We start from the raw sequence: 70,370 nt of genomic DNA, 5'->3' as shown, positions 1-70,370 counted from the left end.
CCTCTAGTGGTACGGCCCTTACCAAGTTGGTACGGCCAGGCCGCACCAACCTGGTATGACCAAGCCGTATGGGGCTTGGTACGGGTAGGCCGCACCACTCTTGTAAGGGCCGTACTGGTTTACCAGAACAGAGCTTACAAGTTCGAGTTGATGCATTTCTTGCTGGTACCTCGTATTAAACTCTTGATAAAGGTTCAATTGACCATACCTAAGGTTCCTAAACCTCAACTCTCGTTTGTTGGTTCAAGATCTAAGTTTTGGATTCAATTCTTCACCTTCTAGGGTTTCTAAACCTCAACTCTCGTGTTTTGGTCCAGATCCTCTAGTTGATTGATTGGAGATCTAAGGTAACCTCTAATCTGTCGATTAGAGGAGAATTCAACCTTTCGGCTTCAATTCGATCAAGTCTACCTAAAGGGATTGGTTTGGTTGAGAGAAGGCAATGGTCACATGACCTTGTTAGGGTTGATCTACCACTATAGGCACACCACATGCAATCACAGCAACACAAAGCAATCAAGACAAGCAAATTCACAATCAAATCAATCACAAGAGTTCATACAAGATCCAAATCAAGAAAAGCAACACAAATCAAGAAAATCCATCTACAAACCCTAGAAACGAAAGTCTACTACTCACAAGTCATGGATCTGTCCAGATATACAAGAAAAGAGATAGAGAAAGTCATGAAAGAACTAGATTGAAGATCGGGAATGGAGAAGGTGTAGATCCGTCGATTCTCGCCTCTTCCTCTTCCTTGATCTTCTCTTCTTGCTCCTTTGCTCTCTTTCTCTCTTTCACTGAGCTCTCAATCTGGAATGAAGTGGAATCCCCGAAAATGGAGAGATCCCCCGCTATATATAGCCTCTGCCAAGATTTGAATTCTGTCAGGCGGCACCTATGTACGGCCCGTACCAATTTGGTACGGCCAGGCCGTACAAGGTGGGAAGAAGGCTGAAACGGCTAAGTTTGGTACAGGCCGTACCAAGTTTGGTAAGGGCCGTACCAAGGTGTCCAAAAACGCCGTTTCTTCGTGTATTTTGCTCCAATCCTGCAGAAAACAAACAAACTCTCAGCAGTACCAAATTCTAAGAATATATCAATGAAATGCACATGGTTTTGACAATTTGGAACATGGATTTGGTATGAAATCAAGTCAAATATAGGCTAAATATGCGAGGTATCAAATTCCCCCAAGCTAAACCTTTGCTTGTCCTCAAGCAAAAAGATTCAAACTTGGATTCGAAGCTAGACAACTAAATCTAAATGCTGTTGCAAATCTAATTGTGAAAACTTACGTGAATCTGCTATGGTTAAGAGTTTCTAGAATCATTTTAGTTGTAGTTTGGACATTTCTTTATAAACCGTAATTCACTCCACCAATTGGTCGATTGAACTTCTTATTTTGAGATGTTTTTAATGATTGTAAAGGTTTCATGATTAGGTTTGATCGAAACAATTTTATTCTTTTACCAAATCTATGCTTTTATTCATGGTTATTTTAATTTTCCCCCAAGCTTGAAACAAACTTGGGTAAGAAAATTTCAAACATGTGTTGGTACAAGCAAAATCATACATTTATTTATATATATTTTTTATTCATTCATTTTTTTATTTCCTAGGTTGGGAGGCGAGCTCAAAGGCGTCTAATTCATTTTGAATCAGACTTATTGTCAGTACTCGCTTATTGCTCCTCTTTTCATCATTTTTTTTTATTTTTTTTTATTTTGGGAGACGAGCTCAAAGGCGCCCAATAGGACTTATTGCCAGTACTCTTATTTTCTCCATCTTTTATTATATTATTATTTTTTTTATATTCTTTTGCTCATACCAACGGATACTCCAATAGAAAATCTCCATTCCTAAAGGTATAGTTCAGTGTATTCAAATAATTTCGTTCGATACAATCCTAAATTTTTCATCTTTTTCAATCATTAAAAACATCTCAACTTAAGCAGTTCAATCAACTAATCATGGGTTAGTTCTAATTCATTCAGGGCTGTCCTAAATACGACTAGAAATGTTTCAAAGTTACTCTTAATTCTAACAGTTCACGCAAATTTTCACCTAATAATGCAAGAAAATACGAAAAAGTACAAGTAAAAAGTAAACATGACCTACATGCAAATGTCTCCCCCCCAAGCTTGCCCTGAGCATTGTCCTCAATGCTTCAAGACATAAAGATAAAGAATATGTAAAAGCTCGGGTAAAGGAAAGCGAACCTGAGAAGTCTAGGGTGGTGGTGGGCCAGGCCAGTGACCGTGGTCCATGAAGAATCGCCAGTCAGTCATCTGTCGCTCCATACGCTGAATACTCAGGGCCTGCTGAGCGACATCGGCCCGAATATCGAAAATAGCGTCCCCCTGAGCGGCCTGCGTCTCCTGAATGGCGAGCTGAGACTCGAGCAAGCCGGACTGAGTCTCCTGGATGGCCCGCTGCGAGGCCTGAATAGAGATCTGGGTGGCCTGCATGGAGGAGATGAGGGCGTACATCTCGCGCATGGTAGGCTCATGAGAGGGACCAGCCGAAGAAAGAGGAGGTGCGGCCTACGCCGGTACGGGGCTGTACTTGGTGCGGGGCCGTACGTGAGAAACGGAGGCGGCAGGGAGGGCGGTGGTGCGCGGTAGAAAGGAGAAGGAGGTGGAGGTACGGTAGGGAGGAAGAAAGAGAGAGAGAGAGAGAGATTGAGAGAGAGAGAGAGAGAGAGGGAGAGGTACGGCAAGGGAAGGGGTGCGGGGAGGGGAGGGGTTTAAGAAGAGAAGTGTGGCATTGAATGCCCTTCTGCGTCGCCCAGCCCTAGGTACGGGTAGGCCGTACCAACATGGTACGGGCCGTACCGGCCTTTCGTGAGCCGTGCCAACCCTAGATACGGCCTGGCCGTACCAACCTGGTGCGGTCTAGCCGTACCAAGTCAGTGCGGCCTAGCTGTATCAGGGAAGGTTGCTGTTCTTTTGGCTCTTGAAGACTTCTCAATCTCGCTCAGGATGCAGAAAAAGAAAACATGAATGCATGTCTAATTGTTCCTAAGATACACAAATAGGCTTGGGCTGCCTCCCAAGGAGCGCTTGTTTTAGGTCTTAAGCTCGACCATCTCTCTGTTATGCTTCAACTCGGGCGGGATCAGAGAGATCCAAGTTGACGCGCATTTCATGGGGATGATCAGCAATGTAGTGCTTGAGACGCTGACCATTGACTGTGAAAGTCTGCCCTTCCTTGCTCTCAAGTTCCACGGTGCCATATGGGAACACTGTTCTTACCCGAAATGGACCAGACCACCTGGACTTCAGCTTCCCTGGAAAGAGCCTCAGTCGAGAATTAAACAGAAGGACCAGATTTCCAGCACTGAATTCACGAGGTGTGATGCGCTTGTCATGAATCTGTTTGGTCCTTTCCTTGTAAATTCTCGCATTTTCATAAGAATTCAGGCGCATCTCCTCCAACTCGTGCAAGTCAAGGATGCGTTTCTCTCCAGCTGGAAGCAAGTCCATGTTGATGGCCCGCGTGGCCCAGTATGCTTTGTGCTCGATTTCCACGGGCAAGTGGCAGGACTTTCCGTACACCAGTTTGAAAGGGCTCATCCCAATTGGCGTTTTAAAGGCTGTACGGTAGGCCCACAGTGCGTCACTCAGCTTAAGCGACCAATCCTTCCTCGTTTTTGCAACTGTCTTTTCCAAGATAGACTTGATCTCCCTGTTGGAAATCTCAGCCTGACCGTTGGCTTGAGGATGGTAGGAAGTGGTCACCTTGTGAGTTACTCCGTGACGACTGAGAAGATTGTCGAACTGGCGGTTGATGAAGTGTTTGCCACCATCACTGATGACGGCTCTCGGGACTCCAAAGCGAGGGAAGATGATGTCAGTGAACAGTCTTTTCACTGCATTGGAGTCCGCATTCTTGCATGCCACTGCCTCCACCCACTTGGAGACGTAGTCAACTGCCACCAGGATGTATTCGTTCCCACAAGAGGGTGGAAACGGTCCCATAAAGTCAATGCCCCAGACATCGAAGATGTCTACCTCAAGAATAGAGTGGAGAGGCATCTCATTCCTCTTGGTGATGTTCCCGGTGCGCTGACATTTGTCACAAGCTGCAACGAAGGACCTAGCGTCTCTGAAAAGGGTAGGCCAGAAGAAGCCGGATTGTAGGACCTTTGAAGCAGTCTTGGAGAATGAAGCGTGTCCCCCGTATGATGAGGAATGGCAGTGCTCGAGAATGGAGCGCGTCTCGTCGTATGGCACACAACGTCTGTAGATGCCATCAACGCCAGTTTTGAATAGGAAGGGGTCATCCCAGAAGTAAAACTTGGCATCCGATCGAAGCTTCTTCTTTTGCTGGTAGGACATGGTAGGAGGGAGTACTCCTGAAGCTAGATAGTTCGCAATGTCCGCATACCAGGGCACAGATTTGGTGTTTACTTGGTCCGCGGCGTGGAATGTCCGATCTTGCACAGCATGGGTCGTGTGCATCGATGTACCGACCGAGTTTATCTCCTCCATGGCAGAGATCGAATGGAATTGATCATCAGGGAATGAGTCATTGATTGGCAGGTTAGCAGAGTCCTCATCTTTCCAGCGAAGCCGGGATAGATGGTCAGCCACAGTGTTGTCGACTCCCTTTTTGTCCCTGATTTCAATATCAAACTCTTGCAGGAGGAGGATCCATCTGATCAGGCGAGGTTTGGCATCCTGCTTGCTCACCAGATACCTGAGCGCGGCATGGTCTGTGTAGATCACTATCTTGGAACCAACCAAGTAGGATCTGAACTTGTCGAGAGCGAACACAACAGCCAGAAGTTCTTTCTCGGTCGTCGTGTAGTTCATCTGGGCAGGATCTAGCACCTTGCTAGCATAGTAGATAGCACATGGCTTGTTCTCCTTTCTCTGCCCGAGAACTGCTCCCACAGCATAATCGCTCGCGTCACACATCAGCTCGAATGGCAAGGACCAGTCTGGTGGCTGCAAGATGGGTGCTGAGACAAGGGCTCCTTTCAATCGATGAAACGAGTCGACACAATCCTCTGAGAAGACAAAATCAGAGTCCTTGATGAGCAAATTGGTCAACGGTTTTGCGATCTTTGAGAAGTCCTTGATGAATCGGCGGTAGAAGCCAGCGTGTCCCAGAAAGCTTCGGACTGCTTTGACATTTGTTGGGATCTCCAGCTTCTCGATCACCTCCACCTTGGCTTTATCAACCTCAATTCCTTTGGATGTCACCACATGTCCAAGGACAACTCCTTCTTGGACCATGAAGTGACATTTCTCCCAGTTTAGGATCAGGTTGACCTCTTCACACTTCTCCAGGATTTTGCAGAGGTTGGTTAGACATGAGTCAAAGCTGGCTCCATAGACAGAGAAGTCGTCCATGAAGACCTCAACCTCATTCTCGATGAAATCCGAGAAGATAGCCATCATGGCTCTCTGGAAGGTGGCAGGTGCATTGCACAGACCGAATGGCATCCTACGGTACGCGAACGTACCGTAGGGGCATGTGAAAGTGGTCTTGTCTTGGTCGTTCGGGTGAATGGGGATCTGGAAGAATCCCGAGTACCCGTCAAGATAGCAAAAATGAGAATGATTGGCCAGCCTCTCAAGAAGTTGGTCGACAAATGGCAGTGGGAAATGATCTTTGCGCGTGGCAGCATTGAGCTTCCTGTAGTCGATACACATGCGGTACCCAGATACCACACGAGTCTGGACCAGCTCGTTCTTCTCATTTCTCACCACTGTTGTGCCACCCTTCTTGGGCACCACATGGATGGGACTCACCCACTTGCTATCAGAGATGGGGTAGATGATGCCTACATCTAGGAGCTTGAGGATCTCCTTTTTCACCACCTCCTTTAGATTGGGGTTGAGTCGCCGCTAGTGCTCCACAGACGGCTTGTGATCATCCTCGAGCAGGATCCGGTGTGAGCAGGTTGCTGGGTTGATCCCTTTCAAGTCCTTGATTGAGTACCCGATGGCGCCCTTGTGAAGCTTCAGCTTCTCCAGAAGTCTGGCAGTTTGATCGGGGTTTAAACTCGCGTTGACAATCACAGGACAAGCTTTATCTGGGTCGAGGAACTCGTATCTGAGATTAGCTGGGAGAGGTTTGAGTTCGGGTGTTGGGCGCTTAGGCTGATCGTTGACACAAGCCGTGTCGGGGTGATCTGACTCGTGCAACGTCAAGACGTCAGCCTTGTCAAGCTCTGCTCCGCCACTCGTCTCAGGGTGTGTCGTACGGTCCTCGTGTGATCCATCCAACTTGCATCGGAGATCCTCCAGATCTTCAGGAATCACATCTGCTGCACAGATTGACTCGCTTGCTTCGCTTGGCAGCTGGGATAAGAATTCAGAGTGATGGCGCAGCGAGTTGTTGACTTGGTCAAGAAAGTAGTCCTCAGCTAGATCAGCTAAGAGCTCTTCTATCCCATCAACCCGGAAACATGTCTCAGATTGTGACGGATACTTCATGGCACGTTCAATTTGAAATTTCACCTTCTCCCCGCCAAAGTTCAGAGTCAGGGTTCCTTGTCTCACGTCGATTATCGCGCCAGCTGTTCTTAGGAAAGGTCGTCCCAGAATGATGGGGACTTCCTTGTCTTCTTCCATCTCCATGACTACGAAATCGACGGGTACAAAATACTTCCCGACTTGGACTGGCAGATCCTCCACTATGCCAAGTGGGAGTCGCACTGAAGAGTCCGCCAATTGCAACGTCATCCTTGTGGGCTTGAGCTCCCCCACTCCAATGCGCTCATAGATGGTGCGTGGCATGAGACTCACGCTCGCTCCAAGATCACATAGAGCTTTCTTGATTTTGGCCTTCCCAATGGTGCATGGAATGGAGAACTTTCCAGGGTCGTCCAGTTTGGGGGGTAGCTCGCTTTTCAGAATTGCGCTGCACTGCTCCGTCAGCTTGACCGTCTCGTGCCCCTCTAAGCTTCGCTTGTTGGATAAAATGTCTTTCAAAAACTTGGCGTAGGTGGGCATTTGAGTCAGAGCGTCGGTGAAAGGAATGGTGATGTGCAGCTGCTTGATGACGTTTGCAAAGTTGGCAAATTGTTCGTTCAATCTGGTCTCGGCTAATCTCTGGGGGAAAGGAACGGGTGGCCGGTACGGGGGTGGTTTCTCGTTTCCTTTCTTCTTCTGACTTCCTGACGCTTCAGATGAAGGTTGCACAGGCTCCGCTGAGCTGGTACAATCCGTACTCGCTTGAGGTGGAATGGGATCAGTTCGTCTTGGATTTACCTCGCTTGCCGGAGTATGCACGGGGGTCAGGGTCGCGTCAGGTGCCGGATCAGCCGCGATGTCACTTGGCAGTGGTGGTTCATCGTAGTGGGTTCCACTTCTCAGAGTAATCGCCTTAGCCTCTCCTCTCGGGTTGGGTTCTGGTTGAGCTGGAAGCTTCCCAGGTTGAGGTTGGCTTGAGGTGACCATCTGGCTCAGCTGCTCCAACAACTTGCTTTGGGCAGCCATCTGAGTCGTCATGCTTTGCATCTGCTCCCACATCATTTGATTCATCTTGCCCTGCTCATGGGTGAAATCATTCACTCCGGTAGGCGCATGTGATTTTGGGGGATCAGATGGAGCTGCTCGGTTGCCTTGATTGGAAAAGGAAGCGTTCTGGTAGAAGTTCCTGTTGCCGTTGTTGTTGCTGTTGCTCGAAGATGGGTTGCCCCAGTTATTGTTGTTGGGAGGGGGGTTGTTCCAGTTGTTGTTCGCTCGATTGTTCCATGTGTTGTTGTTGAAGGATGGTCTCTGAAAGTTGTTGAAGGGCGGTCTGGAAGAAGAGTTGTTGAACGGTGCAGGGTTGTTCTGGTTCGACCTCCAATGCTGCTGCTCAACCGGATCTTTGGAATAAGACCGGCTGAAAGGAGGTCTCGGGAAGAAAGAAGGTTCGCTGTTGAGAGAGTTGACCTGCTCGCTTTCCTCGTCTTGTTGCGCCAGCGGGCATTGCTCGTAAGCGTGCCTCTCATCTCCGCACATGACGCAGGCGTGAGGTTGCTGTTCTACTGCTTTGACGCTGAGCTTGTCCATCGCTCTCTGCATGGCATCCATCTTGGCGGTGAGAGCAGTGATGTGATCCACCTCGTACTTGCCACCTCCTTGGTTACCTCCTTGGCCTCCTCTTCGTCGTGAGTTTTCGCGGCCGGACCACTGCTGGTTCTGCGCCATGCTGTCTATCAAGTTCATAGCCTCTAAAGGCTCCCTTGACATCAGCGCGCCTCCCGCAACAGCGTCGACGTAAGCACGAGTGCTCTCGTTCAAGCCGTCGTAAAACGTTTGGATCAAGAGCCAGTCTGGTATACCGTGGTGTGGACAAGAGTATTGCAATTCTCTAAACCTTTCCCATGCCTCATTCAGGGGTTCATCAAAAATTTGGTTAAAGCTGGTCAGGTCATGTCTTACCTTGGCAGTTCGTTTATGAGGGAAAAATCTGGTCAAAAACAATTTGGACAGTTCCCTCCAAGTCAAAACCGAGTCCCTGGGTAAAGATCCCAACCATTTCTTTGCTTTGTCCCTAAGAGTGAAAGGAAATAGAGCAAGCTTGGTGTAATCAGAATTCTCACCGTTGGTCTTGATGGTCGTGATGCACTCGAGGAAAGTCTGGAGATGGGAGTGCGGGTCCTCGTGATCGAGTCCATGGAAGGTGTTCTGCTGCACCATGTTGACAACCCCTGGATTGAAGTTAGGTTGTTGTCCTGGAATGCGCGGCAGCCGGATTGCACCTCTCACATCTTCAGCCCTTGGCACATTGAACTCTCTCAAGGTTCGGGGCATGAAATCATCCATCTCGTGGTCAGACTGATCGGTCAGCTCTGCTTCTCTGTCTTTGTCCTCCTCTCGCTCACGCCTGTCCTCTCTGCTCGGATGTTCGAACATCTTTTCTTCAATGCGGGTCGCGTCTGATGTGACTCGAGTCGCGTCGAGAGAGGTCTGGGCAGGGACAGTGTCGTCTGGAGGAGTGTCGTCAAAGAGTGGCCCTCTGCTCCTCAGTTGGTATTTCAATCTGAACTTTCCTGCAGGAGGTTGTTCGAGAGCCAGTTTTTTTTTTTTAGTAATAAGAAAGAGTAGCGTAAAGGAAAAGATACAAGTTAAAATCTAGATTAGCTAAGATAAGCAAAAATCCAGAGAATGATAGCCGTCCCCGGCAACGGCGCCAAAAACTTGATCGGCGTAAAAGCGCAACGCAAGTTTCGGTACGCTTGGGGGCGTACCTTTTAAAACCGCGGTTACACCTTCCGATTAGGGTTGCAAGTGTACAACCCTATCGAGGAGTATAATCGGGTATCGATCCACAGGGACGGTTCCTTTATCTAGATATTTACTTATCTCGACTAAAGACTAGAAGTGAGAAAAAGGGATTTTGGTGTTTAATTTTCCTAAGGAATCAACTCAAGCAATCACACAATGATATAGAATAGTAAATGTGCAAGAAAAGGTATAAACTGTGTTTTGATTTGGGATAAAAGGTGTTTCAAGGGTTTCAGACTTCATCTCTGATTTGCCTCTAGTGGTACGGCCCTTACCAAGTTGGTACGGCCAGGCCGCACCAACCTGGTATGACCAAGCCGTATGGGGCTTGGTACGGGTAGGCCGCACCACTCTTGTAAGGGCCGTACTGGTTTACCAGAACAGAGCTTACAAGTTCGAGTTGATGCATTTCTTGCTGGTACCTTGTATTAAACTCTTGATAAAGGTTCAATTGACCATACCTAAGGTTCCTAAACCTCAACTCTCGTTTGTTGGTTCAAGATCTAAGTTTTGGATTCAATTCTTCACCTTCTAGGGTTTCTAAACCTCAACTCTCGTGTTTTGGTCCAGATCCTCTAGTTGATTGATTGGAGATCTAAGGTAACCTCTAATCTGTCGATTAGAGGAGAATTCAACCTTTCGGCTTCAATTCGATCAAGTCTACCTAAAGGGATTGGTTTGGTTGAGAGAAGGCAATGGTCACATGACCTTGTTAGGGTTGATCTACCACTATAGGCACACCACATGCAATCACAGCAACACAAAGCAATCAAGACAAGCAAATTCACAATCAAATCAATCACAAGAGTTCATACAAGATCCAAATCAAGAAAAGCAACACAAATCAAGAAAATCCATCTACAAACCCTAGAAACGAAAGTCTACTACTCACAAGTCATGGATCTGTCCAGATATACAAGAAAAGAGATAGAGAAAGTCATGAAAGAACTAGATTGAAGATCGGGAATGGAGAAGGTGTAGATCCGTCGATTCTCGCCTCTTCCTCTTCCTTGATCTTCTCTTCTTGCTCCTTTGCTCTCTTTCTCTCTTTCACTGAGCTCTCAATCTGGAATGAAGTGGAATCCCCGAAAATGGAGAGATCCCCCGCTATATATAGCCTCTGCCAAGATTTGAATTCTGTCAGGCGGCACCTATGTACGGCCCGTACCAATTTGGTACGGCCAGGCCGTACAAGGTGGGAAGAAGGCTGAAACGGCTAAGTTTGGTACAGGCCGTACCAAGTTTGGTAAGGGCCGTACCAAGGTGTCCAAAAACGCCGTTTCTTCGTGTATTTTGCTCCAATCCTGCAGAAAACAAACAAACTCTCAGCAGTACCAAATTCTAAGAATATATCAATGAAATGCACATGGTTTTGACAATTTGGAACATGGATTTGGTATGAAATCAAGTCAAATATAGGCTAAATATGCGAGGTATCAGCTCGCATCGCACATGATCTCAAAGGGAAGAGACCAGTCAGGTGGTTGCAGGATAGGTGCTGAGATGAGAGCTTCCTTCAAGCTGCGAAAAGATTTGACGCATTCGTCAGTGAAGACAAAGTCAGACTCTTTGATGAGCAGATTGGTCAATGGCTTAGCAATCTTGAAGAAATCCTTGATGAACCGACGGTAAAATCCGGCATGTCCAAGAAAGCTTCGAACTCCTTTGACGCTCGTCGGAATCTCTAGTTTCTCGATCACCTCAATCTTGGCCTTGTCGACTTCTATGCCCTTTGAGGTCACGACATGTCCCAGGACGACTCCTGACTGGACCCATGAAGTGGCATTTCTCCCAGTTCAGAATGAGATGGACTTCCTCACATCTCTGCAAGATCTTGCACAGGTTGGTCAGACAAGAGTCGAAACATGTTCCATACACCGAGAAGTCATCCATGAAAATTTCAACCTCTTTCTCAATGAAGTCTGAAAAGATGGCCATCATGGCTCTTTGAAAGGTTGCTGGTGCATTGCACAGACCAAATGGCATCCTACGGTACGCGTACGTACCGTAAGGACAGGTAAAAGTGGTCATTTCTTGGTCTTGTGGGTGAATCGGTATCTGAAAGAAACCGGAGTATCCGTCCAGATAACAAAAATAGGAATGATTTGCAAGCCTTTCCAAGAGTTGATCAACAAATGGCAAAGGAAAGTGATCCTTGCGGGTGGCAGCATTGAGTTTCCTGTAATCAATACACATGCGATAACCGTTCACCACACGTGTTTGGATTAACTCGTTCTTCACCACTGTTGTACCACCTTTCTTCGGCACCACGTGGACAGGACTCACCCATTGGCTGTCGAAAATTGGGTAGATGATACCTGCGTCGAGAAGCTTGAAAATCTCTTTCTTCACCACCTCTTGAAGGTTTGGGTTGAGCCGTCTCTGGTGTTCAATTGAGGGTTTGTGATCGTCTTCGAGGAAAATTCTGTGCGAGCAAATGGATGGACTGATTCCTTTCAGATCATTGATGGAATACCCGATTGCCCCTTTGTGAAGCTTCAGTTTCTCCAAAAGTTTGGAGGTCTGATCAGGGTTCAACTCCGCATTCACAATGACTGGGAAGGAGTGATTGGGACCAAGGAATTCATACCTGAGATTAGCTGGAAGAGGCTTGAGCTTAGGGGTGGTTTTCTCTGCCTGGTCCTTGATGTGGGTCGCATTGGATATGATGCGACTCGCATCATCTCTGATGAGGGTCGCATGGGGTGGACTTGACTCGCATCCAAGTTCTCCCAGGTCAGCTGCTTTCACATCCGCTCCACATGCTTCTGAACTCCTTGTCTCAACTTGCATTTCAGAGAGAAATTCGAAGTGTGCGTTCAGACTTTCATTGGTCCGCTCAAGAAGGTAGTCTTCTACCAAATCCGTCAGGCATTCTTCGAGCACATCTACTCGGAAACAAGATTCGGTTGAAGGATACTTCATGGCGCGGTCGATTTGGAAACATATTTTCTCTCCCCCAAAGTTCATGGTCAGCGTTCCTTGAGATACGTCAATGATTGCGCCTGCTGTTCTGAGGAAAGGTCGTCCAAGAATGATGGGGACTTCCTTATCCTCTTCCATTTCCATGACTACAAAGTCGACAGGCACAAAGTACTTACCGACTTGAACTGGTACGTCTTACACAATGCCAAGTGGTAACCGTACCGAGGAATCTGCCAGTTGCAACGACATTCGCGTAGGCTTGAGCTCACCTACCCCCATTCGCTCGTAGATCGTGCGTGGCATGAGACTCACGCTTGCTCCCAAGTCGCACAGAGCTCTTCTGATTGTCGCCTTTCCTATGATGCAAGGAATTGAGAACTTACCTGGGTCGTCCAATTTGGGAGGTAGGTCGTTCTTCAGAATGGCACTGCATTGTTCTGTCAACTTCACCGTTTCATTTACCCCCAAGCTTCGCTTGTTGGATAGGATATCCTTAAGGAACTTGGCATAGGAGGGCATTTGAGTCAAGGCATCAGTGAACAGGATTGTGATATGCAGTCCTTTGATCACCTCAGTGAATTTCGCGAATTGTGCGTTCAACTTGTTCTCAGCTAATCGTCGGGGAAAGGGCACAGGTGGTCTGTAAGGTGCAGGTTTCTCAACTCCTTTCCCTTTCTCTTTGTCAGACTTTTCAGACTCTGTTGATGTGGGTTGCATGGTACCATTGCGGGTCGCATCCACAGGCTCTTCAGGTGGTGTTGCGAGTCGCACTGTGGTGGTGTCGGTCGCATTAGTGGTGGTGCGGGTCGCATCAGTTGGAATCTGATCAGTTGGGAATGCTGGTTCATCATACTGGGTCCCACTCCTCAGTGTGATCACCTTAGCTTCTCCTCTGTGGTTTGGTTCTGGCTGTGCAGGCAGCTTTCCAGGTTGAGGTTGGCTAGAAGTGACGATATGACTCAGTTGCTCCAACAATTTGCTCTGCGCGGCCATTTGGGTTGCCATCGATTGCATTTGCTCCCACATCATTTGGTTCATCTTCCCTTGCTCGTGTGTGAAGTTGGTCGCATAGGGAGGCACATATGGCCTGGAAGGTCCAGCTTGTGCTGCTCGGTTGTTCTGATTGGGGAATGAGGTATTTTGGTAGAAGTTTCTGTTGTTGCCTCCTCCAGAAGAATTGTTCCAGTTGTTGCCAGATGAAGGATTGATGAAGGAGTTATTGTTGTTGGTGGGGTTGGTGAAAGGGGGCCTGGGAGCATTGTTGAAAGGTGCAGGGTTGTTTTGATTCCTATTCCAATTCTGTTGTTCCATTGGATCCTTGGAGTAGGATCGGTTGAAGGGAGGTTTTGGAAAAAAAGGAAGGTTCGTTGTTGATGGAGTTGACCTGCTCGATCTCCTCATCAGCTTGCACCAATGGACATTGCTCGTAAGCGTGTCTCTCATCACCACACATGACACATGCTTGAGGTTGCTGTTCGACTGCTTTGACGCTGAGCTTGTCCATCGCTCTCTGCATGGCGTCCATCTTAGCTGTGAGAGCCGTGTTGTGATCCACCTCGTACTTGCCACCTCCTTGGCTACCTCCTTGGCCTCCTCTTCGTCGTGAGTTGTCACGGCCGGACCACTACTGGTTCTGCGCCATGCTGTCTATCAAGTCCATAGCCTCTAAAGGCTCCCTTGACATCAGCGCGCCTCCCGCAACAGCGTCGACGTAAGCACGAGTGCTCTCGTTCAAGCCGTCATAAAACGTTTGGATCAAGAGCCAGTCTGGTATACCATGGTGTGGACAAGAGTACTGCAGTTCTCTAAACCTTTCCCATGCCTCATTCAGGGGTTCATCAAAAATTTGACTAAAGCTGGTCAGGTCATATCTTACCTTGGCAGTTCGTTTATGAGGGAAAAATCTGGTCAGAAACAATTTGGACAATTCCCTCCAAGTCAAAACCGAGTCCCTAGGTAAAGATCCTAACCATTTCTTTGCTTTGTCCCTAAGAGTGAAAGGAAATAGAGCAAGCTTGGTGTAATCAGCATTCTCACCGTTGGTTTTGATGGTCGTGATGCACTCGAGGAATGTTTGGAGATGGGAGTGCGGGTCCTCGTGGTCGAGTCCATGGAAAGTGTTCTGCTGCACCATGTTGACAACCCCCGGATTGAAGTTGGGTTGTTGTCCTGGAATGCGTGGCAGCCAGATTGCACCTCTCACATCTCCAGCCCTTGGCACATTGAACTCTCGCAAGGTCCTTGGCATGAAGACATCCATGTCGTCGTCAGACTGGTCGGTCAAGTCTTCTCTTTCTCTATCTCTTTCTGCATCCCTGTCCTCCCTGCTTGGATGTTCTGACATTGTCTCTGTGATGCGAGTCGCTTCAGTTGTGATGCGAGTCGCTTCAGTTGTGATGCGAGTCGCGTCAACTTCGTTGCGGGTCGCTTCAGTTGATCTCTGAGCAGGAACTGTGTCTTCTGGAGGTGTTTCGTCAAAGAGTGGTCCTCTGCTCCTCAGTTGGTAGGTCAGCTTGTATTTACCTGCAGGAGGGGGGATGAAAGCCAGTTTTTTAGTGATAAGGAAGTAAAGAAAAAGAAAAGATACAAATTAAAATCTAGATTAACTAAGAAAAGCAAAAATCTAGAAAGGAATTGATAGCCGTCCCCGGCAACGGCGCCAAAAACTTGTTCGCTTACAAAAGTATGCTACAAAGTTTCAGGTACAGCTAACTGTACCAGTTTAAAACCTTGAGTTACTCTCGATTAAGGCTACAAGTGCACAGCCCTGCTCGTATAGTAAAATCTGGTATCGATCATCAGGGACGGTACAATTCGAGTCTAAATTCTTACAAATCTGAGTTAGGTACTAGAAGTGTGAAAAGTTGGGTTTGGTTTGTTTATATTTCCTAATTTCGAGTGACAATTCAATTAACAGTAAATGAAAGCAATTAAAGGTTTTGGTTTTGAACAATGATAAAAGGCGTTCCCAGGGTCTCAGATTTCATCCCAAACTTTGTCTTCTCTGGACCTATCATGCGACTCGCATCATCTCTGATGCGACCCGTATGATGCGACTCGCATCATCTCTGATGCGGGTCGCATGGCCCTCGAGCAGAGCTGACATGTGTTCGTATCTAAGTTGATTTCTTGTGCGAGGCTTCAACCTGTAGCTCTCACCTACTGGTATCTAACCTAAATTGATTGTCCGGTTTGCTAGAAGTATCCACAACCTTTCGATAATGGAAAGTTCACCTCTCGGCTACTATTGATCTTAGATCTACTTCAAATACTCAATCACAATTGCAAGAAACATCAAGGTCAAATTACTAGAAGAAATGCTATAGACATCTAACAGTAGACAATCAAGAATCAATCAAGCAATCAATGAATACTCAAACAATGGATCACACAAGTTCAAACTTAGATCAAAGCAACATGCAACTCAAAGACAAAGTTTAGAGACTACATCCTAACCCTAGGAACTAAAGATCTACTCAAACATGATAAAAGAAAGCATAAAAGAGAGAGAGAATAGGCAGATCATAATGAAGCTCGAAGATCTAAGGTGGATTGGAGAGGATCTTGCAATCTTCTCTTCTCTTCTTCTTCAAGCAAGCTCCAATCTCCTTCTTCTCTCTTGATCTCTGCTCTCTAAGTGTTCTGGAATGTAAAGGGGGAAAAGCTCCCGAAATTCTGGCATAGGACCTGCTTATATAGGTAACGGATCTGACTTGGGGCTTGTCGGGTTGAATTTGAATTGGGCGGCAACAGTTGATGCGACTCGTATCAGGTGGATGCGACTCGCATCATCTGGTCTTCAAGTGAGGAGTGAGGGTCGCATCGCAGGTCGCTTTGGGCTTTGATGCGACTCGCATCAGGTGAATGCGACTCGCATCAGGTGAATGCGACTCGCATCAGATCTTCCTGAAGTCTGCCATTTGCTTGATTTTACCCGATTTCGCCTGATTCCTGCAAAGTAAGAACCAAAACATAGCAGTACCACATTCTAGGGATATTCAATGTAAAAGGCACTATTTGTTGGTTCAAAACATAGATTTTTGTATGGAAACAAGTCGAAATGATAGGTCTAATAATGTGATATCACTGCTCAACAAGGTGGGCACACTTTTGGTGATGATTAATGCCCTCGACGCGATAACACCATCATAGGCAATCGCTTCCCTCTTCTGGTGCCGTTGTCGCTGGATCACATGACAGAGAAAGAGAGAGAGTTGCCACTGTCACTGGAGGGTCGGCAGAGGGATGGGGAGGAGTCATTGGTCGGGAAGGAGGAACTGCTGCCAGTCGCCTCTTAGGCGCTTTAGGTTTTCCCGGAGAGAAAGATTCCAAAATTTTTATTAATAGGAAATATATTAATTAAATATCGAGATTAGAGAACGCTTTTGCGTTTTTTCGAGATATAGGAAAAACATGATGGTTAATCACGGCCAGATTTAGCACTAATCACCGCACTTCTTAATGGTTGATCCGAAAATATTTTTGGAATTTTGTCTCCAAACACATTAATATGGAGAACAAGATGAACGGTTCGGATCAACATTAGGATTTTGAAAAGTCAAATATTGAGCTGCTGCACGGAGGCCCTCTATGCTACGTGTAGCACCGTACGGAGTGCTCCAAACACCTTCAATTGGAGTATTGTATTAGGGTTGTAAATGCCCTATTATCTTGTTATATAGAGACACTACTAGAGTGCTCCAAACACCTTCAATTGAAGTGTTGTATTAGGGCTGTAAATGCCTTACTATCTTGCCATTTAAAAACACTACTAGAGTGCTCCTAACACCTTCAAAAATTTGGATTGACACTCTAGCCGCCTCTAATTTCAATATTTCGTATTTTCACATCTAGAGAAAACCGTTGTTACTTGTGCACTTAAACTTCAATACTCACAATCAATCTCAAGCTTATTTAATCAATTCAACAACTCCTAGAGTGATCCTGCGTGATCAAATCAATTACTACTTCGAGCCTTATGCTCACCCAGCAATCCTTGAGTCATCACGAATTGAATTATCTTCCTTTGAGCCTTTAGTGCTCGTGTTCGGGCTGTGTGACTTCCCAGAAGAATGTAAGAGCTCATTGGTTCCACTTTGTAGTCCTTTCTCATTGGGTAAAGAAAGGTGTGCCATCTCAAAGGTTGCGAGCTCTGGAGACGTAGGCGTTAGTGCCGAACTCCGTAAAAACTCTTGCTAACCATTGTGCAACAGAATAAATCATTTTGGAGGTCCAAATTTCTGCCAAACCTTCCAGAGACATCCGCTGAGTTAGCCGTTGCAACGCCTATTAATCGTTGCAATGCCTATTAACCGTTACAACGGTTTAGAAACCGTTACAAGCTTATCAAGCGTTGTGGAACTTCAGCAACTTCAAACTGGCATATCTCAGCGCTCGAGTGTTCGATTTGGGCATATGGTCGCTTTTTCGGAAAGTTTTGAAGAGTAGATATTGATTTTGAAGTCTTACTCTTCATTGGAACAATGATGCAGTCAATTATCTCAAAGACAAAGGAAAAAGCTTCAACAATCTTGTTGCAATTCTAAATCTTATGAACCTGCACATATCTCAACTCAAAAAAATTGTTAAATTCAATAAGTATATGTTTTGCAAATTTAGTCAAACACACAAGTAGATTATAGTACAATCCAACATCCATAGGTAGAACTAAGATTAACTTAGAGAATGATTCACTGAATTAGTTTTACACCAAAAAGTAGTCAAAGATATAATTTGTGATCCTAAAGAAGATAAAGAGGGTATGACTACATTATTAAAACATAATTTATTCCTAGGGTCATATAGTTGCAGCTCTAATTAATTCAATTAAGAATCTGTCCTTTAGTGGGATGCAAGCAACTATCAACCATAAATAAGCTAAATGTTCACAATTGCATGAAAATTATTAAGTAAGGTTATCGAGGACCACAATAATGATATAATAGGGCAAGTAACAAAAAGGTAATATATTGATTCTAAATAATTATAGAAAGAACAGGACTAGTCACCAGTCCATCCTCTCTTGGCTAAGTTATCCTTAGTTAAAAAATTCCTCTCCCTGACTAGCCTCAAGAAAAAAATTATCTTAAGAGCTATTTTTGTTTTCCATAGAGTTGTGTAGGTAGAATTTTTAATAAATCCATATTCAAACTATTTGTACAATGAATTTACTGTAAATTGTCCTGAGGAATGCCACCTTCAGAAAATTTTAGCAGGCTGTGTAATATCAGTAAAAACAGAAGAGAAAGAAAAAGAAGAGAGTAATTGATGCCATTCAGTTAATAGGGTGCGAGTAAGTTGTCTAGTAAATTGGATAGAGATATTGATAGTAATGACCATAGAGACAAAGATAGTTGGATTAGCAGCTATTTGGAATAATTTAACCTACAAATATACTAAATCCTAATTCTGAAAATTGATGATATGAAATTCTGAACTGTGAACAGTTGATAGCATTAAACAGCTATATCAAAAAAGAGGCGACCAGAAAAACAAGGGTGATGATACTAACACCATCAATGTTTTTTATTAACACAACAAATTCAAATATTTTACTTGTATGAATAAAGTTGTCTTTATTAAACTACTCTCTAAATTTCATATCTTTTTTAAGATGTAGTTTCTTTATATTAATAGTCATGTTTATTATTTTATTTCCATAACTAAACGTGTAATGCATTCTTCTTATTGGGTATTAATGTTTAAATTTTTTTTCTCAAAATTTTGAAAAGTATAGCTACAAGAATTAACCAAACAATCATTTCAGGCAAATATAATCTAATTAATCAAAATCATTTGTATGTGATGTGATTATTACAATACAAGTAATAAATCCTAGTTGATACTCAATTCGGTTGTAAGTGTACAACCTTGTCAAGTAGTACTTAGGGATCATCTCCACAGGGACAAGTTGGAATATTAACTCTAACCTAACAATTTAATTTAGTAAAAGAAAGTAAAAAGGTTTTGTGTTTGTTCAAGTGGTTTGGTTTCGATTAAAATGAATTAAACTAAAGTCTTTAAAGCAAAATTAGGTTTTTAACAAGAATGAGAAATTAGGATTTCTTAGGGTTCCTATCCACTAATGTTACGACTAATTGGTTTGTAAACTTTGTTCTTATATTTATGAAGGCACAGTTGGATGTTGTAGGTACAAAGTGATATCTCTATATTAATTCCATCTTTAAATTAGAATAAACGTCACCTCTCGGTACTTGGCTACTCTAATCTAAAGTCATTAAGTTCTTACTGTCACAATTGATCTAGAAAACCGTCTTTCACCTCTCGGTACTTGGCACAATTTATCTAAACTATTGGGTGAAGCCCGTATAAGACAAGCGTCACCTCTCGATACTTAGCCTATCAAATACCCTATTCCTTATGGTCTGGACCTAATATTCAATTTCTCAATTACAAATACCAAATCCTAAGATTTCATGTGATTTCGATTAAGTCTTCATAATCAATAAAAGTAAAGAATAGATCATAACAAAGAACAAGAACATATAAAATAAAACCAACTAAATCATAACAAAAGTTTCAAGTACAGCCCTAATCAACCATAGAAAAGCCTTTAGCCAGTCATGGCTAAAGCACAAATGAAATCAAAAGAATAAAAGAGTTCCAAAGGAAAGAAATTAATAAAACCGGTTGATCAATGATGTTCTCTCCTTCCTTCTTCTCTCTTCCTTGCTTTTCCTTGCTTTTCCTTGTTCAAAACTAGAAATTCTGCCTAAAAAACCGTCCTTAATCTGTTCTACAGATCCCCTTTTATAACCCCTTGTAAAACCTAGAAATAACTAACTAAAAATAGCAAATTCGAGCTCTGAACCGCCTTATTGCGGGCCGCAATACATTCATTGCGGGTCGCAATGAATGGAAGCAGTTAACATACTGCGCAGAAAAATCTGGAGAGGTCATTGCGGGCCGCAATAAAGGTCCTTGCGGGCCGCAATAAAAGTTCGGAAAATGCTGTCTGGAAGCTGGCTCTGTCTGATAATGTTGCGGCCCGCAATAACTTCATTTCGGTCCGCAATAAATGTGAAAGATGCTTCAAATTTCGTGTTGACTTGCTACAGATCACCTGTTTTGCTCCGTTAAGCTCCAAGCACTTGATTACCTGCAAAATAAACATAACTAGGAAAGTAACTTGAACTTTTGGACATTTCTAACCTAATTAAACCTAATTTCAACAAAACTTGGCTTAATTTACATAACAAACCCTAGGTTTCAATAGATACAATTTTGGCTTATCAGTATGTGATTTCTTATTCGGACTAAAATTAATCTTAATCATTTGTATATGATATTAATAAATAATTTGTCTTCAATTTTAGAAATAAGACTAAAATAGATTATTAAATTACATAATAACATAATATATAATCATATTAAAAAAAAAATAGATAGTTTTTGAAAAATAATCTAAATATAAATGCTACAAGGTAATATAAAAATTACATCAGATGGACAGAAATATGAAATGCTAGTAATAATATCTCAACATAAATTAATTAATAAAAGAGTCCAACCTCCGACTAATCTCAACATTATTTTGAAACAAAAAAAACTCCATTGCAATAATAGTCTTATGTTTTTCAATTGGTGTTATTTTGAATTTGTCTGTACTTTAATAACATAGTAAGAACAAACTAATCATGCTCAATTTGTTAAACATAATTGTAATATAGTAAAATTAAATTTCTACTTCTACTACTAAATATATTCAAACAAAATAGGACCAAAATACATATATAACTAAAGATAATATCATTGATGTATTGAAAGATACGTGATTTATTTTTCCTTTTGTAGTTCTTTTAAATAAGGTAAAATTTTAACAATGAAGAGCATATAGTAACTAACTAGTATCATATCCGTGCGTTGCAACGGAGGTATATTATAAGAAAAAAAATATATCAATGAAAATAATAATTATCCAAAAATTAAGACACATGTTAATAGAAAATTTATATGATTATGTATTTTTAATTAACTTTAATCGTGATCTCTGATAACAATTTAATGATGTAATGATTCTTTATTTTTTAAGTTCCAATGATATAATAATAGCTCGATTCAAATCTAAAATCAAATATCGTACAACAATTCAATATCGACATATAATATGATATCAAAAAATATAAATAAAAAGTGTTATCGTGTGTATGTATAGGATATATATACACACACATACATATTATAAGAGAAATATATATTCACACACACGTTGCAATTTATATTCTTCTTTGTTTCCAATTTATATTCTTCTTCCTCTTTAATTTGTTTCCAATTTAGAACACACACACACATTGATATATTCTATATTGGAAATATATTCTAAATTGCCCACAACAATATGTATATAAACAAAAAAAAAGAAATAAGGAAATATAAAAAAATATTTTCCATTGTGATCCGTATAGAAACGAATAAGAAGTAAGGAAACGAATAAATAAGAAAATTGAATGTGGAGTCTTCTCAATTGAAGAGGAGAAATATGGAAACAAATAAATATTTCGCTAAATTTCAGAGTTTATTCAATTTTAATTGTAACGTACTGTGTGACAGAACATGTGGTGAGTATGTTTTTAACTAAATTTAGACTTTTATACATAAAATATATGCATTTAATCAAAACAAGACAAATTATGCAATTGGATGGCTGAGATCTAATCCAAAGTTTTATCTTTCAATCGTAGTCGTTGGAGGATCGGACACCCAACATGCTTAATAATATAATGGAGATAAATAGTTTTTGTACTAGAAGATTGCATAATTTTCCGAAAACAAAAATGACATTGGAAAACTATATGTATGGAGGGGCAAAATTGTCTACAAAATTACAAAATTTGAAATTGTTGTGTCAAAATAAAATATTATTGTGTTAATATCATCACCCGAAAAATAGCCTGTGTGCGCAAATTGGGAAATTTCAATGCTTCAATGCATTGCGCCCTCTGTTGTTTGATTAATATTTGAGAATTCAATTTCAAACTGAATGGTTTTTTTTTTAGTAAATTATGGATTGACGAAGCAAAATTTCACGGTTTGACGGATCGAAAATGTTGTAATTTGAATAATAGTAAATTAGCGGTACCAGCTTTTTCAAAAAAAAAAGATTAATAGTAAATTGGATTGACTGAACTAAATAAAATTAAATTTGTTTACATGTATGTAAAATAAAATTTATTCCTGTTGCATTCTACATCGTGTATTTTATTTGGGAATTGTTTTGTTCGTTAATCAAATTTGACAAGAAAAAAAAAATAGAGAACCTCCCCATTAGTGACTAAATTACTTCATGAGTATCCAATTTTTGATATTATAATAATTTTATTTGCTTTCTTTGCGGATTTTCTAATTTAATTCATCTTAACATTTTAACTTGATCCATCCATCATTAGTAAAGCCCTATGAATAATAAACCCTTGTGAAAGCTGCTCGTCAGTAACGCTTGTAACAAGCTTTTGTAACAGGAAGGAATACTCTTTAACGGCTACGTGCCAAGCAACGAGAATCAAACCAAACCAAATTTATTCTATATCCTGTACCTAATCACTTTTATTATAGAAGCCATTTCTTCTACATCTATTCCCAGAGGCGTGAGCCCATCTAGACCTAATATGTTGTAATGCATTCCCAAAATTTATCCTACTAGATGCTCAAACTGGGGCTCTCTGATTCCAAAATCCATTATTAATAAATGAAGAAAAGAGTATTAAACGTCAAACAACTTACTATCCAAATAAATAAAAAGGGCAAAAAGACAAGTCTCTAGTAACAAAAAAGAAAAAGCTCTCTGTGTAGATTCAAGCTTTCTCACTGAAAAGGCACTGGTACACCTTGCTTCTTGTTAACAATAGCCATGGCCAGGTATCTGGTACCCATACCAATTGGTGTCTGTTCATCAGGCCCCTCCCAAAAAGGAGCCTCGCCATCTCCTACAAGCCGCCAGTACCCCGTTTTTAGGTTCTCTGCTTCCTCTTCAGTGCAATTTTGCAACAATGACTCTACTCGAAAATTAATCCCGAGAGAGCCTAATAGTTGAGATTGCGTGATAGGACCATGAACCGACACATTCTCTACATAAAAAAAATTGAAACTGTTTTGACTAATTGTTCGAGGAGATTGAGTAATAACAAAACATGAGAATATGTTATTTTGTCATAAGAATAATTTCACCCATGCACCTATAGAACATCTTCACAAAAAGAGCAAAATCTCATATGCCCCTCTCAAATGTGGAGATTTTGCCCACCTACTCTCCTGTAATTTATTTCGAAGCACAAATTACCCTATTTTTTTCTTGCAGGTGCAAAGGTTAAAAAGTGAGGAAGGGGCAAATTGGTCACTCCACTAAAGTAAGGTGATGGGAGGGTATAAATAGTAGTTTTGGGAGGGTTTAATGCAGGTATACTCCTTGCTTTGTAGAATATATACAATACTCTGGCATGTTAGCACGGGTGTGAGAAAAAAATATGTTTTTTTCCCAGCATACCTGAAATTCCTTGTGCAGAATGTCTAATAGAAGCAAAATCAACATAGGCACTCAGATCGGCCGAGCCAGGGTCATCTAGTATGTGAACAAACTTGTGTTTTCTTATAGCCTGCATTGTAAATAAGCTCCTTATTAGTATATTACGACATCATAAACTTCTATTTGCAAATGTAGCCATGTAGACTCTCAGACCGCTGATAACATCAAGCTTAATAGAAGAATCTCAAATTCTTTAGTACTAAGACATCGCAATGGAAGGAAAGAAATGTAACCATGTAGACCCTAAAACCATAGGTAACAACAAGCTCAATAGAAGGATCTCAAAATCTCTTCTTAGACATGATAAATAGCACCTGTACCCTCCTCTCAAATTATAAAACACCCAAATTACCCCCACTTTTTTTTAGAAAGTAATGTTCTATAAGCATTTCTGGTTTTGCAGATTCACAATACATAAACAACTTTTCAAAGGCACGCATGAAATAGCTTTGCATACCTCAATAATTATGACAGAGGCATTGCAATTAATTCTCTAGTGTTTGTAATACTCAATTCGAATCCATCGCAAGAAACAAAAACTAACGAGTAGATCTCAAATCTTCATTTTTTTGTTATATAAGGGCACCTGGAGGCTGTCAGATATGAGTCCATCTTTGCCATAATCAATAATGAGAGCTCCTCCTCCATCTGTGTCAATTCTCTTGGCAATTTGACATGTTAGGTCCATTGCACTAGGACACACTTCTACCTGTTCCAATTTAGACACCTCCTCACGTGGGGCCCACTGGCAGCGTCTTGCTAGGTATAATAGAGATGGAGTTGGCCCTGGAGATAGCACAAACCGAAACCTGTTCAAATAGGAACAATAAAGTATCTATCGTTGTCGACTGATATTGTGCAATACATAAAACATATAAAATCACCATAGCACAAAAGAAAATAGTTACTTTGAATCTTCTGATACATATACTATAGCATATAAACTTACTTTGAGTCTTCTGATACATCTACCATCTTTTCAGACCAACCCCGTGCACCTTTCTGTGTATCAATTGTAAATTGTTAAAGGTAAGAAATCAAAGGAATAGAAGAATAAAAAAAATTTGAGGTTGAACTAGAAATTTACTAATCTAACCTGAAACTGGTAGATTGGCAGTGCATCAAAGAACTCATGTGCAATAATTATAGTGCATGCTGTTTAAGAAAAAGGGAAAATTTTATAATGCAAAAAAAGGCCATTATAATAGAATCTTATTACAAGAAGCAATAAAATTGAGAATTATTTGAAAAATAAATAGATAGAAGAAAAGAAAAGAAAAATTGTAAATGCGAAAGGACCTCATACATCCTGATGGAACTTGTTCTAGAGAGGCATGCCAAGAAACAGGAGTATTGGTTATAGCACTAATTGCTCCTTCTGTATCCGTTGAGTCATCTATACATTTCAGTTTCTCATATTGGATCTTTTGCAACACTGGACTGCACTCCACCAGGTGTATATTAAGTGACTTTGTGAAGTTTTCAAATTTTGATGACCCCTAGATTAATACAAAGAAAAGATAATACAACATAAGAGAGGTCAGCCATTTTCTATGTAACTGCTGGTAGATATCACCATCTAACCTCGCACGCACACCCACACACCAACACACCTCAGAGCTCTGGCAAAGGGGTCCACAAAAGAACAATCTAAACATTTAAATGGCTAAAAAAGAATACCTACGCAAAGGAGATCAGAATACTTACACGAAGGAGATCTGACATGAGGGTCCCACGTCCAGGTCCAAGTTCAACTAAATTGACATTTTGAGGTTGACCCATCTGCTCCCATAAGCACATAACCCAAACACCTATCATCTACAATAGAGAGAATCATTAAAAACAAATCAGGCCTGTGCAATTTAGTTTCTTTAAAGTTATCTTCAGGTCAGGGAAAAAAAAAGAAGGTAATATTACCTCCCCAAACATCTGGCTTACTTCAGGAGAAGTGATAAAATCACCAGAAGTTCCAAAAACATCTCGGTTAATATAAAATCCTGACTTTGGATTCGTGAGAACCTCCTCCATGTATTCAGCTACAGAAATTGGACCTCCACGAAACTACTTCAATTTACACAAAAAAGAAAAATGAGCAGTTATCTTAAGAAAGAACTAATATTTCGTTTAACTTTAGCTCACTAAACCTTGATAATGCTCTTGAGATGCTTGACAATCTCAGACTCTGACGAAGGCTCATGCGTATGCTCTTCCAATGGAGAAATATAACACAATTAGAAAAATTAATCTAAAATGAAAAAGAGCAAGAAACTACAATTCTTAGGTAGTGCCATTTAAAATTCAATGTACTAACCAGGAGGGTTACACAATCCAGAGCGATCAATGGAGACGGCTACAGTTGGAGAGGAATCGCTGCTGGATTTGGTGTAGCCATTATCGAGATTAGGAGTGGTAGGCGTTTGGGTTTGCGACGAGCAGAAGCTTCTAGAAGGGGAGGAGAGAAAGGGATGAGGCGCTATATGGTTTAGGCGAAGCGCTCCATTAGAGAGGAGAGGCGATAGCCGGGCAAGTGACCTCCGGAGCATCATCGCAAAAATTAGGAGGAGCAACTGGAGAGAGAGACGAGGGGTTTACCGTTTGCCCAAGATTTTTTTTAATCTGACATTACCGTCCGATTTTAATCTGACAGGGAACTGGAAGTATGTCACTTCGTTTCCCTCGCCACTACAGCAGCGGGTATCAATGACAGGCTGACAGCTTGCTTGTATAATTGTATGTGTGGCTTTAAACAAGTAGAAGCCATTGGGTCCATTTCCGGCCCATGAAATACTTTTGAGTTGGGACCAATGTTATCAGAACCGGACCGGACATTGACCCGGTAAAACTCCGGTTCACTGGTTTATTGGTCGGACCGGTGGGTCAACCGGTTTAATTGTTGGTTTTTTATAATTATAATATTTGATATTGAAATATTATTTCTTATTTTAATAAAGTGTTAGTTGAAGTAATATTTTGTGTATATAACTTAATTTGAGCAAATAAATTAACTAAATAATTAAAACGAGAATATTTATATATATTCTAATTGGTCTAAGCTAGCTTTTTACAATTTATTACATAAAACATGAAAGTGACAATTTTCTTAAAAATTTAAAATAAATAGAAAATTATTTTTACATACAAATAGAAATTTTGAGAGAGATGAATTGTAAATTTCATCTTTACACAAATAAATAATGTTACATACATGAAAAAAAAAACAGTGTCTAAGAAAATAGTAGCATCATTTTTTTTGCAATAAAAAATAAGAATTAATAATTTTTTTGTAATATACAAAAGTTAACCACTTGCTCATAATTTATTTATTTTTGCATAAGCATTCAGCAATATATTGCTACAGTGTATATGAAGTAATAGGCTACTTCAGAGTTCTTTTGTCTTGAGCTATTCCCGATGCCAATTAAAAAAATATTAAATAAAAAGACTATTCGGCTAAAGAAAAGTGAGTTCTCCTGTATAACATTAATTACACTCTTGTAATGGGTCTCACTGTCATAATCTCCTTCATCTCTTCACTTTTTTTCTTTCGCTGATTTGATCTGTTTTCTTCAATCGATTTCACTTCAAATTTTAATATGCTTTGAACCGGATTTTTTCTCAAATGGTTCAGCGATTTTTTGGATATAACCGGCCGGTTAAACCGATTTTTTCCGGTCCAATAGCATAAACGATTCTTTAAACGAACCAAATCGGACAGGTGGACGGTTCCGGTTTTTTCCGGTCCGGTTCTGATAACACTGGTTGGGACTGATAACTTCACTTCCGCTTGACCTCCATCTTTCAAAGAAAAGAAAAGGAAAAAAAAAAAAGAAAAAGTCAATTAACAAATTGTCAAATATGTTTATGTCAATACGATTTTATTCCTATATATCCTGACCAACTAACATGAAAATTCAACTTTTCTAGATAACTATTCCAGGGGAGAGGCCGACTGGGTTTGAAATTCACATAGAACAGCACGTAAGGATAAAAACATTTCTTTTATACAAATTCACCACTAAACTGTTAATCTGCATTTGGCTAGAAAATCGAAATTAGACAAAGCCTTCGTAGTCGTAGAAATTAAATGAAACCACTAAATTCACGCGCATTAGATAAAACCTTCGTAGAAAATCGAAATTAGACAAAGCCTTCGTAGTCGTAGAAATTAAATGAAACCACTAAATTCACGCGCATTAGATAAAACCTTCGTAGAAAATCGTAGCATATACTGTGTCTGCAAAGGAAAATTGCAATCCAACATATAGTTTTATGTGGCCATCATAATTAAAACTTGGTTTGAATAATATTTAAAATACATTGATGGTATGACTATTTCCTTTGAAGTCCAGCTACCTAATGTTGAGTTGAGTTCAATCATTATCCTCAGCATTGATTGTATTTCATATTGCACCTGAAATAAAATTAGTACATAGTATTTTTCAGTATGTGCATTGATTCATTTCCGAAGGAATCCAACAGTGAGCCCTTTAGCTAGCTTTATGTTCTCTTATAAATTATCATATTAATTTTGAATAGTAAAGACTATAGAATTGACTTATTACTGCAGACAAGGTCCCACATCTGCCGAACAGTATTTCTTATAATTATTTGTGCAGGACATACTGGAGAAAAATAAATTTGGGTCATAATGCTTCATCTGAAAAATGCAATTCTAATGATAAATTACTCTATTGGGTGTAGTTGTAGGTTGACACTATCCATGATTTAAATTGAAGATATTATCATAATTTAATATGTGTTTTAATAGAATAAAACAGCATGTTAAAGCTAGTATTTTTGTCATATTAGGAATTTTGTCACACTTCTCGAATGAAAGCAAAATTAACCACTTAAAACAACTAGTTTTTGTCATATTTCTAGATTTTATCTTAATTTTGCGAGATGATATATTTGAGAAGTATTTTTCTTATCATCATATTTTTGGATTTTATTTTAATTTCATGAGATTATAATAATAAAATTTATTTCAAAACCAGAGATAGATAAATGACTAATGTCATCAATAAGCCAACAGAAACAAGTACCCGTGAATATAATACCGTCAATAATAATTATCGTTATCGAGGATATAATTATATAATATTCTCGGGCTGAATAATGTTCGACTTGTAGTGTACATATTCAACTCGAGACTAGGCAATATATGATACTAACCGAAAAAATTCAATTGCAAATCATACCTCTTTTTGCAGATACCTCGATATTACATTCTTCATTCGTCATTGGTTTCACTACTCAAAGTTTGATGCAAGCAAATATTTTGTTTTCAAGATTACACAATTTAGAGTGTCTACGATGAGGTTACAGGTACTTGAAAAAAAATTCTATTGTCTAAGTATAGTGAGACAGGAGATGTGGGTACCCGTTCACACTTTTGGAAAGAGGTCATGAAAGAAAAAGGTTTTAATTGAAATAGGTACCAATTGGCAAGTTGGAAATGGATGTTCTGTGAGATTTTGGGAAGTGTTCTGTATTCTAATTTATATCAAATAGCTTATGATAAAAACATTTTAGTTTCTCAGGTTTTTCAAAATAATAGTATTTCCATTGATTTTGCCAGACAATTGGTTGGAATATATCGATCTGAATGGCAGGAGTTAGTTAATTATTTTAGATATTTTCAATTATCAGATTCTAATGATAAAATTTTCTGGAGATGGTCAACAAAAGGTCAATTTTCTATACATTCTTTATATTCTTGGTTGGATTATGGGGGTATCCCTAATTTAGATTTTAAAAGTATCTGGTCTTCACATATGCCTTTGAAAGTTAAGATTTTTGTTTGGTTACTTAAACAAAATAGAATTTTGACAAAAGATAACTTGTGTAAAAAAGGATGGATTGGAGATAAGTCTTGTGTGTTTTGTCAAGAATAAGAAACTGTCAGTCATTTGTTTTTACATTGTCAGCTTGTTAGTCGCCTTTGGTATTGGATTGCAAATAATAATGGATTTACTTTTGTATGTGCTACTATGGCTGATTTATGGGCCATAGATGCTTATATTCCAATGAAGGATTCTAATGTAGTAGAGTTGATTAGAGGGGTTGTGCTATGGTGTGTATGGTTAGAACGAAATAGATTGATTTTTAAGAACGGAAATGCTAAAAGTTTGCAAAGTATAGGGGCACAGATCATTTCTTTAGAAGTTCTGATGTCAACATCAGAACTATGATGCCATTACTAATTTGAATTGTATAATGCCTTGTGACACAAAGGAGCTGGCAGGAGGTTTACTTACCAGTTCAATGGAGGAAGGACAGGTTATAATCCCTTTGCATGGGCAAGAGATGATTTTATATGAAGAACAGGTTGCTGGTGTTGAACGAAGCTGATGGTAGCTGTTAAGAGAGAAAGATTATACTTTTTAGTTACATCTTGGGAATTTATGGTCATTTTAGTTGTTGGTAGCTGTTAAAGATTGTTAGTCCTTTTGCTTATAAACTTGATTACAATAGTTGGTTTTGTATAAAAATAGGTCTTCTTAGGGTATTATGATGCTTTATTCTTCTCGATTAGATTGCTATGTTCTGTGTAGGTAGGTTAGTGAGGTATGTGCTCCATACCTTGGTTTTGTAAGTCCTATGTTAGTGGTACCAAATAGGTGGTACCGGTGTCAAAACAATGTAAGGGTTTTCATGTTAAATGGAAATCGGTGGGAATCCCCACTTCTTTTCAAAAAAAATAACAAATAATATTACTTTTCGTTTACTAAAACCGAAGATCAGTTTTAAATTGATTAATCTAATGAGATAAATGTGTCAGAGGATATAAATGAGGCTTTTTTGGAGATGGTTCTGTAAAATAACTGGGCATCCACGCTTTTCACCCCTTCTTTTATTTTAATTTGGATATAGTGCACAGGATGCTCCCTCCAAATAGCATTTATGTTATGTAAGAACAACATATCATCTATTATTCATTTTCCTTTACAATGTTTGTGTGATGTTAAATCACTATACAAGGGTACTAGTTACAACTTACAAGCATACACAACCAACCTCTTTTTCAAAAAATGTATTATTTACAAGTAAAGCGGTTGAACAGAGCCAGCCTCCCTGCTAAAAGATATAGACAAGTTGAGGCTATGCAGAGTTGAAGATTAATGCGATATTATTAATCCTTTCTTCAATGGGAGATAATTTACATCCATATTTATTGCGAATTAGTGGGGGCAGATGAATATCTGATGTCTCAATTGGTGCCATTGATTTGCATATCTCATCCGCTGAGAATGGTATACTGCATCCACAACAACAACTCTTTGTTTGAAATTCAGAAAAATGTATCACTGATAATTTAAATATGCATAAAAATTATTCTTTTCTTTAACTCATCTGAAGTACCTTGAATCATCATCCAATAAGAACGAACTTCCAACTGTTGTTTTCAATCTCAACATTTCAATAACCTTCATGAATACATGTGTACAACAGTAAATATCTTTCTAAATTTTACTAAAAGAAAACCAATAGAAAACTTATACCTCTGGTGGGACACTTTTTGTGCCATGCCTGTCATCCCAAAACATGGTACATATCCTATGTAATTGCAGAGCACTAAGTTCCTTCAAAAATTAAAAATTAAAGATTTATACCAAACTAGTAATGATTTGATTTCATTTTGCCACAAAAAAAACTTATAATAAGTACCGGACAAAGACATTTGGTGACTTTCTCCACTGTCATTTCTGGCTTTCCTTGGGTGACCTGATTAGGAAAAAAAGAGGTTTACCTGGTTAATATTCATGATGCTCTCAAATATAATTTTCACTTTCTTTGTTTCTGTATCACATACCAAGAATTCAACTGCTTGCCTGATATGCTTCAGTTGGTCCCATGCTGAATCCAAATGCTAGATGTCGGACAACATAAATTTACAACAATAAAAATAATGGAATTTCAAGAAGTAATGGACACACGAGCATAAATTAAGGAGAGAAAACAACCTCTTCTGTCGCACAAAAGCACCAATTTTCAAACTTGGTAAGACCGTGTTTAACATATTTTCCGTTGCTAAATGAACAGCACTCGCGCCTGAGCAGTAGGCTATATATGATACAAAAGTTGCATGCATATTTTGGGTTAGATTTTTCCCTTTTTCATTATTTCATTAGGCAAGTAGATCTGATATTTTAAAATTATATTCTTTTGTACCTGTTAAACAATTGTACATTAATAAATGAAAATACTTGGGTGAACAGCTTATGCACCAATAATGGAGGTACCTGTCAGACCAAAAAGTTCAATTTACCTTTTTAATACAATTATTAGTTATGTATGACATATAAATATTGTTTTAATAGAGACATACATGATTGGCTTTCAAAATATTAAGATAATTGGTGAGGCTCTTAGTAATGCATTGCCAGTGCACCATAACATTATAATGTGCCACCACATGATTTCCACGGTGACACTTCGTTTTAGACATGCTTGCAAACGATTTTCTTGGAATCTGAAAGCAATTTTTAACAATTTTAATCAGTCTAAATTTTTTTGAGTATTTACTGACAAGGCAAAAGATAAAACAAAACAAAAATTCACGTATCCTAAATATATACCTGAATGCAAAAAACAAGTTCTGGGGATATCTCGTTCTTTATGTTTTCTCTGATCATGCCATATATCTTCTCTATGAAAATTGTCAGCTTCTGCTTGAATAGTTGAACCTTCCATTTAAAGTTTCATTATCATGTGATGTTACGAACCAACATGAGAAAAGTTTATTTTCAAATTAAATTATCATTATTTTTTTCCTGTACCAAGTGTATCCTTCGTCTCTCAGATGTAGAGTTACCAACCCCATTTGCACTAGATTTCCTTTGCAACAACGCCAATAGAGATGACGAATTGGACAGCCAATAAGCCAACTTTTCATTACTACATTGCTTCATGTAAAAATGAAAATACAGGAGTCAGGAACAGTTATGTATGTATATCTTAAAATCTTTAACAGATTGACTTAATTGCACTGCTACCTCTATAGAAGTGGCCATGTTTTCAATTATTTGGTCAAAAAATCGAGCCTTTTCAACCTCAGAAAATCTCCAGTGTAAGATAAACTTGTGTATCATGCAGGCTGCTACTGGCCTCCCACAAGGAAAGCCCAGGTTTTGTGATGTGCACTTATTCAGCCATTCTTCTTCTTCCTGAATTAGACAAAAACACAAAAAGAGAAAAGGCAGTGAGTGCGTGTGTGTGATAGAGGAGGGGGGGGGGGGCGAATACCTGGATACGGCTGGCTTCTTCAGTTACTTTTCTCAATTTAAATTCCACTTCCAAACTTTGTGTTTTTGTCTCTGTCATTGCTTTTACTCGGGTCTCATATGTCTTACGAGCCAACATTCCTGTAGCAAATAGAAAGACTTTAGACAAAGTCAACCTAGATTATGACATGTTATTTTTGCAAATAAGGCACATGATTTTAAGATCCTTGGCATTTACTAGTTCTGACATATATTACAGGTCCTATAGAGTAATCTGTTTGCTTTTAATTTGGTATACCCAACAAAATTTTAATTCATCTAGGCTTTGAATATAAATAACTCTCCATCCGAACATCTAACTGGTCATTTCTCCATTTTCATTATTTTTTTCCCCTCTGAAGATACTAACTAATGGCTTATCAAAATGAGAAAAATTTAATGTTTATTAGTGTTTTTCATGCAAATATATTTAGGAGCACATTCCATGAAGACGTAAGGAGTTGATCAGAATATTCAGCAGCTCCGAATATAATGGGATATCCATAGGATTATTCATTGTCCCTGTATAAAACAGTGTCTTGTGCAAGTACCAAAAGTCTCAGGTGCCTTTTCAAAATGTAGAGATATTCATACAAAAGAAATGGAACTGTGCCTTTTAACTAGGAGTTATACCTCTACATAGAGATTGCATATCAATGGCTGCCTGCCTTAATAAAAGGAATTCTTTTCGTAACATGCTTGCATGTATTGGTCTCTGTATAGTTCTTGCGGCTCTTTCTAGCACCTTTGTCTTTTGCGCCACCAGTTCAGCCATATGTGAAGCTCTTAGAAACACCTTTGTTTCCCCGAGCTAACATTATTTACACGAAAGGAAGTTCATAACTTAAATTGTTTTGTTTCATTAATTAGCAATTTCCTCAAGTAATACCTACTTCCCATTTTGGTCATCATCAATCTCTGAAGCTTCCCACTTTTTACCATTTTGGTCATTACCAATTTATCATCAGAACTTACTCAGAAAATTCAAGATAACTAGTTCGATGAGATGTATTGTTACACCAAAATATATCCCTGTCATAACTGGCAACATCTAATTTTCTAAAAAATGACCGTAGGTACAGAATGGAATTGGTAACATGTTAGGGGCATGCTGTGGTTTACCTTTGGGGTAATTTCGGGGGGCGGGGGTGCAATGATGTTGGTTAGGGGTGGTTCATAATTCCATAATTAGTTTTTTTTTTTTTAGTTTGAACAATACTCTTCAATGTATAAAATGGATGTATGCTACAACTACCCGTATCTTTTTATCTCAACACTTAATATTACCTGATAGTTCGTCAGTCCCAGCTTATCCAACAGCTTTAGGCAAGCAAATCTCTCGCCGTTACTGCTCACAAATATTTTTATTCAAAGAAGTTTAAAATCATATAATAGATTAAATGATAATTAAACAAGAAAGCAGCTTAAAGGACGATAGAAAGTAGCAGCAAGTACTTCTCACTCAGAATTTCTGGGGCAAGAACACCAAAACTTCGAAGGAATTCACCAAATTCCTTTTTAGTGGTGTATCCAGCTTGAGTCATGCTAATTGGTTCAAGAAAACCCTACAAAGTCAGAGAAAACTACTTAAAATTTCATAAAAATATAAAGTATGTAGTTTTCTTTGAAATATATGCATATCAGTAAGAAAAACAATGCAACTCACACCAAACTCTACTTGTAGGCTTATATTGGGATTGATCTGAAAATTAGAAGGCTTCAGCAGTCTGTAAATTTGCAGATTGGTGTAGCTTGGAGTCTTCATTAATGCTTCACTTTGCATCTGAAATTTAGTTTAGTGATTACAACATGATGAGAAATATAGTAGCAGATATTGAAACAAAGCAGCCTACTTGACCATACTTCCTTTTCCTTAAATGCATTTTTACCATAGTTAAGGATGCATTATGAAACAAAGCAGCCTACTTGACCATACTTTCTTAAATGCATTTAGACCCTGTTGTACCTTATGTTATGATAGCACCATGCCAGAAAGACCTACAACCTTAAATTATTCTCGCACAATACAGAGCCAGTTACTTAGAACTGGTACCTTATGGTATGGTGGTATCATACTGTACCAGTCAGGTGTCATCCACCTGCCATAATTGCAAAATGCACTTATAATTCAGTCTCAATTGCATTGAAGCACAACTGAAGCTTGATCATGAAGCATGAGTGCAAATTGGGCAGATGAGGAGAGTGGTCCAATTAAGATATCATAAATCCCCAAAAGAAAAGTAAAAAAAAAAAAACACAACATACCGTGGGTTGGGTAAAGTTGTAATAACTGGAGTCTCCAGTTCGGGGCATTTTACCGTGATAGGATACCGCATCCACCTCATTTCTCTGTCGGAGGCTGCACCCCCAAATCAGTTGTGCCATTTTCTCGATTTCGTTTTTCTAGCCACATAAAATATCTCTTAGCTATGGATGTTTTTGATGCGGTGCTTCGATTTCTTCGCCTTGTTTTGAAGCTTCTTCCCGCGCAATGCAATCAGCAGGAAGAGAAGAAGCGTATTATTCTCCTTTTCTGTTTCTTCAGGAGGGTAAAAGAAAGAAGGAGACGGGCAAAAACAAAAAAAGGTGGGAAATGACTGTTGCCAGATTTTCACCAGCGTGCCTATAAGAAGGAAAAGGCGGATTATTCGGGTAAATATATTGACAGAGATAGTTTCGCGTGACGCAGTGCAATACCTTCAGAGAAAATGAAGAAGTATATAAATGGTGCTCTGTGTAAAGCTAAAAATCTCTGTCAATTCATATATCCGATTATTCGCTGTTTCTGGTAATTGGAAAAAATATGACGGTGCTTGGGCAGTGGAAGTTCCTGTCCACTGCCACGCGGCACTGAAGAATCTAACTTTATTTTTTTTTAAATAATGATAACTTTATCAAATTTACATCCTCTCGGCTGCAAAACTGTCATGTGAATATGTGATTAACCTTGCTGTATTTTAAGACCGAAAGCAGTAAAACTGCCAGATCAAAAAAAATATTATTTCTAAAAATACGCGTAGTATTTCCAATTTCTGATTGTTTCTATTAACTCTCGTTCTCTTTCACTTTCATAGTAATAATTGCTCACACTGTTATAAAAAAAATTAGAAGTTAATTGTACGAGTGTAGAGGCTTAAAATTTCAAATTAACTCAATTTTTATTTAATAATTGACAAGTGTCTTTAATTTTTTGTCAATTTAAATTTTACTGATATAGATGCTTTTGATTTTAAAATAAAGAAAAAGTTTTAAATGGTCCCCTGAAATTATTTTAGACGAGGGACCAAACCCTCTTTATTCGTGCAATTGCCACCATGCGACCATTTATTTGTCATTTGATAGGGAGCTGAGCATATAATTTCTATAACGTCATACGTGTCCGTTTCGTTTTAATATATTGGACTCTTCTTGAACAGAATTAATAACCCATCGACTTCAAATTACCAGTCATGCTCCTATTTTCAAATTACCAGTTAGGCTCATTGAAATCTTAAGGAATTGTAAATTTACGCTTCAGGTCTACTAAATATAATTGAATTTTAAATTAAAACATTAAACAAAAATATTTAATGTAGCAAATAGTGTCATGTTTCCCTTGATGCATACTCGACCAACATGCAATGCACATTTGTTCACTGTACATCGCAAACACTTGTTGAAGGAGAAATTATATTTTAAGAAATAATAGTATCTTATAAATCAGTTTCTTCCATTTAATCTCATTACTGATGCTATAAAACCATTAGATGGAACAACTCTCGAGTAACAATACAGAGGACCAACATTACCGGAATGACTTTAATCAGATACATTCATCGAGTAATAAGCTGAATGGATTAGATTTACTGGGCTATAAATATATTTCAATAATTAAAAGTATCCGCTACTCATATCATTAATTATGCATGATATGCTATGGAGTAAGCATGTCGCAATACCATCTCATGGTAGATAATACTATTTTTTTTTGCCATTTTTTTAGAATGTCAAGTAAAGAGGGACAGCACAAGTATCTACATTTGATCCACAACCATATTTCCCTGGTTATATACAATACGAAATAGATCATTAGACAAACATTGACCTATGGTGGCCTCACAACCAAATGGAGACCCCGATTGACTAAAAATTACCCCTGAACCTTTCCCAATAACAAGATTCAGAGGCCCAACAACGGTTGCAACACACGATTACACCGAAGCTTGACAAAAGAAAATTAAATAACCAATCAATTAAATTCAAAAGAACTAAAAGAAGAGCCTGCCAAATAACACCCTGGTGATTTGGTAGGAAATGGGGAAATGTTATGTACATGCAGCGGTTTTCCTTTTGAATTTATGCACAGCCTGGAGTCGAGTGAAGCGAATTTCGTTATTCCTTTCTTTGATGCAAGAATGCAAATCCTGAATTTTCTCTAATCAATGGTGGTAAATCAAGGTCTGATGTCTCAATCTCAGATATTGATTTGGATATATCATCCACTGTAAATGGTATACTGCAATCGCATAACAATATATTATTATTGCAGAAGAAACAAACATATTCTAAAATACATAGGATAGAAAGATCATTTACTTAAATTCCCAGAAAATAAAAAGGGTAATAAGGTTATATATGTTTACCTGGAGTCATCATCCAACAAGAAAGAGTTTCCAGTCTGGCTATTTGCTTCCTCGGACATCTTTACCCTCATGCTTCCAATAATCTACGTCAATGTGCATGTAAAACGTACAATTTCATAAGTATGCTTGCTGACATAATAACAGTCAATTGAATTAAAAAAATGGGTAAAACATACCTCTGAAGAGACACTATGAGTACCATACTTGTCATCCCAATACATTGTGCTTATCCTATATACTTGCTGAATACTAAGTTCCTGCAAAAAAAAGGACCTTTACTGTCAATTAAAGCCAACATTTATTTGATAGTGCATTTGGAACCAAAACAAATGTGACTTACAGGGCAAAGATCTCTGGTGATCTCCTCAAGAGTCTTTTTTGGCTTTTGGTGAATAACCTAATTAGACAAAAAAAAATCGTATTGATTTTCAGCAATAACCAAGAAGTTGCTACAATAAAGCCATTTATTATTTACTATTAATATAGTTTTCAAAGTTGCATACCAAGAATCCAACAGCTTGCCTAATGTGCTTCAGCTCATCCCAGGCAGAGCCAGCATACTGTCACACGTACAAATATTGAATGTATTAAATTAAGATTAAGAGCAACCTAGAATTCAAGGGCTCTAGAAAAAAGGGAGGGGAAGGACACCTCATCAGTAGCATCAAAGCACCATTGTTCTAACTCAGCCAGACCTGCTTTAACATACTCTCCATTGCTAAATGAACAGCACTCCCGGCGGAGGAGAAGACTGCAATGTTAAATGTATATAAGTATGATAGATTATGTTTAAACATGTATATCAAATGACTAAACAAAAATTAGGAAATACAACAGGTATTAACAAATCTAATTACAAGATTATAAATTAAAACAAAAGTACCTGTTAAATAGCTGAACATTAATAAAGGAAAATACTTGAACAAACACCTTTCGAACTAGCAATGGAGGCACCTACAAGAAGTCAAAGCACACTAATGAAGTCAATATATGTTCATGTCTTGCCTTCAAAACAGCTTCTTAGTTCTAATCCAACAATTTCAATTTTATACATTGTTTAGCGAAGACTTACAATATTGGCTTTCATGATGTTCAAGTAGGTGGTGAGACTCTTGACAATACTCTGCCAGTGGGCCATGAGATTCTGGTGTGCTTGTGGATTTGCATGTGAACGGGTCCCTTTTATCAGGCTTGCACGGGATGTCCTTGGTACCTACATTTTATTTTCCATTAGTTCAATTATTCATTTTCCTTTCAGTTCCAACCCCAACAGATAGCAAATTGTATTCTATCTTATTCCATCTTCTAATTAATACCTGGATGCATAGACCAAGAAGAGGGGATATCTCTTTCTTCAGGTTGTCTCTGATCATACCATATATTTTCTCTAGAAAAGCAGTAAGCTGCTGCTTGAAAAGTAGTGCTGGATACTTGGCCTCCACTTGACGGCCTCCAAGTAAAGCACGGCTAATAGTTTGTGGAGTACCACGAACCTTCAGTTATAGAAATTTATGGAGTTTCTATTAGTATGTTTAAACAACATTTAAAAAGGTTACATTGATATTTCATTCTAGATTTTATACCGAAGGCAACTTGGAGAACAAAGCAGACGACGGTGTTCTACGTCTATGTGGGGTAGAGTGCATGGCCCCACTTGTCTTTAGTGTCTTTTGTAGAAGTAACAGTAGAGTTGATGAATTAGAGAGCCAGTAAGCCAGCTTGTCATTATTGTCTTGTGTCTGTATAAGGAAAAATGGCAAAGGGTAAGCTAATTCCATAAAAAGGAGTACAGTTCTTAATAATTGTTTCTACAAGTACCTCAATACAGGTGCCTATTGTTTGGATAATACGGTCGAAAATACTGGTCCTCTCAACCTCAAATGACCTCCAATGTAAGAGGCATTTGTATATCATGCAAGCTGCTATTGGTCTTCTCCTAGAGAACCCTAGGTCTTGTGAAATACACTTGATGAGCAATTCTTGATTTTCCTGAAAAAAATATAAAATCAAAATTTCAAAGGATGCTCAAGTTAGCGGTAACGAACAACGGCAGTTAACAACAGCAGAGAAAATTTTCATACTTGTTGCCTATCATTAAGTGATTTCTGTGGTTTCTCCTCCGGTTCGATCTCCTTTCTGTCAGCTAATTTTGGAGTCATAGCCTACATTATTCGAGATAAGTTGGTCACATTCCACCATAAATCACATTTAAAAGTTTGAATTAAAGGAAAATGTTTACTCAAGTTCTATTTAAGTGTACTTACAAATGGAATGGGGGTTCTCTCGCCATTTTGAATATGGCCAACACGTTCTGGTGTTTCTGTCTGAAAAAATAGAGAACCAAATTTGCAATATAAATGTCGAGAGATCCAGCAAACATTGATATTCACTAGTCATTGCAATGAAATGTAATAAAAGTTATACAGGTACCTGGAACAGGTTTCTATTAGGATACATAGCAATTTGTTTGGCAGTGGGAGACATAACAACAGTCTGTTGCCGTAGTACTTTGCATTCTTCTTCCAGATTTGAGTTCTTTTCCTCCAGCCTGTGACAGTACAATCATACAACAAAAGCAATCAAACTATTTCACTCTTCACTGATATCTCTTTTTCAAGACAAGACTGTGATAGCAAGAACATATTTTGATGAAACAAACAGTTATCTAGTTGTCAGGAGTTCCTAAAAGCTATTTGAAACAGTTTGGATGGATGGCCTAAACTCATATCTAATCTTTTGTTTCTGCTTATTTTGTTTTTCTTGTAGTTACTGACTGGTTTCTAATAGTCATAGACCCTAATAGTATAGTACAAAAAAAAATTACTCTGGCTTAGGTTGAAATCTCAATAATATTTTCTGACAAAAAAGGAACCTTGATACAGTATCTTGAAGCTGTTCGATTTTCTTTTCAGAATCTTCAACCTTCTTGACTAATTCTTCATTTCTCTTCTCAGATTCTGCTTGTGCTGTCCTAGCTGCCTCACTTGCTTCTCTCTCTGCTTGCAACATAGCCTAAAGGCACAAAAAGAGCTATTTAGTATTTGCAAACTCTTGTGATTGAATCTTTTTTCTATAATTAAGCAACAGATTACTATTATAGACAAAATTATAAGAGGCAGAAGCAACACATCCTCCAATATATTTCTTCCACACTATATGCAGCTTTTACAAACCCTTAATATAATGATCAGATATTGGTATTTAAATAATAAAATGGACAAAATTTTGTGATTTTCCTAAATAAATAATCAGACATCAGTATCCGAATACCTTGAGTTGATCAACCTCTGCAGTTAAAGAGTTAACCTTGGCAGTATCCTCAACATGAATAAGAGTCTCTTTAACCACAGGAGGTGCCTCCTCAATAGCCTTTCTAGCTGCTTCTCTTTCTTTCAGTACAGCTGCCTTTGCTTCCTCCACTTGCCTCTGCATATCCCGCAGTTGCTCATGCAGCTTCCCCATCTCCTTCTCTTTTGCTTCCTCAAAGTCCGCCTAACAAAATTAAAGATACAGGACCATATTTATTCCAATTTCAAAAAATTAACAAACCTTTTATTCCAAAATAAAATTTAAGACATAATACATCTTAAAAAAACTAAAGGAAAAATAATTACTCTGCTGCGTTTTTCCAATGCTACCCGCAATGTAAGGTCTTCCACACGCTTTTCTAGTTGATCCTTTGCCGCTTTGAGGGCTCCGGTTTCTCTTGCAGCCTGTAAATAAATAATATATTGCGGAAAGGATAGTATGAGACAAACCAGATGGAAAGCAATCTTAAAGAGAGAGAAAATAGAATAAGTAAACAAAAATAGTACCATTTTGAGTTGTCTGAGAGCTCTTCTCGCAAGCCTTTGTCTCCAAGCGCATTGGTACATGAGTGTTGTGCGCTTGAGGCTCTTATAATACGCATATTCTCTATGACCACGCCATTTAGCCTAAAAACAAACAGATATTCTTAACATCTTCAAAGTTATATATCCAGAATAGGTACCAAAAATAATAGAGGAGACCTGGATAAGGATGGCAGCTTTAGTTTCCTTCCGGAACCTGAATTCTTTGCGACCAGACATTGCACGTAAGCCGGCTTGTAATGTAACTGCAGATTTCTGTAGCTGCAAGTATGACTTCCTTGCAAAGTACTTGCGCAAATTCTTCTGTACTTTGAGTGCTGCTGCCTCCCGACGTATCATCTCATATACCTTGCGAGCCAGCATTCCTGCATTAAGAGAATAAGTTTATTGAGACAAATATTTTACAAACTTGAGTGGAGCAGGTGTTGCTGTTCATATGTCCATCATCCAAAAAGAAATTAGGGGCTTACCTCTGCAGAGAGATTGGATATCAATAGCAGACTTCTTTAGCACAAGGAACTGCTTGCGTGCTATGTGTGTGCGTATCTGCCTCTGGATTGTTCTGGCAGCCCTTCCTAGCACCTCTGTTCTACGAGCATCCAAATCAGCCATCTGTCCCGCTCTCAAAAACACCTTCATTTTTCCAATCTGACATGGCGGGCATCCACAAGACAAGAAACTTAGCACGTCTATAGTTCAACTTGTCCTTCCAGACAATTACTTAGAAAAAAAAAACGTAAAGCTATAGTTCATTGCAATATACAGATTACCTGATAATTAGCCAGTCCCAGCTTATCCAAAATTTTCCGACACATGATCTTCTCATCATTGCTACCCAGAAGAAAAAATTATAAAATAATGTACGAAAACGTAGTAGAGTAACATGACAACAAATAGCAAGCTTTTCTTACTTTCCATCCAACAATTCTGGCGCAAGCACACCAAAACGATGGAGAAATTCATAGAATGTTTTTCTTGTCGGGTATCCGGCACAACTGATCCTAATTGCTTCAAGAACACCCTATAATAATTGAAATAAAGGAATAATCAACATATAATAACCTCTAAGTGAAATGATGGTTAAATAAGGAAGTTGATTTCGATTAACATACACCACATCTCAGTTGTTGGAGGACATTTTGATTTTCAAAAATTGAAGGTTTGAGTATATTATTTGGCTTCACACATCTGATGTAGTGTGGCTCCGTTGAGCTTAGTGTCTCCATCAGTGCTTGGAGCTGTAGCTGAGATTAATATAAACAAAAAATGTCATTGCCTTGTCTTAAAAAATAGGTTCTCTCAAGAAGCATTCTTATAAATAGAGGATAGAGACCCAGCAAGTTAATCTTCTGCAATAATATAAATCTTTTCAGTTTTGTACGGGTATGAAATATAATACATACCTGTAGGCACAGATCAACAGTGCCACCTTTTTCAGAAAGATATATTTTCTTTTCCTTTTCCTTTTCCTTTTCCTTTTCTTTCTTTAATGGATTTGTTTTGTATCTATATTGTTCTTTTGTTGAACTAGTAAAGGACAAATTAAGCTATATTTTGCTCATTCATTTGTGGATCCATTTTAGTGTGCTTGTGTCTTTCAATCAACATCTATGAATCTTGCTTCCATGATGTTGGTTTGTGCTTAATTGCAATTTACAATTTCTTCCCAAAAAAATGTCAACTTGATTTTCTAATTAAGAAATAAACCTTAAATCGAGCACCGATTGATGAAAACTTTGAAGATTTAGATGTCTCCTCAGGAAGTGGGGGAAACAAGCCCGCCACAAATGGACATGTTGATGCATCAAGCAAATCTTGATGCTCAGCGACCACATAGTCTTTATTCTTGTCTAGAAAATAGTCAGCCTGATAGGTCACCTGTACAAAAATATATAAATAAATATCAATAATAATAATAATGAATAACATATGATAACAAATTAAATTTAGTTACTTATCAACTAAAATGGGATTATATAGAGTTAGATAAGGGAATAAACGAGTAACATACATCTCCGGCATAATGGACAATAGTGAAAGCAGTACGGGACAGCTTTGGCTTAACGAATCGCTTGTTTTTCTGGAATGTCACGTACAACTTTTGAGCGAATGTCTCATGTGTTGATCTAGGAAACATGCTGAAATTAGGTACATACAGTCAAGGGGAGAAATGTTGTTAGCTGTCTTGGCATCAAGGTAGAACAACGATAGATTGTCCTGCAAATGTAATTGATTCAAAAACTCAGGAGCTTACCAGGCCTCATCAAGCAGTGAGATAACTCCACCAGGTTTCTGAGGTAAAAAAAAATGAAATAACATTTTCAGAAGCCAGAGTGGAAAATTACATCCACACACTGTACTTTAGAAATTCAAATAGATTACATTTACTTGCATAAAAAATATATAATAAAATATTTGTCCAGAATAAAATGTTTAGTGCCTTAAAAGCTCCAAACAATTAATATAATAAAAAGACACAAAACAAATTACACAAGTCCAACAATAATTATTAACAAATTCACAAATTGATTTGGTACTAGTACTGATTGGTACAAATTATGGTCTGCCCGGAATCTGACTACTTCAGTAATGTGATCAAAGATTGTATCCTTCTATTAAGAGAATTACAAACCTTCTCAATTAAGTCTAAGACATCTTGATTATCAACAAAATCAATATAACTCCAGTTTATCTCCTCCTTGGTATATTCTTCCTGCTCCATTTTAAAGACGTGCTGCAACAGAGATGGACATTTTAGAATTTAGAAAGACAAATTATGCTGCACATCCTAGTTTCTTCAACCTCCTTTTTCAAAGATTAAAGCACGAGATAGACTATATGTTTCAGCACCTGGTTAAAATGTTGTTGAAGCTTTTCATTTGTATAGTTGATGCAAAGCTGTTCAAAACTGTATGGAAAGACAAATTACAAATTAGTCAAAAGTTCAAAATATTGAGTTCCGACTATCAGCAAGTTCAACTTGCTACATAAATATTTTACCTGTTAACTTTGAAACTTTCAAAACCATAAATGTCAAGAACTCCAATCAATTGTTTTGAGTTTGAATCCTGCCCAATTGAGACATTAATTTTCTCCACGATCCTGCATGTAGGACAACACAAAGGTAAACAGCAAACACATTATCTCCATTTTAGTAAGTATATACCAACAAAAACTAAATCATTTTGCAGAAATCGTATCTATTTATTCAACCATTAATTTTTTTAAATTCTTCTGCATATAGGAAGAAAAAAATGGTTTCAAAGAAAATTTCCACAAAGAAACCCCATATCTCCTGTCAGCCATGATTTAATAAGAGAGGAGAATATTTTGGTAAGAGAAGAGCCTGGATTTCAACATACCTAATTAAAAAAAATTTAGATGAGAAGAAGTGCAATACCAGTCAAACAATCGAGAATATATAGTCTTTGCCAACCCATCTCTACTGACAATAGCCGACTCTGGATCAAGAGTTCTAGTAATGACTTCTTCTGGCGTGACTATTATTCGAGTAATCAATGCTTTCTCCAATTTGTCACAGTCACACCTGAAAAACAATGTAAAACAAAATACAACCTAGTTAGTGGATGCACCTAACAAGGTTCCACTACTTCTTGCAGATGATGTGAATCTGTGCAATTTTTGTACTTACATTAAGAGGTCAGATGCCATTTTTAGATGGTATCTTGACTTCTCATCCTTAATAACTGATGAATCAATCTCTTTTCCTTTTGCAAAATCAATATTTCCAATGTGAAGCACAGCTGCTACAACCCGAAATATTGCCTCCTATAGTTGACCAAAGCAAGCACATTTTTAGTTTTTAAACCACAAGATATTGAGTAACATAGAAAAAGAAAACAAAATAGCAGCTCATACTTGTTCTTCCTCACTTATTCCAACTATATCCATAGCCCTTCTAGTAGCCAAATACTCCTGTGCATCATTAATACCGTCTACCTCAATGCAATTTGATTGGTTAAGGTAGTGAAAAATCTTAGGGTCATCCAACTTGTATCTTTTTCTGTCCTGAAATAAATAAACAACATTCATTCAGTTGTTAGTATTATACAAACATTAAAGACATGAACATGGAATGAAAAGGAGAGGTACCTCTTTCGGAGCAGCACAGAGGAAGTAAAAGCAATGATAGTTTCTCTCAGGAGTATTGATTTGGCAAACTCTAGATCTCTCAAGCAAGTAGGTTCTAATAGCAGCACCTGAGATCCGACCCGTCTTGTCGAATTGGATCTCCACAAACTTACCAAACCGACTTAACCACACAAGAATTTAGCAGACAGTTAATTTACCAATTGAAAGACAATTGTAAGTAGAATAAAAATTCAAAAACACTTGGATATTCAGAAGTTTACCTGGAGTTGTTGTTTCTGACGGTTTTTGCATTGCCAAAGGCTTCAAGGACAGGATTTGACTAAAAATTAAAAATACACAAATCAATCACGATTATTTTTATTTTGAAGGTCAGTAAACAAAATTACAAACGTTATTTGTATTGTTAAAAAAAATATATAGTACTTGGCTCTGTTACCATATAGTCCAGGACTACTGCTGATCACAATAATATATGGCAGAGTAACCAAACATGCAGCATTTGAGACTGGCTCTTTATGAGATTTTCAATGTAATATGTTTAGTATTGAACCAAGCATTGCTAATGCTTGATGATAGACTACAAAATACCATTAGACTAACACAGTAGACTTACTTCTAGAACTTGTTGCTCGACAGTTCTCCCTTCTGTACCCGATGATCTCCCCCCCAAGTAAGCCAGATATCTCATAAGCATCTTAGTAGTTTCAGTTTTACCAGCACCACTTTCACCGCTCACCAAAATGGAGTTGCTTTTCCCTTCATTTATCATTGCCCTGTTTTAATTATGTTTCACTTTGTTAATTATTGTCGGAACTGACGTGTTGTTATATTACAATAACAACAACAACAAAGTGTTTAGTCCCAAACAAATTGGGGTTACTTAAATGTACTTAAACCAAATTGACCGCTCATGAACTGCACTTAAATGTTGTTACTTAAAACAAAATAAGGGCCACTTGTTAGACACCACTTGGTATCACAATTTAGTTACTAGTATATACTAGTACCACATAGACCACTTCACTATCAAATACAACCAGTGTTTTTCAGTTGTTATTAATGGTATAGCAACATGTAAAATGGAAATTAACTGGAATCAGTTGGAATAATTAGGTACCTATAGTATTAGAAGACATAATAGTACCAAATTGACCACTTCAATATCAAACACTACCAGGGGTTTTCAGTTTTTATTATTGGTGTAGAAACTTGTAAATGAAAATTAACTGGAATCAATAACCGGGTAACGAAGTATTAGAAGACATAACCTGTAAGCAACATCAGCAATTGCAAAAACATGAGGACTAAGCTCCCCTAAATCGGCGCCTTTGTATTGTTCCATCATGTGTGTATCGTACAGGTGCGGCAACCGTTGAAATGGGTTCACCGCTATGAGAATGTTACCTGTATATGTCTGAAACAAAAGCAGCAGATATAGTTCAGTTAACTTCCTTTCCTAAGTTTGCAAGTAGTGATGGAGACAAGCGGAATAGTTAAAGAGCGTACATAGATTTCATTGAGCTCATAGCGGATCTTTAGGTTTTCTAATACACCAGGTTCATGTAGGTAGGATAGTCGTGTCATGTCATCCACCCCACCAGCTGGCGCTTCGGTATCCTTCGGATACACTTTTGATATATCTGCCACAACCTGCTTGCAAACATAATTTTGGAGAAAAGACACTATATTATACATATTACTAATTTCTGTGATTCAGGTTAGACACAAAACATGTATAACTACATTAAGTTGAGTTTTTTAATGAAATTGACCAATGTAATATGTAAAATGCAAACACAAAAGGTAATCGCGAAAGCACTTTGGTTACTTACATTCTTTCCAGTTGTTGTGTTGACATGAACTTGACTGCCGCTAATTTTAGAAACCTCTCCATCAACCCAAGCTAGTTTTGGATCTTCAACCCATACATGTGACCCCACAACTATATTTATTGGTGTAGCCGCCTACATAAGATGTCAGGCAAAATGTTGTCAAAATTGTAACCATGCTTATATAGAGAATTCAGCAAAGTATGTGTATCTAAGATATAATATTATATTAAGATGTTGATGTTGTGTTAGGAATGGCAAGGATATTTCCAGGAGAACTTGAAGTCTTTTCTCAACTAGGGATATTAATAAAGTATCCATCCGCTACTGCAAAGTGTATAGTAAGTATAATATAAATAAAATAGCGGATTCCAAACATAGTACCTGGAGAAACACAGGATAGGTCTATAAATAGAGTTGCATCAAGCTAAAAACTTTTTACTTGCTGCACGTTACTTGAACTATTTAAAATATTTATAGGTAGCAATAATTATGGGAAGTTGCCAAATCATCATCAATAACTTAGAAGAAAGCAAAACCCGGTTGTTTTCCACTTTAATAATTTTGATCCATTTAAGAAAACTTCAAATTAAACAAATACACATATGGATATTCAGGTTACTCCCAACTAAAAAGGTGAAAAATCAATCTTAATTGACTATTTGAGTTTATGGCACCCAAAAGAGACATTATTGCTCCCCTAGATTTCAAAAAACTCCCTTAAAATGGTCAGACGTTTTGCTTCGCTGAACTAGAATCCTATCCATATGCTGGCAAAATATTGCAAAGCTAGCTCGAAGTTTCAACTCGAATCCAAAACAACTACGATAATCACCTAGAGTACAGTAATAACCTAGTTCATTGTCGATACCTACATTGGGTGAAAGTATCTCAAAGTCCAGCTTTCACCGTTCAATTCAATATTCCTTCAAATTTTCCAAGGTACCGACTATAAGTAAAAGCATAGATCAACCGGTTACGAGATGTCATGTCCAAATTTTGAGTAGAAAAAACTCTAATAAACTGTATACAATGAAACTCCAAGATACACGCAATCAAATTAAGAAAACAATAAGCTCACTAACCATCGATCATATGCCTGATCCAACGACTCCGACCAGATTCCAGCACAATTCGATGGCCAAAGGAACAAATTTTGAAGAAATTTCCTGAATTTCACGATATCAGAATGAGCGAATCGGGGAAAAAGAGGGCTATTTTCTACTAACTATCACACCCTCTCTTCGCTATTACGCTTCTACTTTTTTTTTTCCTCTCCTCTCTCTCCCGCCTTACTCAGACTTGGTTGCAGTGGGACGGAGTCTCTCTCTAGGTTTCTCTCTCTTCCTTCTTCTTTGGGTTTCGTGGGAATGTGGGATGAGCTGCTCCAGGTCTTGGGTGGAAGGGGGTAGATCTGGTAAATCAATTCATCAATTTGGCGAATTAATGTTTGAAATGAACTGATATGGAATTAGCAACCGAATTCTGGACGGCGCTGCCCCTTGCGTAAGCAGCTGCTGTTGTTGCGGCTACGGTTTCTTTTCCTATGTGACGGTTTTACCCTTTCGGATTTTCTGTGTTGCTACTTTCTTTGTTCCCATAAGAAGTAATAAAGATGAACCCGGTCTTCGATATTGAATTTGTTTGCACAAGGGGACCTTGATTTAGTGGGAAAGCGTACTGTGGAGTGGACCATGATACTTGATCGACAAATAAACGGTATAGATATAAGAGTGAGGCTATGGTACATTGCACATTTCGTGCATTGAATTTATATTTTTATTTTTAAAATTTAAATAGTCAATTTGAACAGTTCAATATTATTATCATGTGAAAATATACTTGAAAATTAAATTTTATTTTATATGAAATATTTTTACTATTTTTTTTGGTAGGTAGAAAATCATTGTTTTCGAATGCTCCGTAATTTTTAGATCAAGTGTTTTTCTAATTGTCACAGAAAATAATAAAATAATTTCAAAAAATATAAAATTTGGTATCCAAGTATATTTTCATATGATAATAATGTTGAGCAGTACGAATCGACTATTTGAACTTTGAAAATAGAGACATGAATCTAATACACAGAACGATCTGCGCATTGTAGAGTACCATTGCCTCATTCTAGAAATAATGTATGCATTATTTTTTTATTATAAAGAGTTATTTCAAAACTTTCAAACTTCTAATCATGTTTCTATGATTTCTCATCTTTGTATTTTATTTTAATAAATTAAAATTGCAAGACATTATACGAATCATGTGTATAATTATCAAGAACTTGAGAATTATTGCATGCATTGAACCTTCTACAATATCTCTGACTTTTTGTCATAGTTTGTGTAATTTTACTTTTATATTAGTAAAAAATGTAAAATTTTAAGGAGAAAATATCATTTGTTAAAAGGGAAAATTGTTTATTTGCCACTCCAAAACCTTTAAATTGTAAAAATGTTATTTTGAAATTTGAAAATGTAAAAATGCCACTCCAAACTTCATTAATTTGTAATTTTGCCACTCCAAATAATTAATGACTAAAATACATTCCATTCTTCTCTTTCTCTTCTTCTCCTGCCATGGATGGTGCAATTTAAATGAATATACATAGTATAATTTATTCTTCTCTTTCTCTTCTTCTCCTGCCATAGCTGGTGTAATTTAAATGAATATACATAGTATAATTTGAAAAAATTATGGTGGAAATAATTTGTCTCCTCTTCTTCTTCTCCTGCCATAGCTCCTTCGACATTCAACTATGGGCCGTCTGATTTAAATAGCAGAGCCTTGATCTAAATAAGAGAAATTTTATCTTGGTTAATCACTCCTCTTACTCTTACGTAGAAATATATTTTCCATTAAATTGAAAAGCACCTTACATTACACACGCCTACGGGTGGCATTTGGGCCCAAAAAAATTAGAAAAAAAACATCTTTTACAAAATTCCGAGTGAGTATTCCATCAGGTACCTGATCATGTAGAAATTCCCAGTGGGATATAGGGTTGCTCTGAGACTTGTGCAAGATTAAAATGGACACTCAGATCTCATTATACACGGTCAGGTATTGTAGTGGATCTGAATTCTTCTGTAGCAAAGGAGAAATTATCGAATTACACCAGCCATAGCAGAAGAAGAAGGAAGGGTATTTTAGTCATTAATTATTTGGAGTGGCAAAATTACAAATGAATGAAGTTTGAAGTGGCATTTTTACAATTTCAAATTTCGGGATGGCATTTTTACAATTTGAAAGTTTTGGAGTGACAAATAACCAATTTTCTCTTGTCAAAAGTTCTTAAAACTTTTCAATAAATATTAACAAGCCTAATAATCATTACAATGTTTATTTAAAATTAATTATACATTGAAAAAATTGCCAATCTCTGAGAACAAATGATATTTTGAGTGTAAAATTACATATCCAGAGACAAAAAATCATCTCACTGTAAAAGTGAAGAAGTTTATAGTAAATATTTTGTAAAATAAATTTGTTAACTACTTTCTTGTAAAAATTCTCTTGGCATTGATTTATTATCAAACATTGACACTGTATTTACATACTTTTATTCCTTTTCAAATCATTTTTTAATAAAACTGTGCGAAGAAATCTGAATAAACATATGATTTTTTTTTCTTTGAGCATATGAGAGGGAACATTAAATATATATACACGGTTCATACTTAGTACGATGGAACAGGTCTTGGTAAATTCTCTTCCCTGGGATTTGGATTTTTCTCACTCGCTGTATCACCGGCTTTCTAGGCTGGACTGGGGACGTTTCATGACTCAATTGGGGCATTATTTAAACAAACTCATGTGATTTGTTATTCTCTAATTATTTTTTTAAGCAGTGCTTGCTAAACTGTTAAAGCATGGCGATATTGTAAATGAGGCCACTATAACTTATAAAAGGACATATTTGGTGTATCCATCTGGATCCCATAATATGGTGTCACGTAGAATTTCATTAGCATGCTGATCCTTGAAATTGAGTTTTAATGGCTTGCTAGCGGTAATTTTTAAATAATAAAGGGAAATTTCATGTTAAATATTTTTAAATAATAATCTCTAAATTCAAACTTCGAAACGGCAAGTTAAAAGCGTTGAATAAAATATATTTACCCCTAATTGCGTTGGGAAAAAAAAAAATCACATTTTCAAATATAAAAGGTTGAAACTTTTTTTGCGCAGTATTTTTTTTTCCCCTTTCGAGCATTTAAGGGCGTGTTCGGATGTCACGGGATTACGGAATGAGAATGGGAATGGGAATAGGAATTCACTTTTGAAAAAGTGAGAACTCATGGGTACGGAATGCACGGGATTAATTATGGGAATATGAGAAAATGAGTGTTCGTTTGTATCATGGGATTAATTGTGGGAAATCTTTATTTATTTTAAAATATGTATATTTATTTAATTGTTTTAGTTTAGTTTAGTTGTAAATGATTTTTATTTAATTATTGTTTTTAAATAAAATTGATTAAATAATAACATTAAATAAATTAAACATTTTTAATAATAATTACTACTAAAATGGGTAAAAATAAAATAAAAATATTTATAAATAAAAAATAAGTAAACAATAATTTAAAACATTTACCAAAAAATAAACATTTATAAACATTTACAAAAAAAAATAAACATTATAAACAAACAATTCATGTATGTAAATTGAATTTTCAAGAATAATTTGTGTATAAAATCTAGTATCACAACATGTCACCTTTTTTATTCACTTGAATACTTTAATATTGAAAAAAAAAAAAGAACTCAGTCCGGATCATTGGTTTGCTTAGTCCCACTATTTAAAATGAATAAAAATTGATCACTTTATATATAACCCATTGTAAACTAGCAGCTTTGCCACGTCTTCAAACAAAAAGTAAGAAAAAACAAAAATGTGGTCTGAGACCCGGGTTTTTGAACATCAAAAATTGTACTGAAATGGGAACACATCGGGTACACCTACGGGAAATTTTGAGGAAAATTTTGGACTGCCGAAAGCTTTAATCAAAACCCATCAAATTCCCAGTAAAATTTTGACAGCCGAACAGGCCTTAGTAGTTAGTACATATAACATATCAAATGCCTTGCGTTGAAATTCAAAACTTGCAAATATCTTAGCACACGTGATCTGAAATATTTTACCAGAAGTCTCTGACGTATTTCATCGCTCTTTTTCATTTGATATTTTTAGTCCGCTTTAAATCGATCTAAGTTACAATAAACTAATAAAGCATTCTGAATCACATCAGTACTAAGCAATGAGGATCTCAAATCTTTCACATTTCAAATAATTTTCAATGAAAAGACAGACTAGTTATCAAATTGTTTTGATGTAACTTCTCCAAACTTGTCTAACAAAAATGAGGAGGGTTCCAATACCTCATCTTTGTCATACTTCATCATACTTCAATTTTATATCTTCATTTTCAAAATTTAAATTGTCGATCCGAACCATTTAACATAATATTTATACTAAAATATGCATGGAGATGAAATTTTATGTTTTTTTTTGAATTATTTACTATTTTTTAAGATAGATACAAAGTCACTGTTTTTTGAACTGTTAAAAAAACAGTGATTTTCTACCCATCTTAAAAAATAGTAAAAAAATTTTATCCCTAACCATATCTTAGCATATATATCATGTTGAACGGTTCGAATCGATAATTTGAACTTTGAAAACGTAAATATAAAATATGAGATATGATGAGGTATGAAAAATATGAGGCATTGGAATCCCCTTCAACAGAAATTACGAGATAGTTACTATGGTGATAGTTTTAGGGTATGTATCATCTACGGTATCGTATTCATTTCAATAAGTTGAGATTAACTCTAGGGGATCCATTCTTGATATTTGTGCCACAATAAAGAACACTCTGAATTTAGTAATTGAATGTTACGATATTGAGGTGATCCAAATTTATATTGAGGTAACAAAGAGGATATGGACTAATAATATAGAAGATAGTGCAAAACTTCTTTTTTTTGAGGTAGAGATAGTGCAAATCTTTTTAATACGCCGATAGTTGTTTGATGTCCTCCGCCGCGCTTGAAATTAAAATTGGAGTTTTAATTAGTATAGAACTGCTTCCGCTAAATTAGATTGGATATTGGAGCAGATTCTCTCTCTCTACGACAAAAAAACTACTACACTAGTTTTGAAAATTCCAGGTGAGTTAGATGTGTCATTTTATATTAAAATGATTAATATACATGTAAGGTTATTGATTTTTATTATGCTATGCTCAAATAACGTCACTATAACGCGGAATAGCGCTGATAGCGCTATAACTTTTATGATCTGAAAATGCTATAGCGCGCTATTTAGAACCTTGTTCAAAAGATACGAATGTCAATCTTAAAAAATGCATACAAAGAGAGATCACCTGACAAGTATTTTATTTTAACAATTTTAAGGACCCTTAAAAATAATTTTTAATTTAAAATTCAACAATAGATGATTTGTATTATTGGCATATCACGCCTGTAAAATGATAATATTTGTTGTGCGTTTTACTGTACATCGAGTGTTTAAAAATTTTAACAGTTCGAAATTGATGATCTTTGATGCATCCACTTATAATACTTAAATTATATGGAATATAATTGTTAGGTTGTCTATATCTCCACAACATATCTATAAATTTATTCGTTTTAATTTTCAATTTTGTTTATTCTTTTTAGAAAATTTCCTCTCGATATCAGCAAACTAACCATTGTCGCACTCCTTAAGGCCCTGTTCGGTTGCACCAGTGGGAATAGGAATGAGTACGGGAATGAAAAATTTTGAACTGAAAATTACTGTTCACGTGAGAAAAAAAAATTCAGTCTGAGTGAATTTTCATTTTCCCACGTGAACAGTAATTTTCACGGTGCAGCCGAACAGGCCCTAAAGGCCTGTTCGATTGCACTAGTGGCAATAGGAATGGGTACGGGAATAACAAATTTTGAACTAAAAATTACTGTTTACGTGGGAAAAAGAAATTCAGTCTGAGTGAATTTTCATTTTCCCACGTGAACAGTCATCTTCACAGTACAACCGAACAGGCCCTAAAAGAAAATGGAAAATTAAATAAGTCGACTTCTGATTTTTGTTTTAAATCTAGAACGCAACATAGTTTTATATATGACCTTTTGACAAAAGAAAGGTTCAATCAATCCATTATTTCATATACTAGTTTTTAGTTCTTCGTTGTACGGTTTTTTTTTTTTTGAAAACTTGGTAGTAGCTATTAAGGTTCGTGAGGGGAAATTGAACTCTCAACTTTTAGATATAACAACTCTATGATATTTTCCTAACCAATTATGCTACCTACCCTTTCGTTTTACGGTTTTTCAACATTGCGCGCATGATGTGCTTTATTTTTTTCCCGCCACGCCCATGATGTGCCTAATATTTCAAGTTTAATACGACTGTTTCCATTAAATATGGACATCACCTCTTATTTATTTTATTAACGTTTTTACAATTAGAAAAATAAACATCTGAAATGATATTTATAAGAGTGAGTCTATGGTACTATGCATATTACGATTTGTTACCGTGCTACGGTTCTATGTTCGAGTTTTCAAATCCTAACGGTCGATCCGAACTGTTCATCTTGTTCTCCATATTAATACGTGTTTGGAGACCAAATTTTACATTTTTTGAAAATTTTTTTATTATTTTTTTAGATTTATTGAAAATCACTGTTTTTGGATGGTCCAGAATTTTCAGATCAAGTGATTTTCTAAATATCTAAAAAAATAGTAAAATTTGGTTTCCAAATAGATATTAATACGGAGAACAAGATGAACGGTTCGGATCGACTGTTAGGATTTGAAAACTCAAATATAAAGCCGTAGTACGGTAACAACCCGTGATATGCATAGTACCATAAACTCACTCTATTTATAATGTTGAAAAATAAAAAGTAAGTATAAATCTCGAAACCGTTTTAATAATTAATTTTTACTGCCTCGTATCAAGTCTTTGGGAATATTTTCTCGGAAGTTTTCGCAGTTTGTTTGAATGAAAAAAATATTTTAATTATTTGCTATCTTGTCTTGTCCATTTTCACTGCTTAGCCAAGAGCTTTCGCACGATTCTGATGAGGCTACGTTTGGATACACTCTAGAATAGTTAAAATAGCTACTATTTGAGAATAGTATATGAAAATAGTAATTTTTGGAAGAGTGTGAGAATAGTGTTGATGTGGTGCTATTCGGAATAGAGAAAATATTGTTTGAATTAAACATTTAGAATAGTGATGGAGGGATTGAACATTTGAGAGAGCACCAATTGATATTCCGACTTTTTGTAGGAATAGTGGAACAACGCTATTCTCGCTATTCCAAAAAGTAATTGAGTAATTTTGGATGGATTGAAATAGCGGTATTCTTGCTATTCTCGCTATTCTCAGTACATCCAAACATAGCTACAAGAACAACAAAGTTTTTTTTTCATAATTCTCGTATTATATCAATTTTTTTATTATTGACATTATTTTTAATTTATTATCAAATTATATCCAAATCACTATTTTAAGATCTTTCTTAATAATGTTCGAAGATTAAATTTATCATTGTGCTTGTGATTCGAGTGATTCTTTTTTAAATATAACCAAATTTAATATTTTTAACAAAGCAAGCACCGTTGATTTGAATTCTACAAAAAACAGCTTCACCGATTCAAAGGATCGGTGGAGGCACAAACATGTTTGCTCCACCGATTCGCTTGATCGGTGAAGCCATTTTATGGAGCATGACTAATATAACATCAGTGTCATTTCAGTTTATATAACACCAACTCCAAAATCTATCAAATCGAGTTCAAATGGTGAATCCATACCGTTCAAACCAATTTACTTTATGAGTGATGTGTTTACATGCAAACTTTTTATATTTTCAAGTTATTTTAGTATCAAATCAAGCGGCAAAAAAATTGAAAAATGAATGTATTAAAATTAACTTAAAAACTCAAACATTTGATCGCTTGACTTGATATCAAATAAACTCAAAAACTTATAAATTTTATATGTAAACGCACAACTAATGAAGTAGATCGTTTTGAACGGTTTGGATTCACCATTTGAACTCGATTTGATAGGTTTTGGAGTTTGTGTTATATAGACTGAAATGACACTGATATTATATTAGCCATACTCCATTTTATGACCCATGCAAACAATCTAACCACAAAAATCAATAGTAAGATTGGTGGAGCAAACATGTTTATGTCTATACCGATCTTGCGGATCGGTGGTGTTATTTTTTATAAAAAAAATAAATCAATGACACTTGTTATGTTAAAATATTTAAAATTAATTCTATTTTTTTAAAAAAATCTCTTTTGAAGACTGCCAGATAGCATAGAAAGCATGGCTCAACACGCTAATATAATATGAGAAAGGGGAGGTAGCACAATTGGCTAGAAAAATGTCTTAGAGTTGTTATACCTAAAGATCGAGAGTTCGATTCCCCCTCACGAACCTTAGTAGCCACACCAAGTTTTAAAAAAAAAACACACTAATATAATATGAAATTGCTTCTAAGTTCTAACTAAATTAGACAGTCCAAACGCAATCCACGACTTTAATTGCATGTAATTATCTTATGAAATTCCGTACCAACGGGGCCAATATTTGAAGAAATCAACTCATATTCTAATTAATTATTATTTTATAAATAATGCCGGATAAGATTGTCGGGCCGACAAAATACGGAGACGCAAAATGATAAGAAAAAGTCGGTGACAGGAAGCAGCCGAAGTCGGCTTTTGCTTATATTCGGGTCACCACAAAACTTCGTACCGTCTCTTTATCATACAGCGCAGGAATCATATGCATATGCTACGCTGTTTTTTATTTTATAAAATATAAAATTTATACTGCATTAAGCTAAAATTGCTCTGTTAAAATCTTTACCCAGTCTAACTGGATAGGCCGAAAGTTTGTTTCCCTCATTTTGTTGCTTCTCCGGTATATACAACCGTATAGTTGACCGAAAATGAAGACACAAACAACCCGCTCCATATTTTAAACTAAAAGGAATGATGTAAAATATCATAATACTAAAAGGAAACATAACCAACCCATTAAATTTACAGACGGTTGCGCTCGTCTCGCATCGGGTTTTAAAAATCTTCGCTGGCCGTGCGTGTTGAATTGTCTTGCCTCGTCGGACGGGAGAGTCCCGAAATAACTTTTCGTGGACGAAAGTGCCCTTCCGTGGTCCAATTCATAGAACCCCGCATTAATTGAACGGGAAGCATCCGTTCGTTCAAACTTGGACGGCTGAGATTGATGACCTACGGCTTAATACTTTGACTGACAATGTGGCAGACTGTATCCCTAAATAAGCTTTTCTAAAAAAAAAATTAAATAAGTGAAAGGTAGATGTTATAAAATACAATAAAAGAATAATAAATAAGGAGTTCGGCTAGTGTGACATTGGTGTCATATGACACTAATTCAAAATGTTCAAATCAATTTACTATATGAGTGATGTATTTACATGCCAATTTTATATAAGTTCGAGTTATTTTAGTATCAAATCAAGCGGTCAAACATGTTGAAAAATGAATGCATTAAAATTAGCTTAACAACTTTCACATTTGATCGCTTGACTTTATACTAAATAAACTCCAAATATTATAAATTTTGCATGTAAATGCACAACTAATGAAGTAGATTGGTTTAAACGGTTTGGATTTTTTGTTTAAAGTCGATTTAATAGGTTTTAGAATTAGTGTTATATAGACTGAAATGACACTGATGTCATACTAGCCAGACTCATAAATAAGATACTGAGAATGTACAAAAATAGCTATTTTTTATTTATATGTTTTTGATGTGTGTTCAATATATTCATACAAAGTCTCTATATATAGGTTAAAAAAAATGTAAATTACAGGTTATCTAAAATTAACTCTATGGATAAATGTGAGGGATGAAACATATTTTTTTAAAGAGAAGTTTTGAAATAATTAGTTAAGAGTTACAACATGGACATTCATAAATAATTTATTCATAAAATTATAGAATTTATTTATGATAATCAAGGAAGGTGAGGTTTTTGTCCAAAAGGATTTGGACAATTATGATCAAAAGCTGGATATAAGCCGTTCGATAAGTATCAAATTCTATACGGACGTTTTGGATTCACGGGTCATTTAAATTTATTAAATTTTAGAGAAATGTTCTGGTACCCCGAGCCATCAAACTCGAGCTTGTCCCCGAACTGGTTTAACTAGGTTTAACCGTTCGCTAATAACATAATTTGTTAATTTGCCATTAATTAACGAATCATTGTTTTAACGCATAGCTGTTCTACGTTGATTGTTTTAAATGTTAGATTTGCACGGTTTTGTCCTACGTTTTAATTTCGTGGACAGTCTGTTAGGATGAGTTGTAATCACTAATCCCCGAGCTAGTCCCCTAGCTTGTTAACAGTCCTGTAATCATTAATTAACTACTTAAGTACTTTAACTAGTTAAACTAGTTATAAGTACTTGAACGTACTTTAAAGTACAATTTAAACCCAGTTAGCTCGGGGACGCGGTAGGGGGATTTGTTCTAATTTTAATTATGCAAATTAACAGCTTTTGATATTTAATAACTAAAAAAATAGTCTTCATTTTGAACAATTAATCTATTAAATGAAGATTTTTCAATGTTTGTAAATACATGTTTATATGTGCTTTAAAATGTGATTGAAGAATAAGTTTTAAAATGTGTTTGTAAACACAGGTTTATATGTTTGTAAACACAGGTTTATATGCTTTAAAATGTGTTTGAAGAATAAGCTTTAAAATGTGTTTGTAAACACAGGTTTATATGTTTGTAAACACAGATTTTTTATTGTTTGTAAACACAGGTTTATATGCTTTAAAATGTGTTTGTAAACACAAGTTTATATGCACAAATTTTCAATGTTTTGTTTATGTTGTTTGCTTGCCAGTACATATTGGTTTACATGCTTTACTTGTTTACAGGTACTGTTCCTGACACATTCGCTACCAGACAATAGCCTTCCTACCTCTGTTACTGAGTGCAGATGTTACCGTTGCAATCCTGGATTTATAAAGTTGCTGCTTGAAGGGCACATGAAAGCTTGTCACCAGGTCCTTTCTTCCCAATAGCTTCATGAATGTATAAAGTTGGTACATATTTAAACTCTATTTATGTTCTTTTGCAGTGTCCAGATTCAAATTTCATGTGTTTGTTTGACTTATATCCTCTTTGCTTAGTATAATTCTTAAAATTTTAATGCACTCTTAAAATCAGAAATATATTTGTTGATCGATAATAACTTATGATGATGAAGCTGCAGGAGCATGATGTCTTGTTCAATTAAATTGTAGGAAGCGCACAGGGATATACAAGTCTGCATTTCTTTTTGGCTTACAGAACTGACTCCATCCTCTTCATGCCTTCGACATCTCTTATATTGAATCAATTATTTGGAGGTACATTATTTCCTTTTTCCTTTGTATTTCAATTTTCTTTTTTTTTTGTTCATATTTCCAGAAATATATATATATATATAGGAGATGGAATTGTCAAAACCCGATAACATTCTTCTTGATTGCAAACTTCTATACAAAATTGCAGATTTCTTATTGATACTTGTTCACAAGTATTGATTTTGGTGTTAGGCATGTCTTAGAACCTGAAATCAGCCAACTGGTTCAAGGGGAGAAGCCAATTACCAAAATCAGCCAACTGGGATAGAATGTGGGCAGGCGGAGTTTGGGCATTGCGGCGAGAGCGAAATAGGAGATTATTCTCAAGGAAACAGAAACTGGCGCCTCGCCTGATCATACATATGACTATGACGATGGAGATTGACAATTGGAGATTATGTAACTAGGAAAAACTATATTTCACTAAGGCCAATAGGGGTTAGAAGGGTGGTACCTGACTCCCTTGTACAGGAGAGGGAGTAAGAGCAAGTTTCATTAAAATTTGCTGTAAATATATTTTTATTAGAGGTGGGCTACGGTGAGTTGCGAAGTAAAACGCGTTTCTACTTCACGCCGTATTTTTATTTTGAAAGTCCAAACGACCGATCCGAACAATTAGATGTTTAATCCATATTGAAATGTGCTTGGAGACCAATTTTTACATTTTTTGGAATTTTTTTACTATTTATTACGCATTTTTTAAAATTGCTGTTTTGCTGTGAGCAGTAAAAAACAGTAAAATTTTCTGAACCATCAGATCAGCGACTTTCAAAATTGCTTAATAAATAGTAAAAAAATTCCAAAAAATGTAAAATTTGGTCTCCAAGCACATTTCAATATGGAGAACAAGATGAACGGTTCGGATTGACGTTTTGAACTTAAAAATCACAAAACATAAGCGTGAAGTAAAATAGTCGCTTTACTTCGCAACTCATCGTAGCCCATCGCTAATATTAGCTATTATTACTTTTGGTGCATAATATTTATGAAATTTTTTATTCAAATTAAAACCCAACACTTGATATGTCTAGCATTTTATAAAGACTTAGTATATTAGATACAAAGACTTGGTATTTTATGTATAAAAGCTATAAAACTTGCAAACGTTAATTAACTTTGGCTGTAAATGAACAATGATTTTTTAGAAAATGGCTTTGGTCAAAAGTTATTAGTTAGAAGGATTTTGATCGAAATCAAAAACAAAGTCCAGTTGCAGTTATAAACCTCCCCCGTGCCGGTTAGTTTTTTTTTTTATGGTTGCCGTCAATTGACAACAACAGATATATTAATAATAAAAAGAGATGGGCTACGGTGAGTTGCGAAGTAAAGCGACTATTTTACTTCACGCTCATATTTTGCGATTTTTAAGTTCAAAACGTCGATCCGTACCGTTCATCTTGTTCTCCATATTGAAATGTGCTTGGAGACCAAATTTTACATTTTTTGGAATTTTTTTACTATTTATTAAGCAATTTTGAAAGTCGCTGATCTGATGGTTCAGAAAATTTTACTGTTTTTTACTGTTCACTGCAAAACAGCAATTTTCAAAAATGCTTAATAAATAGTAAAAAAATTCCAAAAAATGTAAAATTTGGTCTCCAAGCACATTTCAATATGGATTAAACATCTAACGGTTCGGATCGGTCGTTTGGACTTTCAAAATAAAAATACGACGTGAAGTAGAAACGCGTTTTACTTCGCAACTCACCGTAGCCCACCTCCTAATATTAAACAAAAAGTGCTTTAAAGACAATATTTTTAATTTGAATTGAAATCTTGCTAAGGGCTTTTAAGCAAAAAAAATATAAAATATTATAAAACATCATTGATTTTAAACTTTATTAATACCAGTAAGGCTTTATATCTAGCATGTCAATCTATATAACATAACATACCAAGTCTTTCAAAGATTCAGAATACAAGTCTTTAAAAGGTTCAAAGTACAGTTTCTATGCATAACATATTAAGTCTTTATAACTAGCATATCAAATTCATATACATAGCATATCAAGAAGAAAAAAAATAGAAAAATAAATATAACTCAAAAGTACTTCATCATGAATCTCATTTTTTTTTTTTTTTTGGTTAAAAAGACCAGTGGTCCAGTTTCATTAAGAAACAAAGTTAATTTATACAAATGACTTCCAAACCAAAAAGGAACCTTATAGTTGCCATCAAAACGAAATATCTAGCTAACACACCTGCAAACCATAAAACCTTGCTCACAAAAAAAGACTAACATCTGTCAGGAAAGCGTTTTTCCTTGCAATCACTGCAGGAAAACAAAAACTAGCATAAATCTGAACCGACTACCCTAAATAACTTCATGAGTTAACTACTAACTACTTTAACCAACATCACACTGTGCAAAAGATCAAGCTGAGTCTTGTCCTTCTTAGGGGTCTTCATCAAACTGGTACGGCACCAACTGGTCATCTCCCGGCCACCAAATCCTGAGAGGGATGGCATCCAGCATCTCTTCTGTAGGCATCCAGTGTTGAGCCCCCGCCTGAGTTTGGTCCTTCATTTTCTTCTTACCTAGCCAGTATTGAATTAGAGAAACAATAAGAAAAATGAGACTACGGTTGGTTTTTGGTATGACATTTTGAAAGCAAAGTTCATTTCAATGTTTTCAAATTGTTCAACAAATAGCACTAAAAATCATTAAAAATGCAATTTGATCAAACTTGTTTAAAGTCAGGGCAAAATTTATAACATCTTCTATGGTGTTCCAGTCACTAAAGTAATTTTGACTTTGCCCCATCCAGAACCAGACTTGTTTGACTAAGGGACACTCAATAAATAAATGGTTGGCTATTTCTAGTTGATTACAAAACTGACAGTTTAGGGGTCCTAACCAGCCTTTAGTATGAAGTACATCTTTTGTCAAGATTTTGTGTTGGCATGTAATCCACATAAATATTTGAATTTTGTGAGGAATTGGGAGAGACTACCATTGCATAGCATTGGCAACTAATATGCCCCTAAAATTTAAGATGCTATAGAGAAATCTGACTGAAAATTGTCCTGATGTTTCCCATCTCCATGCCACCTTATCTTGAGAATGAGTAAATGACATTGTGCTAATTAGGTGCAAAATGGATCCCCGCTCTTGTTGATCTACCCCTGTAAGAGTCCTTCTAAAGGATACACACTCTCCCTGAGAGTTTACTACATCTGTTAAGAGTACTTGTTGATTCCAACATATGTCAAATAATTGGGATATAGAGTAGCTAAAGAACAATTATTGTGCCAAATATCTACCCAAAATTTTACCTTTGACTGAGTGCTAGGAGTGAAAGAGATACCGGTATGACCTAAAGATTCAAATTTCAAGATAGTAGACCAAAAGGGAGAATAAGATGCAGTATGTTGTATGACATAAATGTGATGGATGAGGGTTTTCCATTGGCTATGATTATGAATCTCATTTGAAAGAAAAAATCGAATATGAAATGTTCATAGTTTTAAACTTGCAAGATTCCTTACATATTTTCATAAAAATAGACGAGTTTGAATAAAGGAAAAAATAAATAAAAGGGTGATTGAAAAAAATCTTTCTTTTTTAACGGGAGGGGAGGGGGGGCAGATTGAAGGATGAATACACGGGAGTTCATAACGTTTCTCTATTTGATATCAGTAAAAGGATATATCATATATCCGGTTGAACAATAATAAAAAATATTGTACTCCGGGTAAAGAATTTTATAAAAAAATTTGACCTATTACTGTTGGAGTCGGAGTAATTTGATGGGCATTTCATTATATTCAGTCCGATGTACAACTCGTATTAAGATCTGTGCACTTGATATGGACAAATTTTAATGCAAATCACTGGCCGAGTATCGGACCAGATTTCGCTCCAGATTCCTACTTAGAAGTTGTGAGTTCGAATTATCTGACATCTCAGGTTAAATCCAAAATATTTTAATTGCGCCGTGATTAATTTTCAGCTGAGCTATTAAAATTCCATGTCTATTTTGAAGTCTGTTATTGAGATTCGTGCCCCAATTAAATCTTTCTCATTGCGTTGTTGGTTAAATTAGTTGAAATTGAACCACTAAAATTCTCGAATTACCAAATTGCTGGGCATCTGTTATTCAGAAAAAAAAGAACGAAGTAGAGCTACTGTTCCTTTTCAATTTTGACGCTGGATTCAAGCTGATGAATACAACATTGCAACTGGATTCAAGTTGCAAAAGTTTAGCGCAAGAGGAAACCCATTTTGCGTCTTGTTATTAAGAAAATTATTCAACTGGAATCTATATATTCTTCTCTAGAACCGAGATGCAATATTATAGTACCATATTAAATTCACCTACACACCAACGAGGAATGATGTAACATAATAGATATTTTTGGTGCTTTCAAAGATGTAAGCTGAAAGAATTTTTGTTGATAGACTTTGTAAAAAAAATTACAAAGTTCCTTTTTATTCGGGAAAAGAGAAGACACCTAAATATTATTCGGAATTGGGCTAAAAATTGTGGCCTGAAAGCCCATTCAATTTAATAAATTCTTATTTTCAGCCTCACATGAAGCGCATAGAATTGATGCAACGAAACCCCATTTATTTATTAGTTTCTAGTATTTTTGGACCGTCGTCAAATTTGACGATATTGGTTTTTATATTTATTGAAATGAAAGCAATCTGAATTTTAGAATTTGATTTCCACAAGAAAATTTGAGCCGTCGATTCTGAAATAGATTATTCAAATTTGCGCGAGCTTCCAATAAGCACGATATTAATCGAGCGGAGATGAAATTTCTCTACTAAGAGCTATACAAAAGATCTATAATTTTAATATTCTTATTATTTAATTATTTAGTCGATGATCTTAGTTGTTAAATAAATGCAGTATAAATTAATATGATCTCAAATAAATTCAATGCCAGTATAGTGCATCATTAAAACAAATTAAAAATAGAACTGAAACTGTGATTAGTAGAACAAAGTACACATGATGGTCTCGGAATGTATATCTCTTGGGTACTTATAATAAAGTCCTGGTGGAGCCATAAGCAATTCAAACTTATTAGAATATAAGATTTAAAATTCGCAAACTCCAAATCTACTAACTGGTACCTGAGCTGAATTCATTCATAGCCTCGGGGACGGGGACTGAGCTGTTCTAGTTCGGTACAAAAAAAGTTTCTGCACAAATTCAGTTCGTCTATTTTCTCCGGAAACGGTGCAAAGTCAATCTCAAAATAACTTTCTTCAAATCTGCGTGATTGGTTGTGAGCCTACATGGACGGGTTCAATGAAGTGTGCATTAAGGCGGTCGGTTCTGGGGAGAATGACTGGAAGGCAACCCGGAACTGTTCCAAACAGGAGATATGCAAGTGAGTTACAAGAAACTGGACCATATGCTGAGGGAGATAGAGATGGAGATGAACTCGTTACTCATGCAGCCACCAAGTGATGAAAACAGTTTGCGTGAAAAGAAACTACAACAAGATCATGCAACTCGTCTTCAGTTACTTGAAGCGTATTGGTATCAAGTACATTGTTTCTTAGTCTACACACTTTCACAAATTCTTAGTCGCACATACAACAAATAACATTGTTTCTTATGTTTACAATCCAGATTGGCAGTAAGGTGGAGCACCCAGAAACATCTCCAAGGAAGAAAGATGGGTTCGCAAGAATGCATACACAGCCTCTGTGTTTGTTGCCGCGACACGGGTCACTAAACCCATTCCCTACAAATAATATACAAAGAGTACCTAATTTACCTGGCTGCCTCTAAGATATGATAGAAGCTGTTTCTAGTGAGGCTATGGTACTATATGCATAGCGCATTATGGTCTGTACTATGAATCAATATCTGCATTTTTAAAGTCCAAACAATCGATCTGCACCGTTTTAACATGATCTCCATATAAACATGTACTTGTAGATCAAATTTTACATTTTTTAGAATTTTCTTACTATTTTTTTTAGATCGGTAGAAAATCCCTTGATCTAAAAATTCTAGACACCGAAAAGTAGTGATTCTATCTAAAAAATTAGTAAATAAATTCTAAAAAATGTAAAATTTTGTCTGCAAGTACATTTTCATATGAAAATCACGTTGAACAGTTTAGATCGGCTATTTGAAACTTTGAAAAAAAAATTACTGATATGTAGTACGGACCAATCTGCACTATGCATATACCATAGCCTCACTCAATATAAAAAATGCTCATGAGGTGGATTTGGTTAAACTGAACTTTTTTAATTGCGAAACTGTAAATTGAACCAAACAAAATAAAGCTGTGATAAAACTAGCAATTGCAACAGCAAATTTATAGATGGGGAAAGAACATCAGACATTTATCAGTTTTGCAACTGACATTATTTTTCTGGTTATTTGATAATAACACCCATCCAAAGTTGACAATTGTTTATAAAGAAAATTCAGATGTTGTTCTAACTTAAATTCTTTGAGAGAAGTTCAAGGCCTATCTTAGTTCTTTTTTGAAAGTTCGAGGACCAACTTGAACTTCAGGATTATTTTATACAAAAGAGAGTTTAAGGGCTACTGAAGGGTTTATAGACCAAAACCTTAAATGTTTTTCAATAAGATTGATACCTGGGGGCCAAATGTACTGCATGAAGCTACAAGATCTGGAACAGTACGGTCTTGTTGAGTTTCCAATTTTGCATATCGACCAAAAGAAGTAGTAGGGGGGCGTAGCTGTGCAGACATCATTTTCTTTACTTCTTCCTTTATTTGATTTTGTATGTGCTTCAGCTTTGGACTACAAAGCATGCAATAAGAAATTAAGTTTTTACCAATCCTTACTTTCAGTGCCAACATGTATTATCTAGGTCTATACGAGTTTTGGACTACTTAGGTACACTATGAAACAAAAGTAGTTGCATATTACATTTTGTATCAGGAAACAAATTGCTAACTAATTATAACAGAAGTTTTCACTATAGCCATGAAACTGAAAGCCAATTGATCATTCTATAGCAAGATTAAATTAGGTCCAAGATGATTTTCACCACTTTGACCATGGTTTTTGCTTCTTTTGTTGTTGAGGGTAATATGAGATTAAATTGGACTAATCAAGGTTAACTATCATCTCCTTGAGAACATTAGCAAGAAATAATTTCTATCTACTATTTCATACAGCAGATAAAAAAAAAGATGGTCTTTTACTGAACAAAATGTATAAAATAAAAACATACAAAAAATATGTTAAAGGTGAACTCACCCCAAAATAATTATCATGGCAATTACTTGATAATCATGCATGCGCTCAGAAATGCTACAGATCAAACTTTGTTCCAACAAAACCTATTATCACATGTATTTTATACCACATAATTAAAATCAATAAAAGGAATTTTTTTATCACAAAATGGTGTAAAATAAAGTAATGCTCAAAAGGCATCAATTATATTTTCTAACACTATTGCAACAAATCAGTTCATCCCACTACTGTGTACAATGACTCCAATTTTTGTTGGCAAAAATGATTATAAGAACATGACTATCTGATCAAGGTTAATTTAGTCCCTAAACATTTACTAAAAAGACACTAATGTGTTTTTAGATACAATAGACCAGCTGTGAGTTTTTCTAGTGAAAAATTAAGTTTGATTAGGCCTCAACTAAAAAAAAGGTACAAAAAAAAGGAATATATAGGAGGATTACCGAATCAATGAAGACAGGCCGATCATTGTCTAAGTAAACACAATTTGTACTTTTGTAGGAAGTGAAGTCCCACCGCTCCCCACTTTGGTACCTGCCACTTGTGATCCAATCAACAACAACCAAATTGGAACTAGAAACAATTCTGAAACTTTGCTTCTGATCATACTTGGCAGTCGAGAAACAGGTGACAGGATCTGGAATCAGTGCCAGAAATGCTTCTTCTCCAATTCTGGCCTACTGAACACACAAAAACTTGCTATTAACAGAGGTATTTTTAAAATTTAATCATCACTTTTATTATAAGTGCAAAAAACACCCATCAATTATAATGTTTGCATGTTGCAACTAACAACCAACTTTCTTTTTGTTTACTTTTAAGAAAGACCAACATAAGTAATCTTTAGAACCCTATCATCATTATTGATTGCTCATACCGATCTATGTATTGATAGGTTCATTGGTACAAAAATATCATTTGCTAAAGCAAAGGCAATTTGTGATCGAGTTAGCTGGACTTTTAAGAAGTTAGGTACCTGACTGTCAATTTTTCAAAAAACTTTAAAAAAGGCATAGAAGTACAATTACCTCCAGTATTTGCTCTGAGAACTTCGAGCCAACAGACTTGTATACCTGTATCATTGTGTTAGAAAAAGACGAGGACTTAGATCTGCAGAAATACTGAAATAAAACCACAGCTCCAAAGAATAAAACTTAACATTCTATCTGTAGTAAATTAGTTTCATTACTATACGGCCATTTTTGTCTTCTAAGGCTCTGAATTAATAAACAAACAGACAAAATACAACTCAATTCATGTAAAATTATATTCCTTAATAAATAAATAAAAAGTGTGATGCAACCTTCGTTGAAGCCTGGGTAGTAACAGAAGCAGTACATTGATCCCCTATAGATATCTTACAAGAGATTTTATCACCCTGCAATTTAATTCAAAATCCTTTAATCTTTTGACAAGAAAATGCACATTCTTAGTTTTTGCAACCAACTTACTACTACTTCCTTGAGTTTCAAATAATTAAACAAACAGTACAACAAGTACAAAAAGTGTGAATCTGTGCAACTTTGAAAAAACTTAATTCAACTATTGAAATTTATTCTATGTACAGCTCTGAATATTTTTTCTTCTGCATGACTCAGACCTTAAGTTCTTTAATTTGCAGTGTGGACTGTAAAATTTATCTTTTACTCAACCAATACCAATAATAAAAAGAAAGTTCAAGACCTGGATTGAACAAAAGTATAACAGATCAAGGGGTTACTTCATTTGAACAAAACTCAAAAGTTACAAGGTGAACTAGAAAAAACTACACATCTTATGTAAGAGTATTTACTTGTTGATCAATTTGGGACTATTCAAGTCTGACAAATTTAATTAACATGATCATTGCCAAACTAATCCTTCTAAAAGGTTCTACATTCAATTGAATACAAAATTCAGGCTTCCAATGATATCTGATATGACTTTTCAATTAACAATTCCAGATGAGAGAATTTTTGTGATGATAGACATGATACTGATATTAGTTTAACAACAATGCTGCACTATAACTTGCATTGAATACAACATAGGGTGCTTATCTGTTACTCGTTTTTAAGTTACTTTCCAACAAGGAATTCAACTTTCTTTCAAACAAAGACACAATGATCCCCATTTTGTGATTGAAAAATTATATGATTTAATTTTCAATGATCTAACCGAAACTATGCCACCACCATAGGAGAGAGCATAGATCCAAACTGCATCAACCTGAGAGGCGCCCACCTATATTACAATCGGAAAAATCAGGCGCTATTTAAAAAAAAAAGAAAAAAAAAAAATCACGTAGTCGTGACATTTCAGAACTTGTAGGGTCTAATTCGAGAAAAAAAGGTTTTACCTTTTTGGGGAGAATAAGCTTGAGGGGGTATCTGAAAAAACAGCGAGTGACGGTTGATCTGCCTCTCACCTTCTCTACTGTAACTACACCCGATGCCTCCGCCATTTCTCTGTGTTTTCGTCTTGTCTCGCTTTCTATCTTTCAACGCCTCCAGAGGTTTTGAGTAATTAGACAAAACACCCTTCTAAGTTCTAATACCGTTTGTAAACGCTCTGATTTTTTTAGTATAATTTTATATAGTAATAGGCCCTTCGTCTACTTGTTACTATAATGGTCGATAGGTTAAACGTCAGGTTTACTGTGATGTTGTGGGCCATCGCCGGCTACAGGACGCGTCGTGTACAACCAATTAGCAGATAACCCGTTATGCTCTTATTCCAACACTTGGCAACACACCCAATTCCGACTCCATCTGGAACTCCTCGGCCGCTTTCTATCCCTCTATCTCCTTCACTCTCGGTACTTCTTTCGATGGGAAAGTATGATGATGCCGAACCACGGATTTGGGTGGCGTACTGCTTTCTAGTAAAGATTTGGGTGGCTGATATAAATAGGGAGGCAAAAGTTGAACATCCAGAAGAAGAATCAGGGGGAGTTTCAATCTGACTGAATTCGGTACCGATTGGAGTTAGTTGTTTGTACCAGGGAAGTTGGATAATATGTTGGATGAGGTACATAGATGCGCCTTGCTCTTGTTTTTATTGTTTCTGTATTTTTTTTATTTTTCTTTTTCTTCATTGTGATTTAGATGATTGATAAACTAATAGCTTTGTGTGATCTGATAACATTCTTGACGCGCAAAAATATTTGTTTTCTTTTATTGTAGTAGGAACAGTTTTTACTGAAATTGAATAAGAATATGACATGTATCTAATTACTCGGGATATTTCATGAATGTTATTACGGAGCATTTTTCAGCTCATTTATCTGTGATTATTATGTTAAAGAATTTCCACAAATAGTTAAATGTAATTTGCTGTCGTCATATATA

General features: G+C 36.7%; 5 protein-coding genes and 1 long non-coding RNA gene across 19 annotated transcripts; 1 reads left to right on the top strand and 5 right to left on the bottom strand.

The window, feature by feature from the left end:
• Positions 1–5,861: 5,861 nt before the first annotated feature.
• On the bottom strand, positions 5,862–6,755 carry LOC144562936 (uncharacterized). Its single transcript, XM_078312305.1, has one exon. The coding sequence runs from the start codon at positions 6,753–6,755 to the stop codon at positions 5,862–5,864; it is 894 nt and encodes a 297-aa protein (XP_078168431.1).
• Positions 6,756–22,841: 16,086 nt separating this feature from the next.
• Positions 22,842–26,294, bottom strand: LOC144563397 (NADH dehydrogenase ubiquinone complex I, assembly factor-like protein (DUF185)). Of its 3 annotated transcripts, none has more exons than XM_078312864.1 (10): positions 26,012–26,293; positions 25,845–25,906; positions 25,618–25,761; positions 25,408–25,518; positions 25,007–25,199; positions 24,797–24,855; positions 24,650–24,702; positions 24,287–24,509; positions 23,662–23,770; positions 22,842–23,245 (listed from the first exon to the last, which is right to left on the bottom strand). In XM_078312864.1, exons 1-10 carry the CDS (start codon positions 26,244–26,246, stop codon positions 22,983–22,985), a joined length of 1,452 nt encoding a protein of 483 aa, XP_078168990.1. In that variant the 5' UTR covers positions 26,247–26,293; the 3' UTR covers positions 22,842–22,982. The 3 variants fall into 3 exon arrangements, with proteins under 3 accessions (XP_078168990.1, XP_078168992.1, XP_078168991.1); XM_078312866.1 differs by having other exon boundaries at positions 25,618–25,764; positions 26,012–26,077; XM_078312865.1 differs by lacking the exon at positions 22,842–23,245 and adding an exon at positions 23,263–23,429 and having other exon boundaries at positions 26,012–26,294.
• A 4,251-nt stretch (positions 26,295–30,545) lies between these two features.
• On the bottom strand, positions 30,546–35,499 carry LOC144563201 (myosin-17-like). 10 transcript variants are annotated; one of them, XM_078312622.1, is made up of 17 exons: positions 35,232–35,499; positions 34,633–34,749; positions 34,422–34,531; positions 34,254–34,314; positions 33,600–33,777; positions 32,950–33,068; positions 32,700–32,870; positions 32,484–32,609; positions 32,283–32,390; positions 32,033–32,176; positions 31,876–31,946; positions 31,668–31,767; positions 31,517–31,573; positions 31,372–31,428; positions 31,206–31,286; positions 31,066–31,130; positions 30,546–30,961 (listed from the first exon to the last, which is right to left on the bottom strand). In XM_078312622.1, the coding sequence occupies exons 1-17, from the start codon at positions 35,349–35,351 to the stop codon at positions 30,805–30,807; spliced, it is 1,842 nt and encodes a 613-aa protein (XP_078168748.1). In that variant the 5' UTR covers positions 35,352–35,499; the 3' UTR covers positions 30,546–30,804. The 10 variants fall into 10 exon arrangements, 7 of the variants coding, with proteins under 7 accessions (XP_078168748.1, XP_078168749.1, XP_078168751.1 ...); XM_078312623.1 differs by having other exon boundaries at positions 33,600–33,762; XR_013514277.1 differs by having other exon boundaries at positions 30,887–30,961; positions 31,206–31,278.
• A 1,040-nt stretch (positions 35,500–36,539) lies between these two features.
• On the top strand, positions 36,540–37,156 carry LOC144563202 (uncharacterized). Its single transcript, XR_013514280.1, has 2 exons — positions 36,540–36,603; positions 36,787–37,156. It is a non-coding gene; the product is annotated as an uncharacterized LOC144563202 (long non-coding RNA).
• On the bottom strand, positions 36,961–48,897 carry LOC144563200 (myosin-17-like). 2 transcript variants are annotated; one of them, XM_078312621.1, is made up of 39 exons: positions 48,467–48,897; positions 47,385–47,516; positions 47,059–47,202; positions 46,821–46,966; positions 46,166–46,325; positions 45,813–45,871; positions 45,553–45,712; positions 45,319–45,468; positions 45,092–45,228; positions 44,840–44,986; positions 44,440–44,541; positions 44,290–44,347; positions 44,072–44,173; positions 43,694–43,731; positions 43,451–43,577; positions 43,147–43,317; positions 42,552–42,683; positions 42,351–42,460; positions 42,210–42,270; positions 41,910–42,087; positions 41,599–41,804; positions 41,404–41,523; positions 41,203–41,301; positions 40,859–41,080; positions 40,461–40,600; positions 40,019–40,136; positions 39,853–39,912; positions 39,670–39,750; positions 39,407–39,577; positions 39,172–39,327; positions 38,905–39,081; positions 38,661–38,801; positions 38,472–38,542; positions 38,240–38,339; positions 38,092–38,148; positions 37,929–37,985; positions 37,765–37,845; positions 37,589–37,671; positions 36,961–37,461 (listed from the first exon to the last, which is right to left on the bottom strand). In XM_078312621.1, exons 1-39 carry the CDS (start codon positions 48,467–48,469, stop codon positions 37,338–37,340), a joined length of 4,581 nt encoding a protein of 1,526 aa, XP_078168747.1. In that variant the 5' UTR covers positions 48,470–48,897; the 3' UTR covers positions 36,961–37,337. The 2 variants fall into 2 exon arrangements, with proteins under 2 accessions (XP_078168747.1, XP_078168746.1); XM_078312620.1 differs by having other exon boundaries at positions 41,203–41,523.
• Positions 48,898–65,294: 16,397 nt separating this feature from the next.
• LOC144563331 (urease accessory protein D-like) lies at positions 65,295–69,593 on the bottom strand. Of its 2 annotated transcripts, XM_078312798.1 has the most exons (8): positions 69,380–69,585; positions 69,199–69,264; positions 68,345–68,419; positions 68,070–68,114; positions 67,485–67,718; positions 67,042–67,124; positions 66,411–66,579; positions 65,295–65,538 (listed from the first exon to the last, which is right to left on the bottom strand). In XM_078312798.1, the coding sequence occupies exons 1-8, from the start codon at positions 69,482–69,484 to the stop codon at positions 65,413–65,415; spliced, it is 903 nt and encodes a 300-aa protein (XP_078168924.1). In that variant the 5' UTR covers positions 69,485–69,585; the 3' UTR covers positions 65,295–65,412. The 2 variants fall into 2 exon arrangements, with proteins under 2 accessions (XP_078168924.1, XP_078168925.1); XM_078312799.1 differs by lacking the exon at positions 67,042–67,124 and having other exon boundaries at positions 69,380–69,593.
• Between the last annotated feature and the right edge of the window lie 777 nt (positions 69,594–70,370).

This window comes from Carex rostrata, chromosome 12 (genome assembly GCF_964058835.1).
Source record: "Carex rostrata chromosome 12, lpCarRost1.2, whole genome shotgun sequence".
Lineage (NCBI taxonomy): Eukaryota > Viridiplantae > Streptophyta > Magnoliopsida > Poales > Cyperaceae > Carex > Carex rostrata.
Note: the sequence above shows the minus strand (reverse complement) of the source record. Positions and strands in the feature narration are given on the sequence as shown.

Coding starts and splice junctions, on each gene's coding strand:
- LOC144562936 (XM_078312305.1), bottom strand. CDS start 6,755: ATGCCACGCACCATCTATGAGCGCATTGGAGTGGGGGAGCTCAAGCCC.
- LOC144563397 (XM_078312864.1), bottom strand. CDS start 26,246: ATGATGCTCCGGAGGTCACTTGCCCGGCTATCGCCTCTCCTCTCTAAT. Junction 25,762..25,844: donor ATCTCAAGAGCATTATCAAG/GTTTAGTGAGCT, acceptor AAATTGAAGTAG/TTTCGTGGAGGTCCAATTTC. Junction 23,246..23,661: donor TTCTGCACAAGGAATTTCAG/GTATGCTGGGAA, acceptor TTTTTTATGTAG/AGAATGTGTCGGTTCATGGT.
- LOC144563201 (XM_078312622.1), bottom strand. CDS start 35,351: ATGGCACAACTGATTTGGGGGTGCAGCCTCCGACAGAGAAATGAGGTG. Junction 33,778..34,253: donor TGGGACTGACGAACTATCAG/GTAATATTAAGT, acceptor AAATAATGTTAG/CTCGGGGAAACAAAGGTGTT. Junction 33,069..33,599: donor TATGCAATCTCTATGTAGAG/GTATAACTCCTA, acceptor TATTTGCTACAG/GAATGTTGGCTCGTAAGACA.
- LOC144563200 (XM_078312620.1), bottom strand. Junction 44,174..44,289: donor TTCAACAACATTTTAACCAG/GTGCTGAAACAT, acceptor TCTCTGTTGCAG/CACGTCTTTAAAATGGAGCA. Junction 40,137..40,460: donor CTTCAAGATACTGTATCAAG/GTTCCTTTTTTG, acceptor GTACTGTCACAG/GCTGGAGGAAAAGAACTCAA.
- LOC144563331 (XM_078312798.1), bottom strand. CDS start 69,484: ATGGCGGAGGCATCGGGTGTAGTTACAGTAGAGAAGGTGAGAGGCAGA. Junction 68,115..68,344: donor CTACCCAGGCTTCAACGAAG/GTTGCATCACAC, acceptor ACAATGATACAG/GTATACAAGTCTGTTGGCTC. Junction 67,719..68,069: donor TCTCAGAGCAAATACTGGAG/GTAATTGTACTT, acceptor TGTGTTCAGTAG/GCCAGAATTGGAGAAGAAGC.